This window comes from Rhinolophus ferrumequinum, chromosome 12, assembly GCF_004115265.2.
Source record: "Rhinolophus ferrumequinum isolate MPI-CBG mRhiFer1 chromosome 12, mRhiFer1_v1.p, whole genome shotgun sequence".
Lineage (NCBI taxonomy): Eukaryota > Metazoa > Chordata > Mammalia > Chiroptera > Rhinolophidae > Rhinolophus > Rhinolophus ferrumequinum.
In genome coordinates this window covers 18,540,694-18,611,447 of record NC_046295.1, presented here as the reverse complement: position 1 = coordinate 18,611,447, position 70,754 = coordinate 18,540,694, and the positions used below count along the sequence as shown (strand labels likewise).

The following is a 70,754-nucleotide window of genomic DNA, read 5'->3' as shown; positions in this document are numbered from 1 at the left end:
CACAGCGCAAAGGGTCCTCCGTGGGTTCTCTGAAAAGCGTGCTTCTCGAGCTGGCCGCAAGAGGGCGCGCGAACGCAGACTCGGCAGCCTTTCTGTCGGTCGGGTCGCGCAGAGAAAAGTCCACGGCCCCATTGAGGAAGTAAGTCCGTGCTGCTTTAATAGTGCAGGAAAGAAAAGTCCCTTTCGGCGGCCCGGAGGGCTGAAGACGGAGCTTTGCCGTGGCCTCGCCGGGGACATGTTTCTTAGGGACCGAGCACAGAACCTCGCATTTGCTGCGCTTTCCCCCAGTTTTGCGCTTTCCTTTCGCACAGAAACTCTAGCGAGGCCACTTTTACAAAGAATCCGTTTACTGAGGGATTCGAGGCTCGGAATCCGCACACGTTGAGTCGTTTTTACAGCTTCGGGACAGTGTCTGTGCGAGATGCTGACAGATTCAGAGACGGAGGAACACGGAAACCAAGGGATGTAACAGGACAGCGTTGGGGACGCCATCGGAGTGAGTCGGGGCGCGGCCACCCTGGGGGCCCGAGCCCGGGAAGGGTGTGCGCCCGGGACAGGCTTTGTGACTTTCATGGTGACTTTTCAACGTTACAGCGTTACAAGGTGGTGGGGTAAAGTATTGAAAAATGAAAAGTGGGAACATTAAATGAGCATTTTACTACTAAGCTTTCAAAATATTAAAATATTTTATCATTAAATAAAAATATCAAAGGTAATATGCTAAAAATTTTTTCACAGTAAAAGTTAAAATGTAATTTAAACTTTTTAAAAGATTAAGATTTTTTAATAGTCAATATAAATATCAACATAACATTTAAAAATATCTTTAACTGTGAGACTATTAAAACGGCATTTCATTTAACTTTTTTTAAACTGTATTTTACGTACACCAAAACAAGAATTTAAGATAATTTTCCTTTCTTGGCTTTTGGGGAAGCGAACTCATTAATATTTTCAGGACTGCTTCTTTACTTGTTTATATGTTTGACAATTTGTTGTCATTCCCTTACAATCTTAAATAATTTTTATTTAATTTTACGTTACTAAAACAGCTTTCACAGGACTCCAACTTGACTATATTGTTAAAAAGAAAAGGTATGTTGTGTACAAGCAGTTGAGGACAGTTTAATTTTCTTTTGACAGAATGGAGACAATATAGGAATTAACCCGTGGTGTTCAGAATTTTAGCAACTGAATAGAATTTGTCAAAATTTTGCTTATACTGGGCCCCCTTTCTCTGTAAGACACTCAGTTACTTGCAATGCCAGGTCATTTCATGTCTTTTAAATTTTGATATTTTTTTCATCACGGATGTGTCAGCATTAATTTTCAATTTTAGTGTTGCTTTATAATATTATTTATCTTGATTGCTTAGATTGGTGCCTTCTCAATTCAGTACCTGAGGGAAGTAATAACTTTATCGCCCCATTAACCCAGGAGATAGCTTTTGAATTAGAATGTTGTGATCTTCACTGACTGAATATCTAGGAATGTCTCTTTTCCCATCATTTCTCCCCACCCCCTTTATTGTTTTACTGTTTTCCTGGTCTTTAGAACTTTTTAATTTAATCTGTGCCTTAACATAATATCATCAGGGATAGTTTGAATCTCAGGAAGAGGGAAGGGATATTTAGCTCATTTATAGGATTCATAGAACAGCCGTTTATTTGTTTGTTTGTCTCCTGACAACTTTCCCTCATGGTTTTCTGCAGAGAGTTTCAAGTGTGCTGTAAGATTTCCCTCATTAATGTGCCTGGCTCTGATCTAAGAATGGAAACTGGGGCTCTGTTCCTTCAAAGTCATACATACAAGCCCCTCTCCTAGAGTTTCCAATGGGGGACCTCAACAGGCACACCCTTGAGAGTGTTAAAAGAGCTGCAATCAAAGCTTCTCTTGGCTTGGCTGAACATGGACTTTACAGATTATCACGTTACGTTAATACAAAAAGCAGTGATCACTCAATATGTTCCGATTCTCAGCTTGTAATTTGCAAATTTTTGTTTAATCTTTACAATTTCCTGTGTGACCACTAGTAAAGTTGTCTGTGTTTCAGAAGCGGAAATGAGAATCTGATGTCATTTCAATTCAGGAGCCACAGATTTTGTCAGCTGCCTTCGAGTCCCTCCTCTTTTGTCAGTTCTTTGTTCTGAGCTGCACTGAGCATGCTGGGATTTCATTAAACCTAATCGTGCCTTTAATGTCTGCCCTCCCTGCTCCCTGGAGGCCAGTCACCCGTCCCTTACTCTCTCTGAATCCACATTGCCAAGCACATTAAACCACCTAAGTGCAGTCCATACCTCTTGGGTGACACAATGAAGAGAACTGTGTGAATTAACCCTTAGTGTTCAGTTGTACTAGGCAGCTATATCTGCAGACTGTGTCAGAGAACATGAGCTATGGTACCTGTAAAGCAATGTGGAAGAATTGAAACCGAGTGTATTAGCCCCTTAAGAGGAGAGTTCAGAGAGGGGAGACAACTTCTAGCAGTGCAATTTCAGAAGTGTTCAATGGAGTCCAGAATCCAACCTCTAAGTACTCTTATTAGAATTAAAAACGGAGATTGATTGAGACTCAGGTATTTATTTTATTTAAATGGGCTCATTTAGGTGAACACGTCTTATTGAATTGAGACTTGTGTCATTTTTCCACTAATGAGTTTAAATTCCTTTGTAATGATACTAAAGAAATATTGAGGTTAGGTCATTATCTGAGGCCCATAAGTAGAAGAGAAATTGGAAACAAGTGGAAACAGAATTGGGACAAGTACAGAAAATGATAACCCGGGCCCATTTAAGAATCTCATTTGCCAGAAGGTACACAGGGCAGCTGGGCCAAGGCTCCTAAGGCCAGACCACTGCATCACTAATTTCTTGGGGGCCCACCAGCCTCTTCACTGATGATGACACAGAGAATGTTGTTCTTCAGCTCCGTTCTGCACCAGATGGGAGAATCTTCCTTGTGTGTCTGCCTAAAGGACAAAAATGTTTTCAGGTTCCTCCAGAGGCAGTGGCATGGCAGCCAGTTTGAAAAATGTGAGGCTACCCCTTTCTCCACATGATGACAGTCCAGAAGATCTTCAGCCTCTTCAGCACAAACAGCTGAAATTCCTCATTGGGTCCGAGCAGCAGCTGGGAGATGTAGAGACCAGTTTGGTGCAGATGAGGGAGGAAAAGACCATGCTGGGCAATGAGGATTCCAGCCAGGCTGTCAAGAGGTATCTCCAAAGAACCAGTTTCTATCTGAAAAAGGAAGTGTACAGCTGCGGCGCCTATTATTATCAGCTGGACGTGAAGAAATGAAAATGGTTAAGTGCTTTCTGTGTATCATCAAGCTCACAGAAAACCCAGGGAGTTGGAAAGGAGATGTAGGCCCAGTCTTTCCTGGTTGAGTCTTGTCGACTAAGCCTTATCTACATATAAGCCTCAAGGTTGTAAATAGTCACTCAATTCAAAGACTTATTTTCTACTTCAGTTGTAAAATGCATTGTCATTTTTGGCCATTGTTTTTCTATAAAAAGAGGAAACTCCCTTTGAATCAAGAGAAAATGCATTTCTACTTTGTAATAATTAGAATTTATCTACTTATCTAGGATGATTGTTGTATTTACCAAATTTATTCTTCATATTATTTTATGGTCAACTTGGTCTTGTTTTCATTTGCCTTGGAGGTGTAAAATCTATACCTTAAATGTAAGCTCTTACTCATACTCTTATTAAAGATCTTATTAAAGATACTCTTATTAAAGATACTCTTATTAAAGATACTCTTATTAAAAATCTTAGTAAAGATACCCTTAACCTATAATCTGCCTTCAAATCCAAAAGGAACATAGTTTTATTCCATTCATTGATTTATAAAATATTTTGAAGTATTCTGCTGTAGGTAATTTACCTGTGTTTGTAAATATATTGGTAAATATAAAAAGACATTACTTTCTTTAATGGAGCACTCTGGCAGAGAAGACAGGCCTTAAAGAGTAAGGAGGGCCCGCCGGTGGCTCAGGTGGTTGGAGCGCCATGCTCCTAACGCAAAGGTTGCCAATTCGATTCCCAGCCAGTGAGTTGCGCCCTCTACAGCTAAGATTGTGAACAGCTCTCCCTGGAGCTGGGCTGCCGTGAGCAGACGGAGGTCAGGTCGGTATGAGCTGCCATTGGGCCAGCATGAGTGGTTGGCAGCCATCGTGAGCGGACAGCAGCCGGAGAGAGCTGCCGTGAGCTGCCGTGAACTCCCGTGAGCGGTCGACCGAGGACCGCTGACTAAATGCCTTGGGGTGGGGGGCAGTGCAAGGCTCATAACACCAGCCTGGGTCAGGGAGCTGTGTCCTACACAACTAGACTGAGAAACAATGGCTTCAACTGTGGGGGGGGGAGGTGAAAGAAGGGGGGGAAAGATATGAAATAAATAAGAAACAAGGTTTTTATACTATGCAGGTAATGATTCTTTACAGGTGATGATTCTTTAAGGTGAAAAATACAAAAGAATCCACTCAAAAAACTAAGAATCAAGGAGAGTAATGACAGAAAACCAAAATGCTAAAACCATGTATTTCTTACTATTGCAATAAAGTTTGGAGTATATGAAAACAAAATCCCATTTGAAACAGCAATCTATCTAATAAAGACAACTTGAATAAAAGATCATTGAAACGGAAGAAAAATACCCTAAATTGCCCATATTATAAATAAAATTTTATTATAATTTTAAAAAGCTTAAAAATTCAGTAAGAAAGTGAAGATTATTCAAAAAGTGGTGATGGAACAACTAGATAATTTGAAAACATATATTAAATTTTATACCAGAAGTCTAGTAAAAAATCATCTCCATAATAATAACAAAATACTGGGATAATTATACCATCTCATGATGGGGAAAAAATAAGCCAAGAAAGCAGAAAAAATGACAAAGGAAAAACTAATTTCACTATATTACAAAAAAAAAGTGTATGTTAAGACATAATCAAAGAAAAAATGATAAAATATTTGCTGTAAATAAAAGTTAATAGTCTTACTAAAACAAAGATTAATATTGTTAATATAAAAGTAATTTTTATAAATTTGTAAGAAAATTCATCTCCATTTCAACCAGAAAGCTACTTAAAGGAGACAAATAGCAAATGCCACCATAGCAGGTTAAGAATTAGTACTGACAAAGGGCTAAGATAAAGGACAAGGAATGTGGTATCAGTACTACATAAAAAAACAGCAAAATTATCCCTAAAAGGTCAAAATGCAAAAAAGACAAATTTGATCTCAAAAATTAACTGAATTGGCCCTGCCTTTGTAAAACTGTGATTGAGAAAAAAGAAGAAATTCAAGCAAATGCCAGTTAAATTATATTTATTATATAAAGAGACCCTATAACTTGGTATGAAAAACAACGCAACTCCAATAGGTATTATTACAAAGGCAAAGTACATGAACATATTTGCTCAATGAGGAAACACAGCTACTCACAAACTCACTAATAATGAAATGATTGGGATGCCATTACTCATTCAATGCACAAGGTTAACAGCAATTTCTACTTTTTATATTTTCTAAATGTACTCAAATGTTTTTAGTAAAAAATTGAATCATTAAAAAAAAAAAAAAAACACAGAAAGTATGAAAACTTCTGCCAGTGCAGAAATCATAAAAAGCATTAAAATGAATCAACACTTGTATGGGCAGTAAGATTCAGATCCCTGGAAGCCAATTGCATTTGTCTTGGTTCCTGAGTTTTATTATGAGATCATCAATAAAGAGAAGGTTGTTCCTGATTTACACTATGACAATCTCCCAAGTATAGAGATATACATATACATATATATGGTAAAAGTATGTATGTAAATTTTCTCTTCAGGTAGACATTCCAGGAAAGTACTTCTTGAAAATCACTCACTATAGAGGATTCCTATGGTTCTCAACCAGTAGGGATGCCAGGATGCCCTTGGTATTGAAAAGGCTGAAGATCTACTTTAGTATTGCCTGCAAGACAGCAATGTCCTAGGTTTTCTGTAGCTGGCTCCTTAGGGAATCTGAAGTTGGTGCTGTTCTTTAGAAATAGCCAAAAGGACATTTTTCTGATTTGATGCAGAACAGAGTACATTTACTGCTTGCTCAGCTCATAGCCTTGAGGCAGATCACACAAAGTTCAGGATGCACAAGGGCAGGAGCAGCACCAGAGCAACCACCGCAAATCAAATAATCTTGTTAGAATGACTTAAGTTGGGAGACTGAACTTAAAATCCTATAGCTCTGTTCAGCATATTTCTTTGCTTTTATAGTATCGTAAGTTTTACTGAACACAAAGGTAGAAAATAGCAGAGCCTAAATTTAGAGCAAAAGCCAAGTCTCTGAAACCTGAACTTTGCTAAATAATATGTATAAAAGCAACTCTACGGAAAATAATATACAGGCAGAAAAAGTCGTATGTTTCATCTGCAGTAACGATTTAGTCAAATGACAAACTTGGTTTGTCAATTTACTATGTAGTGCTTCTATCTCAATTCAGTATGACTATACAGACATTTATTCTCTGCTATTGAATTCCCATTTGAATAGAAATAGCTGCTAGATAAAAGAAAATAATTTAAATTTAGAAACAATTTCACTATGCCTGAAATTCCAATTTAAAAATTATATATGTGTATGTATGTATATACATATGTATGTGTGTGTGTGTGGGGAGAGAAGTCTCTCCTCCCTCTCTCTAGCGATACAGACTTAGGGCTATACTGTTTTTTCAAGTTAGTATTTTTAAATTTACTATTTCTCCTTTCTGCCTAAGAAATTTCACACATTCTGAGTGCACCAACACAATCTGGTGAGTTGGCAGCTATGTCAAAAACTATGAAAAAAGGGAGGTAGCTAATAATACTTGGCGACTTTTTGTTTAATATTTTAGGTTAGAGCTGGCAGCCTCCCTTTGATGTTTTGCAGTCAAAAGATGAAAACTATCAACTTTGAAGCATAATGAACATAATTATACATTTACTACAATCACCTACAATTTGACTTACACAACACCACAAAAGGACATCTAACCTTTTTTTTTCACAGATCTTTTTACATTTTTTAAAACAGCTGGCTGTGTTGAATACATTTTCAGAATGCATTTAACCATTTGATAAACATACTAAGTCAAACAATACAAATAACATCAGTTACCTTTTTAATCTAATAACTGTACTAATCATTGAAAGAAGATACAGCTGAGGGGGAATGATAAGATCGTCCATATGCACTGCAAAAACATTAAGACCTTAGTCCTAAGAATGATCTGAAGGTGCTGAAAGAGGTGATTCTCTAGAAGGTGACCCAGGGTTTTCTTCAGGTGGAAAAACTGTGAGAGTACAAGCTCGAATGCCACCAAGTGACTCTGGAAGGTCAAAAACTTTATGCCACTCATCCTTTTCTGGGTCATATTTCTGGACAATTTCTACCATACAACGATTATTCCAAGAATATCCACCTACAACATAGATTTTATTTTCAAAGACGGCAACTCCAACATCACTTTGACCCCTTAACATCGCAGCAATTGGTGTCCACTGGTCAAGGGTTGGTGAATAGTATTCACAGCTTAGTACATCATCATAATCACTTGTTCCTCTGAAGTGATTGCCACCAATGACATAGAGCTTGTCTCCAACTGTACACATGCAATGCAGACCTCTGACTGTAGTCATTGGAGCCTTCTGTGTCCATTTGTCTGTGTCTGGATCAAAACACATGAGCTCGTTTTGGAAAGTGTCATGAGTAATTCCTCCTGAAATATACATTAAGCCTCCATACACTGTTCCAGCATGGCCATAGTGGGGTTCACTCATTTTTGCAACATAGCTCCACTCATTCATTCTTGGGTTGTAACATTCTACTGTGGCCAGTTCACCAGCTGCACTTCGCCCACCAACAGCATACAGATGTCCTTTGAGGGCACTCAAGTGGAAGAACGTGCGCTTTTCATTTAATGAGGCAACCTGCATCCATTTATTATACCGTGGATCAAATCTGAAAACTGTATCAACAGCAGTTTTTCCTTTCGTATCATAATTACTTTGACCACCAACTACATAAAGAAAGTTTCCAATGACAGCAATGCCATGCTGGTAACGAGGAGCATCCATAGGGGCTAAAGATCTCCACTCTTGTGCCCTTTCATCATACATCCTTAATTCTTTACTGACAACCAGCTGCTGCCTCAGAACTCCTCCTAATGTAACCAAATGTGTTGAGTCCGATCGAATGGCAGTTCTATCTGACTGCATCACTGGCTGCATATATGGCATCATTTGGTAATTGCTAGCTTCCAAAAGCAAATTCACACAGGTATTGTCCGTTCTCATGAAATCCACTGTCTGCACATAATTGATGAGGTCCTGTGGTGTCATCAGTGGAAATCGAATATTCTTCATTAATTTTGCAGCATAATCCATTCGAGGGTCTTCCAACCTTAGCCAGCGACAGGCAGCCTTGAAGAGCTCAAGTTCCGTACAGTGCTTAAGACTATTACTGGAAAGCACAAAGGCAAGCCGTTCAAAAGGGAGTTTTAGAAACTCCCCAGTACTCAATAATGCAGGAAAATTCTTCAGGATAAAATTATTGACATATTTATCCACTTCTATAAGGTTATAAGTGTTAGCTATTCGCCCAACTTCAACACAGTTATCTAAAGAGACTCCTGAAATAAGAAACACTTTACAGAAGTCCAAAACAGGTAAAATTTGTAAAAAGCTGGCAGCTTCAAGTGTGTCCTGAAGATTGTCCATATTAAGAGAAAGTTTTGCAGTATAAATAAAATCAATTATTTTCTTCAGACCAACCTTGTTCACGCCATGAAGCTTAATGCACATTAAATCTTGTTCTTTCATTCCACCTGTAAACATAGCTTTGAAATAATCACTAGCAGACGCCATCATAGCTCTGTGAACAGGGAAAATTTCATCTCCATCACCTGGTACCAAAGTCACATCACAAAGCAATCCTTCTATTCTAAGCTGATCAAAGCCTTGCAATACCACCGAACTGTGCGTATTGCTGGTAAAAAATCGTGTGGTTCCTGCCTTGCAAGGCTGTAAATGGGCGGAAACGCCCATTTCGCCGTTACCAAGAGACACTTTCATGGGAAAGCCTCTTGCACAAAGATGCCAGAGAAAGAAGTTAAAACCGGAATGCTTTCAAGGAACCGAGGATGTCCAAAGCGCAGGAGATCCGCTTTCCTTGTCAAGGGCAAGCAGTCACCGTGGCACCCTTCTGAACACACCAATCAGTCATCCACTTAAAAGGGTTCTGCAGCAGGACCACAAAGGGCTGCGGACATCAAATCTGATTGTTATGCAGATGATTCATCATCTGAAGGCAGTTAATTGACCCGGTTCACCTTGTCTGGCCTGCGCTGCCGCTCCTCCAGCAGTTCCGCTCCAGGCCAAGGGGGAGGCACCGCCACGTACTGCGGCTCCGCGGCTCGCTCGCCGGCGAGGCCGGGCACCTCAGCGAGCAGCCTGCTGCGTCCTCCGCCGTCACTAGAGCTTCGTCGTGGCCCGGGCTTTCTTGGAGCAAGGGCCTGGAACACGGGTCTGGAACACGGGCCTTAGCCCCCGACGCCCAGCCGGTCCTTTCCGGAAAGGCCTAGTCCCAGGATCCCCCGGGCTAGGAGCGGCCGCAGCACTTACTGCGGCTGCGCGGCGGCGCGGCCGTCCAACTCGCCAGTGGGCGGGGGCGGGGGGAAGGGGGAGGAAGTGCGCTGGGGACTGGAAGGGTAGGGGGCGGGGGAGCGGAGCTGTGCCGGGTGGGCGCGAGCCGGCCCTCTTTGGGTCATATTCTAGGTGGGACTAAATAGGCCAGCACGTAGGTTATGCTGCACGTTTGGTATAAACTGCACAGCTTCTGAGCGCTCCACCCCCCACCCCCACCCCAGGCACACTTTTTGTTTAAGGTTTACACTTCCTGGCTTCTGCCCTTTGAATAACAATGAATTACGGCTTTTATATAAATTGAAGTAAAACATAGCAGAGGAGGGCGGGGGGAGGGGGGGAACGATGCTTACAAGTTTTCCTCTTTAAAAGACTTTTTCATTTATATCCCACACCATTTAATTGACACTTCAATTATAACTGTTTTCAATCATTTAAAACACATATCATCTGTCTCTTTAAATACCAAATTGTGACTGTGCTATGTAAATAATATAGCCTGTATTTTTGCCTTCCAGTGGAATTCCACCATCAGTAATTCTCCATGCTTTTGTTTTCCATTCAAATTTTTAAACGGCTACACAATTGTCCGATAACTATACATACCGGTGCTGTCCTTTCCTTTGCCCATTATTTGTTCCTGAATTCTTGTCCTCCATTGTTTTATAGAATCTGTAATTTACAGAATCTGGGCACAAAACTTTCCCATTTTGGGATAAATTCTAAGACATAAATATTTCTTTCCAAAACTCACAATAGATGTTTTGAATGTGCTTTTCCCTTCTATTTATCTTTCCTTTTATAGATATTTTATTAACTTGAATTTCTTTAATTACTAGTAAATTTAAATTTGTCATATGAATAAATGTATACTTTGACAAAATTCTTCCAACATTTTCCTCAGTTGGAAGTTACAACTGTCTTTTAAATTCTTCTAGTTTCTTTTATGCATATGCAAACTAATCAGAGTATAGCTATATTCTTTTTACACTCTCCCAATTTTTATGTAAAAGATACTTACATACCATACTCACTGTTCTGCACCTATCTTTTTTTCACTGGAAGATCTTCCCATATAATAGAGAACTTTTTTTTTTAAGTTTATTGGGGTGACAATTGAGAGAACTTTTTAATCTTTTTTAAGCAGTTCTATTTTTACCCACGAATAGGTGTGTCATAAATTATTTACTCATGGACAGTTAGCTGTTCCAGTTGTTTTCTGTTGTTTCTGAAGGATGGCAGCAAGATCCCAAAGGCTCAGACCACTGCTATCCTCCACCAGATGTCTCAGCAGATCTTCAATCTGTTCAGGATAAGAGGTTGGCTAGGATGAAACTGTACTGGATAAATTCTTTACTGGACTTTATCAGCATCGGGAAGTCCTAGAGACCTGCTCGATGTCTGAGTTGGGGATGGAAGCACTCTCCTGAGCTATAAAGACTCCATACTGGCCCTGAAGAGGTACTTCCAAGGAATCAGTCTCTGTGTGGAAGAGAAAACAGAGCTGCTGTACCTGGGAAGTTGTGAGAGGAAGAAATCATGCTATCTTTCTCTTTATTATCAAGCTTAACAAAAATGACTAAGAGCTAAGGAACCAGACCCATGCTCTTCACGAAACTATTATGGACAGATATAATTCATCATACTCCCAAATGTTTAGCTACTTCAAAAGACTGGTTTTTTTTTTCTGCCTGCATCATGAAATAAGTTGAATCAAATTTGTCACAACACTTATTGGTAGTGTTACTGAACCACCTCCCAAAATTCAGGTCCATGTCATTGATGTGCTAGTAAACAAACATTGAGACACTGGAGCTTGGAGATACAGAAAGGTTTATTCCATTTGTCCAAAGCAAGAGGATGAGAGAGCAAGATCTCTCAACTCTGTCTTCCTCAAAAAGCAAAAGTAGGGAGTTTTTATGTGGCTAGGGAGCAGAGGAGGGGGAATTTCATGGAACCAAGGGGAGAGTCTGTATTTCTTTAGTCATAGATAACATTTTGTGCAACCAGACTTCTGGGTGTCAGCAGCTGGTTGTAACTTTTATTCCTTCTGTAAAATAAACTCATAAATTCTTCTTGTGACCCTGGAGTTATCTCCTCTTGCTTGACAAAGAAACAGTACGTCAGCAACTTAAAATTATATTGTGAGAACGAGATGAGCTGGATTGAAGAACCAAGATTCTGCAAAAACATCTCATAATTGTGCATCAGTGACGTTCTCTTTAAAGCAAAAAGCAAAAATTGGACATCTTGTGACCATCACCATTGTTTAAGGTATCATTGTTTTGTGCTTAACTAGCTGTATTTTCTATAAAAGTGTACTTTTGAACATTTCTCCTGGAACTTGCTTTACAGGCAGGCCTTAATCTTTGACTATACGCTGTGTGACAACCAAAGCAATTGAAACATTTAGTTAAAGCCTATACCTATATCTTTAGAGTCTCTGATCTACCTAAACATGTTAATTGTTAACTGATGGTTTCAGTAGTATTAAGCCACTCTAAGTTAAAGCATCCAGTTCCTAGGGCGCCCATCCTAGGTGGCCTTTTTAATGTGCTTACTCGTATGTACTTAACTATCTATTTTACTATATTTATTGTATTTCAATATTTGCTTCCATATCATGTTCACCTGTACATTGTGCTAATTACATAAAAAGCATTCACCTTTATATTTTTTAATTATTCTCTTAATTATTTCAAGTTTTACTTTCAAATCTTTTTTGAAATTTTATTTTAGGTATTTTTTTAAGGAGGGTACAGCTCACAGTTGCCTATGCAGGGATCAAACCAGCAACCTTGGTGCTACCTGCACCACGCTCTAACCAACTGAGCCAACCGGCCACCCCTTCAAATCTTTTTAGGTATGTTTATTTTTAACCAATGCCAAGACTGATTTTGCAACCCCAGTTGAAGGATGGAGTTGAATTTCATTCATTCATTTCATTCAAGCTATATGTAACACTTGAATCTAAATCACAGGCTCTACACTCCCTTCACAGGATAAAAAGGTGAAGAAAGAAAACAAAGGGACAGCTGTCTTGGAATCATAGAATGTGTAAGCTTCAGTTGCTAAGGAAGAAAGAGGAAACAAAAAAATTATAAAGTACAGGTTTACTTTCTAGAATGACTGCCAAAGGCTTGGCATGACTCTCTGCCTTCACTGTGTGCCTCGGGAGCTCCTGAGTGTGTACAGGAGAGCAGAGGCTTAGCAGCTAGGACACCTCAGAGCAGAAGAGAGTTGATTGCAATGATACGTCTCACATTCTAACCCAGTTTCCCCAAGCCGTTAGTCTTGAGGTTCCCCACACTCTTTCGTTATAAAGTTAGCCAACAATTGACGCTTGGGCTCAACTTGCTTCTGAAACAGAAAAACAGTGTGGTGGGTAAAAGACGGCCACAGCTTCTTTAACACTCTTTCTACTCCTTTTAACCTGAGGGGCCCCTGTGACTACTTAGACCAATCTGTTTAGCTCAAAATGTATTCACAAATGATCTGATAAAGTCTTATAAAAAACTCTGGGAACTTGGGCTGGATTGAAGTTGATATCTTTATTTTGTAAATAGGAGCTTAGATACGACGGTCACACAGTAGGCATGTCTTCTCTCCGGTCAGGGCTCCTTCTCCTGCATCACTCGTTCCCTTTGCCCTTCTCTAGGATAATCACAGCAGGAGGGTGCTTACTCACCTAAGGTCTAAGGGTCAAGACTTCCCTCTAGCCGGCCCTAAAATGCCCACTATGGGGATAACTGCCTTGGGAGAGAAACACAAGTGAGTGCCGTGTCTCTAGAACGCCATTGTTATTCTTCCCTAGAAGGCCAAGAACCTGGAGTCTTTCCTCAGCAAATGAGTTTGTAAAATGAACTAATGATCCCCTTGGAAGGTCAGAGAGCCTTGAGGCCACAATAAAAGGGGAGATGTCAGGAGCTCACAGAGAAGCACCAGCTGCTTAGGCAGAACGGAAGCTGATGGCGTGGAGCCAGAAGGGGCTTTAGAGGGAAAATTTGGAATGGGGATCCCATGTTGTTTGGAGACATGCTTGCTGATTTAGGACTAGGTGTTGAGAGGCAGCTAGCGGTCTATAAGAAGGAAATAACTACCACGTGATAGTAAAAAACAAAACAAATAAAACCGGTTCCATTCACCTGAACCTGAGATTTTTTTGCCATCAGCCCGCCTGAGCCTCAATATCCCTATCTGTGAAATGAAGATAATTCCCCCTTTTTGGGATGCCTCGTGATACTCTGGGAATCAAGAGAGATGTGTGTGTACACTTGGGAAGAGTCAGGGTGCTCTGCCCCTATCAGGCATTTGTTAGACGGAGCAGGATGATGTAGCAGAAAGACCTGTTAAGTAGCTGTCAAAAGGCCTGGCGTCCTGCCCCACCTCTATTTCTTGCTAATCATTAGACACCAGACAAAATGCTCAATTGCTTTATTTTCTATAAAATGAAATAATAGTTGCCGCTATCCCTAGAGATGTGGAACACCAATGAGAAGCTCGTGGGGAAGTGCAATACAAACTCTTGCTATTAAGTGTAAAGTAATATTAGGATTACAGCCCATGTGCCTGTCCAGACACACCCTTTCAATGGAATATTGCCTCATTTGTGGACTTGGAGCTCTTCAAAACGACCTTCGTCATGATCTTATCATTGTTCATAGTGGTCTACTTTTATTTACAATGTGAACGCATTACCTTGAAGTCCTTGTGACTGGCTCCCCAATATCTGCTCCCTCCCACATAACTTGCCCACACTATACACAGCAATCTCGTTCTCTTCACCAGTGGCTGGTGCAGGAGTCGGCGCGTGGTCCAAGTCCCGGTCAGTGAGGCTTGTGGTAAAGTTTGCAGAGGGCTCTGCACAAGGCGGCCTCGCTCTCGGTCAGCAGACAGAGGAAGGTTAGTCCCTTTCTGCCTCTGCCCACTGTGGTCCATGGCTGCGATGCCTGGACCAGCAGCAGCATCTTGAGTCCAGGAGCGAATGTGCTTCAGAGTACAACCGATGCATTGTGGGTGGCAGAGGAAGACTTAGAAAGACGCTTAGACCCTTGAGAATCATTGAGTTGTTGAATCAACCATCCCTGGAGCCATCCTACCTCTAGACCTCTTGTCTCCAAAATAATAATACATTTCTTTTTTTATTTGAGTCAATTTTAGAAGGTTTTTCAAATTGCTACCCCCAAAGCTATCCTAACTGATAGACCTTGTAATTTGACCAATAAGGTTGCATATTTCTTTCTTTCTTTTTTATTAAGGAGGGCGCAGCTCACCGTGGCCCATACAGATATCGAACTGGCAACCTTGGAGCTACCAGCACCACACTCTAAGGTTGCATATTTCTTGATACTTACTTTTCCTTATTAATATTTTTTCTTTGTGAAAAATAACATCCTCCCTGTTATAAAAGTGATGATTGTTAATGATAGTAGATGTGGCAAATATGGAAATATTTAATGAAGAAAATATAAATCATAATGGCCTCCCAACTTAGAAAAACTCACAGCTAACATTTTGGTCAATTTCTTTTTGGTGTTCGCTTTAACTTGATTTTACTTGTTTGAAAAGTTTGGAGGGAGGAGGAAACTCATAATAGAATTTGCTGGACTGTGTCCTTCTAGAAGGAATGCCAAAAAAGGGATAAAAGTAGTTGCAAATCTGGGAAGTCTTGGTGGAAGGAAATAGCAAAGAGTGGAAGAGCTTTGGGAAGAGAGAGAAGTAGGGAGGAAATGCTCAGAGACAAAATATCACCTTCAAGATTTTCCCAAAGGTTGGTCATGGCCCTCTCTCTGGCTTTCCTTGCCATGTGAAGGAAGAGAGTTCTTTCCTTTTCCACTATCCTCTCCTTCCCTGTGTGCTAAGCTTCGCAGAGACCAATCCTGACCCCTCTGTCTGGAGGAGGCAAGCACTGGAGCCAGCTGGCGCCTTGCATATTTTGGTCAGCTCATCCAGATGCATCTTGGTGATCACATTAATGGAGGTGAGAGCTGTGCTTCCAGGAATCAGGCCATGAAACCTACACACATGATGCTCAGAATTCAGAGAAAGGCAAGAATTGCAAGAATTGGTTTATGGCAGAGGTTACAAAGTGACAGTGTCTGAGCTGTGTGTGACCCATACATGCATTTTGTTAGATTGCATAGTATTGAAAAATTGGGAGATTTTAGATACATGTGCAGATTTCACTTTCGTTTTCTTTGAATATGAAGCTGTGGCAATGTTGAGCTTGCACTTCGACATAGGAACTTGGCTGCTTCTTCATCCAGGACATATGCTCGTGTATTCAGCACATTCGTGTGAGGTGTGCAGATCCTGACATCCCACCGACTTATTTCCATGACCATCCTGGCCCCTGTTGGAGGGATTTGAGTTTTTATTCTGTAAAGTCTAGGCACCTCACTTGCCAGATTTGATCAAGTGGTATTGGCTCCTGAACAGCTGTGTTGAAAAAGGTTCTGGAGCTCATTAGAAAAGAGCCACGATTGATTGATGATGTCTGCCGGGGCACCAGACGGGGTGCTCACTGTCATCTGTAGTTTAAAGGTCAGCCACCACACATTTTGTGGAGAGGACCTGTAGGACTTCTTAAGTCAGGTAGAAAGTCGTTTCCAGATAGTTTGGAAGAAACACTGGGCCAGGCTCTCTGTGTTCTAATTCTGATTCTACCACTACTTAGCCTGGGCAGGATGATTGATAGTTCCCAATTGTTTTACCTGCAAAATGGGGTCAGCGGTCCTTTTTCTAGCTACGTCACAGGGTTGCTGTGTGAATAAAGTATGATGCTGTACATAGAATAACCTGGTTAGAATAATCCATTCCAGCTCAGGAATCTGAGTCTCAGAGAAGTTGAGTTTATCAAAGACGTATGTTTGATTTAGTTTCTGAATCATTAAGGAAATTCTGTAATACACATTTCCTTTTATACGAATGTGGAACGGTGGGGAGAATCTATATGGATCAGTCTATGTCTGTGTAAGGTCTATTTCCTGATTCCAAGAAGTCAGTGTTGGGAGTCAGCTCAGGTGCTGACCACCTCTTCCTCACTTCCTATTAGATAGAATAATAATAATCATATTAAAGTGAGAATGCAATGGTATTTTCTCAGTGCTCACTAGCAGTGAAAACATTTCTGAAGGATTATCTCATTTAATCCTTATAATAAACCTATAAAGTATCTATTGCCCCCAGATTACAGATGAGGAAACTGAAGCTCAGGTAATTTAAGTAACCTGTCCATAATTCATGGCTATAAAATGGCAGAGCTGTGATAATTATAATCACAGCTAACATTTATTGAACACTTACTGTATGCTTGGCATTATCCTAAGTGTTGACTTGCATGATTTCATTGACCTTTGAGGTAACAAGGTTAGGTAGATAATTTATTACTTGTATTTTTATCCCATGAGAAAACCGAGGCTCAGAGAGGTTAATTAATTTGCCCAAGGTCACACAGCCTGTGTGACTCCTAGGCAGGCAGGCAGGCTAACTCCAGGGTTCACTACACTCTGTTGTCTTGGCCTTGAGACAGGACCACTTGATCTGAGTCTGTGCTGTCTCCACTCTGCTCCCTGGCCTGTGGCTCTACACTGAGCAGCTTCTAGGAGGAGAGGAAAGCAGGAAGAACCATGAACAGATCTCTGGAGGAAACGACTGTTTAGAGGATCCTTTCTTGTTTGTGAAGGTCCTAGAGGAGCTCTGCCATGTAGGGGCCTCAGAAAAGTGAATGTCACCAATACAGTTGTACGCCAGATTGCAGTTGGATAGTCATTTCACTCCTCATGAGATAGGAAATGAATTCTCAGAATTCTGTTTGTGAGGCAGAGCCAGAGAAATGCTCTTTCTTTGGGGGAATTTTTGTGCAAGATGGAAACATTCCTGATCTGTAAGATCCACACTGTGGACTGGCGGGAGTATCCACGAGGGTCCATTGCATTCACCACTGGTCCCAGCTGCAGCCACCTCCCCAGAGCAGCCACTTAGAATAACCCGTTCCAGCTCAGGAATCTGAAGCTGAGCCTCAGAGAGATTGAGTTTATCAAGAACATACATCTAGCCGGTGTGAGAGCTGGTCTAGCACCCAGATTTCCTTACATCCACTTTCATGCTCTTAGCTTCACACACATGTGGACAGACTTCTCAAGCCCTATTTCTTGAGGTCTTACAAAGTGCCAGCACCATCCAAACACTGTGTGTGTAATAACTCAATTCTCGCAAGCATATTGGGCGGCACTGTTATTATTCCCATTTTACAGATGAGGGAACTAAGTCTCACGGAAGTTGGAAAACTTTTCCAAGTTCACACAGTAAATGAGTTTGGCTTCAAGCCCCTGCTCTTAACTGTTATGCTATGTGGCCCCTTGGCTCTTTGTGACAGTCACCTCAACAGGCTCTGAATCTGGAAAACACTTTATGGTGAGAAGTATGGAGTAGGTGGGAGAGGCAAGACTGTGCTCTGTGTATTCCAAGTTTCTGATGAGGGTCTGTTGCTGCTGACGTGAGAATGACACCACTATGGGATCTGCTTGAAAAGAAAATGACCTGTTGATTCTCCAGTGGGTGAACATGTCAATCAATGCTCTCACGTGGGGCGTATATTCACAGAAATGCCTTGATGTTTATGCCACTGCTGAAAAATATTTTTAATATTGAACTCTGTGAAGATTTAATGAGATAATAAACTCAGCTGAGCTACTTAGCAGAAAGTGCTATTGAAGTTGAAGACACAAATTGTCTCAAATGTTTTTTCTGTGAAAGGAATCTCATTTTACAGTAACGAAGCACACTGTGTAACGGTCTCTTGGCACAGAAAGACAATACAAGAAAGCTGTGTTCTCTTGAAATGTGGGTATCCTGGGGCTGCCCTCCCCTTTAGAAGGCTGAGCTGCAGCAGATGTCACTCAGCGGCTGTGTTTGAGGGTGGCCGGTGTAGCTGGGTGACGTGTGAATGCCAGGGACCGTCATGGGCACTCCTGCTAGGCCACCAGGTCTGAGGCGTCTGTGAACGGCGTACCTGGTTGTGCAGATAGTGTCACTGAGGCCCAAGGACCAGGGCAGGCCAGAAATAGGCTGACGTTCCCTTCCTCCCAGTGATCTTGAACTTCATGATGGAATTTCTTCTCTCTTTTCCTGAGGGGGATCTGCATTCTGTTTACCTGTGGGTAACCTTTCATTCCTGTCGTCTTCCTGTTAAATTCTATCAACACAACTGACTGAGATACATTTATTTTATTATTTCCTGAGCCCAACACATGTGCTAAGTGGTTCATAAAATTAAAATGAGCTCTTTATTCCTGACTGAATTTTTACACTTTTATTGGGTGTTTTGTTTTAAGAAAAGCCAATATGAGTAATTCCAAAATTGCAAAAACAGGTATTTAAAGGGTGATGTATTTGTTTTATACAAGGAGCTATCCATGAGTTATTTTAAAGAGAATGTGTTCAGCGAGGTGACGAAAATTATTTGCTTGACTAAAATTTGATACACATATACTTTGTGTTGTGGGGGCTTAGTAAATATTTTGATGATGTCATAACTCCAGCACTGACACAGGACCACGTACGTTAATAAGCACTTAGAAAATATTTGTTGAAGAATGAGTCTTTCTCCAAGTACCAGACCTATTTTTCTAACTATTTATTGGATATCTGTTTTGATATTCTACAGCAACCTCAAAATTTACCTACACCCATGATCTCATTTCTTTCCCTGAAATATCATATCTCCTTCTCTGTGAGCAATGTATCTGGTGAGTGTCCAGGGAAACTGCACGGCGTTCTTTTGAATCATGGCTTCCTCATTTCCTAACCTGAAACCGCTCTTCGCCTCATTTTCCTCATCTGTAAATTGCTATAATAATGGTTAGTGTGAGGACCAATTTAGAATGGTTAGCATGGATTGGGCACAGAACACACAGTAAGTGTCCGCTAATATTATTTCCAATTTTAGCCAAGCTCCTGCTTAGGAACTTCGTTAGGAGCTGTGTTGTCAAGCTCACCTCCTTTTTTCTCCCCAGAGCTAATCTGACTTCATCTCTCCTTGGTTTTGTCCACTCTAACACTGCCAGAATGCAAGTGGTCCCTATTGCAAAACTTGATCCCCTTTCTCTTACAACACAACATCTGAAGACCAGGATGTTCTTTCTAAACTGGCGACGCCCCTCCCCATGGCTTGGGACTCCACCTTCCTTAGTACAGCAATCCAAGCCTTTGAGGAACTGCTCTGTGGCTCCAAACCCACAATCCCAGCTCATCCTCAGCCATCACTTGCCTCCCCCTGTCTCCGTACTCTAGCCGCCCTGGACCCCCTATTGCTTCTGGAAAATATCACAGACTGCCACTCCTCTTGGCTTTACCTCTCTCTGGGTGAGACTCCCTTATCTTTCTTGTTTCACCAGTGTCATGTAGACGTAGTTTTCCTTGATGCAGTTAGAGTCCTACAGAAATAACTGCTCCTTCACATGCGCCCCACAGCACCTGATTCCTAACTTGATGACAGCACCTATAATTTTGTGTTAAATGCAGTTATTAGAGTACCTGCCCCACTCCACCTTCCTTACTTTCCCCTCTTGAGGGCAGGAACTGTAAACAATGAGATCTTTATCCATTTTTGTGTTACTAGGGTCTAATACATGATTGCAGTTCAATAATTTTTTTCCTTTTATAAAATCAAAACATTCTCATGGCAAAAACAAACAAAAAACAGAAACCCTCCATGGGAATAAATGACTTAAAATATGAAAATCCTCCCTAATCTCTGCACCCAGTGCTAACTCCTGCCAAGGTTTATGGACATCGTTTCAGACATTTGCCTCGCAAACACAACACAAACAAATGTTTGAAAACGGAAGGGAAGTGCCTAATCATGATGACACCCTACCAAAACCACAGATTGTTTTTTGTATAAGAGAGGAAAATTGTACTGTGTTTAGATAGACTTTAAAGCAAATTACATTTCTCTGTTTTAAAGAAAATATAGAAACACTTGCTTCAATAAGAAGCAATACTGTTATTCTGTAATACCTTCTGTTTTTATATAATGCCTCCCATCATAATTTCTCCTTTTCACTTGAAGGAAAATAGTATGGATGCACAGAGAGATGGTGGGATATTAATTTCTCTTTTGAACCTAAGGAGAAAGCACATGCTTCTACCAAACTCCCATTTAGCTTTGAAGGCAGAACAATTTTTCATTTGGAGCCCAAGCAGAATTTCAAAGGTGTTCAGCACCAGTGCCCTCTCTCTGAGTTGCTGCTAAAGGCGGGTATAAATCTGGCTGGACCTGAGGGCTGCACACGTGCATTTCACAGGAGGGCATTTCACAGGAGGGCAGTGCGTAGGGCTGGGCGGGTCCTCTGGCTGGCCTGGGGGTGAGGGCCATCTGGTCTCCTTTCTCCATCACTCTGGCTTCCAGGCGCACTCTCTGATACTGCTCCCTCGTTTCTGGTTTTTCCAATGCTGAAATGATCATCTGATTCTTCACTTGTTCTCACTTCCCTTAATTGTCTCCTTGGAAGCTCATAAAGACTCATTTTGATGTCTGGCTCATAGCTGTTTCAAAGCACATGCTTTAACCTGAGAGTTTATTTCTTCTTTTTCTCTTTCCCCCTGAGTTCATTGTTCTTCGAAGCTGCCTTGGCTGGACTACAAGCGTGAGGGGTGCCTCTCAAAGGCATAGGTCCAAAGCTGCCCAGACTCCCTGGATTAACTTAAGCCGTCCTGCACGGCAGGCTGGACAGCCGCAGGGCATTCTGCTGGAGGTTACACATCCCTGCTTAGTCCCTGCTTCCTCTTCCCTTCATCCCCGGTCCTTCCTCCTGTCCACCAATCAATAAAGAACCTGAGAAACAACCTCTGAAAGAAGAGACTCCTCAGGCCTTGATTGTCGCACTGGCCTGGAGCCAAGCCTGAGCCTGCCTCAGGTGAACCCAGGAGGGAGCGACTGCGAGGCAGTCCGACCCCCAGTGGCCACCCACCCTCAACAAACCCATGTGCCCTGCCTTCCTTTCATTTAAAGGGAAAACGAAGTCTTCTAAGACATTCTCTAGGCTAACAGTAAAATTCCAGAACACCTTATTCATAAACCATGTTTCCCCAAAAATAAGACCGGGTCTTACATTACGGTTTGCTCCAAAAGACTCATTAGGGCTTATGTTCAGGGGATGTCATCCTGAAAAATCATGCTAGGGCTTATTTTATGGTTAGGTCTTACTTTGGGGGAAACGCAGTATACAACAAAATCGAGAGAGAATGTGTGTGTGTGTGTGTGTGTGTGTGTGTGTGTGTGTGTGAGCTTCTCTATAACCTGGCTAGTATTCTCCTAGGTCAAAGTTCTCCTCAGTTAATTACTGAAGGTGATATTGATCTTTTCCAAGCATATTTAAATAATTTTACTACTGATGTACTTATGTACCCACAAACAGTATCATATATTATGAGTATGCTATATAATTTTTAAAATAGCATTTCATTATATGCATTAAATATTTCATAAATATAATCATAAAAAGGAAGGAAGGAGCTAGTATGTCAGCGTTCTTTGTAATAGTCTCATAAAAGGGGGTTTTAACGCATTCACACTTGAAATGCCACAGATGCCAACCATGAGGGAATGAAGGTGCTAATTTATAATATTTTAAAAATTGTGCAAAGAGAAAGTTAAAAGAATGTAAGTGCAAGCTTAGCAATAAAAGAAATGAAAGCACTCACAATATAGGGGTGGGAGTGGAATCCTTTCGGCTGTAACCAAGGAGGTCTGTAAGAAACCACGACAGAAGCTCCTGCTAACTTGAAGTTCCACCAGCTGAGAAATAAAAACTCTACTGGGTTACTGAAAAATGTTCATGGCAACTTAAGCACAGGAAATGAAACTTTTGATTTTGCAACTGGCTTGTAGATTTGTTTTAACCCCCTCCAATCATCTTTCAAAGTCTGAAGTTAGAGATGTGATTTGCATATATTGCCTAGTTGACAGCAGCAGATCAACAGTGGAAGACTAATTAAGCAGCCATTTTGCACACCTTGTGGTAACACTGAGGTTTTCTTGCACCTATTCATATTAGAATCTATGAGAGATGACTCCCTTAAATCAATGCACAGCTTTTCAGCTTGAATGAGTGTGAGCCAAATAATTAAGCAACTACTACATGCAATAAAATAAACACTATATAAATTACCAGTTCAATTCAGCAAATATTTATTGAGGGTCCACTAGGGAAGTGGGCAGCAAATGAATAAGAGCATGGGCATAGAAGGAGGGTGGATCTTAAGGGAGAAGAGGGAGGCAAGAGAAAGCATCACTTTTGAAGAAGATTCATAAATCTATGCCTCGACTTACATGTATATGGCAGAGAGGCCATCAATACAGTGGCCTTTCAGGGGCGGACACTCTGTACCTGGTTAAGAGAGCCCCGCAGAGGTGCGAAAGAGGCTGGTGGAAGCATTGCTATCACATTCACCAACAGACTCTCATCAGCACTCCGGGTGACCCCCTCTTCAGAACCCCTTTCCCTGGGATTCCCCCCTTACCACCACCATCTGCTTGCCCTCAGGGCAGAATCACCCTGGACCTTGTCAGGTACAACCCGAGGAATGAGTCACGGGAGACCAAAATTGATCTATTAGAATTCATTTGGCATGTTTGAGCTGCAGAAGGTCAGAATAGAACAGACCATAACCTCTCCGAGCAGAAAGGGGTATGGAGTTTTATAGGAGGGGGTAAACGGGGTTGTTCCCCCTTTAATGCTTCAGGTGGTTTTCGTTGCATTGTCTCCAGCAACCAAGGGTTTCGGGGCATGACCAAGCCCTCGGGCTCCACACCCTGGCCCCCAGGTCTCCATCTGGACCACCCAGGCCTGCCCAGGCCCGTTGATCACAAGCCCCTAGGAGACAAAGTACAAAGCAAGACAGGATAAGGTGGTTTCTACATTCCGGGCGCCTTCTCCAGGCCTAAGACAAACACAAGCCGGCAGGTACAAGGTACAAAGCAAGACAAGATGGTTTTTAAGATAAGAAGGTTCATGTTTCTGGCCTATATATGGCCTAACAGCTGTGAGACAGTCCAAGCCCTCTAGGAACTCCACTGTTGTTTCAGACCCTAGTCGTTTTGAATCCTGTTATAATCTGAAAGACAGGAACCCGAGTGCCTTACTTAGAGTTACAAATTCTACTCCCATTAAATCACACATTAAAAAGGAAGATGCTCAATTTTGTCCTGGCCCAGTTTGCTGTCACCTCCTACTTTTCACTCTTGACTTTTAAGCAGAAAGACGCCCCGAGTAGGATTCCATGGGGCTGTGGTTAGGAACCAGACTGTGAAATCGAGGGAGGACTCTTAGCTTTCCTGAGTTCCAACTTCATTTACATCCTTCCTCCAACACTCAGCACTTTGCCTTGGGGCAAGCTTTGCCCCCTGTGTGTGCACCCCTGCAGCTCTGAGTTACCATCACTGGGATTAAATTCTCCTCCGAGGCAGGCTCCTCCCAAGACCATTAAATTTTAATAAAATCATATATATATTTATCTATGTACATATATGTGTGTGTGTATATATGTATATACATATACATATATGATTCATCTCCAGATTGTAGATGCGTTTACCCTTCCCCTGAATTCGGGTCATTCTCCCCAGAAACAATCCTGAATCCGAACACATACCACTGCACACTCTGATTTCTAGCCATCAATCCCTGAATGTAAACCGGTCTGGCTAGAATATTCTCCGAGAAAGGAGAGGATCCCCGCAGGGGCAGGTCCAGAAAATGAAAGGCTCCGTGCAAAGCCCGGCAGAGCTGCCCCGCCGCAGTCAGGCCCCAAAAGGAAGAATTTACTCGCAGTTCCCGCGGCCCCGGGGCTCCTCGCCCGGGCCGGGGTTCCAGCGGACAGCTAAGCCCAAGTTGCCCGGGTGGATGCGGCGCCAGAGTCCGTCGCGCTAGACCGGGAGGCGGGTCCCTCTGGGTCTGCGGCGCCTTATGGTCCTTTAACAGGGAGTTAGGGCGCCCCCTTCTAGCGGTTGAGTGGCTGCGCTCTCAGTTTCACTGTGGTCCAGATAAAGGACTGAAATTCTCAACTTCTGGTCTCCGTTAATGGCAATGGTGATGCTCTGCTGTAACTGTATCTGTTCCTTTGGTCGGGATATGCCTTGGATTCAGAGCCTGGAAAATAAGGAAATCATGCTTTTAAGACATCTAAAAAGGAACGCCTCTAAATTACTCTGGAATGCAAAATCCACTTCAATTTTCCTGAGAAAAGTGGAGATGCCATCAAAATCCAGAAGACATAAACTCCCTGTATCTACCATCAGATTCTCCAGCAAGTCTTCAACCTGTTCTGCAGAGAAGACTACAGCGCTGCTTAGAGTAAGATCCTCCTGGATACATTACCCTCTAGTCTTGACCATAAAGTCAGGAACAACTGGAGCAAAAGACGAAAATGAAAATCCTTCAGATTTGTCTTATTTGGGTATTGCAGTCCAAAGTTTCTTTCAGGGCATCGTTCCCTATTTGAAGGAGTAGGAAGTTGTCAGAAAGGAAATTGAAGTGCACTGCTCCCTTATTTAATAATCCCCACAGAAAAAATCAGGAAATAAAGAAGAACGTTATGCTGGATCATCTCTAATCAATTATATTATTGTTTACCAAGCTGGAAAAAAGCAATCAATAGTTCTTTCCAGGTACTTATAGAAAAGGCAAAAAGAAGAGAGTGAATATTTCAATAAGAACCAGGAATTTGTTTCTCGTTTCAATATTCTACATTTTGCAAATACAAACTTGATGAAAATATTCTTGAAATCAAAACAAATTTTTAAAAATACTCTTCAAAAATCTTTTATAGCTTCCTTTGAACCAGAAATAATTCACACTTGTCTTCTGATCAATTTTTACATTCTCCAAAGTTAAGTGTGTGTGTGTGTGTGTGTGTGTGTGTGTGTGTGTTGGTATTATTCTGTTTTTATTATTACCATGGTTATTCTCTTCATGAATATTTCCTGAACTCCTCCAGGCTAGGTGCCAAGGAATCAAGGTTGATAAGGTACTTTCTTGCCCCACAAGTATCTTATAGACTCCTGGGAAGCTCTTCTGAAGACAAAAAGGGACATATCTTCAAAGGTTATATCGATGGCCACTGGATGCGAGAACATAGACATGCTTAGTTTGTACACAGAGCACATTAGCAGGCAAAAAGAGTGGACCTGAAGTAGCTATTAGATGCCATAATATTGGAAGTTCAAACTGAAATGCAGCCCACTATCCTGTGCTTTGATGTGAATGGATGAAGAAGTTTAGTACAAGGTCAATATGCAAAATCAATTGCACGTGTCCCGCGACAGCGGCAGACTTTACACACTTAAGTGCTTCTGGTCTGCCTGAGGGAGGGCACACGGGAGGCAGGGATCTGCACCAGGGGACCAGGGATGGAGTGTGAGGGATCACCGAGCAGCCCCAGCCGGAAGCCCTTTGGAGGTGTTCCAGCCTCCCAAGCAAGATTGTGAACATGGCCCCGCCTCCACCGTCCCTGCCCGCTGATTCCTGCGCTGCAGCTTTTAATTAAGGTCTCTCTGACATCTAGTAAAGACACAGTAACGCAGTAAAGGCACGGAGCTCGGTCCACACGTCTACACCCATGACTTGGGAAAGAATCCAGGAGCTCATCTGGGCCTCTGTTCAGGCAGTTCCACCTCTGATTCTACGTACTTGGAGGAGGTTGCACCAGGCGCGGGACTCACATTTGCTCCCAAAACCACAGTGCACATGTAGAAACGTGAAGGAGTTGAAAGTCAGCAGCAGCTCCAGCTCGTGGAAGGAGAACAGAGACGTTTAAAGCGTGGACTGCAGCAGGCAGGTCCTCAGGAGGAGGAACAATCGAATGGAATGGACAGCACTGAGTCAGCTGTTTCTCCAGGTCATTCCAGTTCAGAGGGGAGAAGAGCACGGAGTTCTCCCACGGAGACATGGCCAATAGCAGTGTCCCCAGCACCCTTTGCTCTGATAGCACAGCAGCGTTCTGAGCATCGGAAGGGAGGAGGGTTATAGTGCAGAGAAAATTATTCCTGGGACCAATCCAATCCAAGGAATCTCTTAAATTCAGGTCATGATGCAGCCTCCTTTAAAAACGAACAATGTGAAAACAATAGTTGAACAAAATGGTCACAGTTATTTGAGTATATTTAGCAACAAGTAGGGCAGAGCCTTCCCAGCCCAACATATATTAGTAATGTGCATATTAGAAGATCACAAGTTCTTTTTTTCCCCCCTTCTTCCGCCCCCCCCCCCCCTTCAAGCCATTGTTTCTCAGTCTAGTTGTGTAGCACACAGCTTCCTGGCCCATGCTGGTACTATGAGCCTTGAGCTCCCGCTCCCGGGCTGAGGCATCGGTCGCAGGTGGTAAGTCAGTCAGCCAATCACAGCAGCCCAGCTCCAGGGAGAGCCTTGTTCACAATCTTAGCTGTGGAGGGTGCAGCTCGCTGGCTCACGTGGGAATCCAGACGGCGACCTTAGCTTTGGGAGCACAGTGCTTCAACCACCTGAGCAACCAGCCGGCCCCCGAAAGATCACAATATCTAATAGTAGCAAATACCTTTGTGAAAGTTCATTTGTTTAATTTATGTAATTGAAAAGAGGGCATTGGTGAATCAATTCTCCTTTTTTTTTTTTTTAACAGATGGTGAACACTGCATTGAGCAGGTGCATTTAAAGTTGGAGCTTGGAATCCTCCTATGGATTAGGGTCCAAAACACAAAAATCATCAAACCTATATAAATAAAAAAATTAGAACCATTAGTCATTAATGTGAATATTTAAAAAGCTATTATAGTGTACCCTGTGACAATTAATCATGAATGGATGATAGAGTCTATGAAAACCAAATTAGGAAACATACAAACAAACAAAAAAAATTAATTTCTTGTCATACATACCAGGAAACCCCATGAAGTGTGTTAAGATGGGGTCACATGCTCAACTTTCTGTGGATTCTGTTGGAAGTAAGGTAACCTTATCCTGCACTGATAGCTCTAGGGCAACAAACCTAGACAGCTATCCAGACTCCTGGACAGTGAGGTGACAGCCCAGGCATGACGGCCTTTGCCACTCAGACTGTGGGTGTAGAGTCTGGGGCCAGCGGAAAAAGCTTTATGTGTCCCTGTGTGGGTCATAGATGTTGGGCAGGCCAACATCTGAGCCAAGAGTTTTTATTTCAGACTTTGGTAATATTTTCCAAAATCAAAATGACATCTTGTTGCTCTTTGACAGGAGGCTTTCACACCTCTGCCATGTCTCTAGTGATCCCTGAGAAGTTCCAGCAGCACGTTTTACAAGAACTCAACACCAGTATCAATGGGTGGCAGAAAATAGCCTTTGTCATCACTGCAATTAAGGGTGTGGGGCAAAGATATGCTCATGTGGTGTTGAGGCATGCAGACATCGATCTCACCAAGAGGGCAGGAGAGCGCACTGAGGAGGAGGTGGAACGTGGGGTCACCATTATGCAGAATCCACACTGGTACAAGATTCCAGACTGGGTCTTGAACAGACAGAAGGATGTGAAGGATGGAAAATACAGCCAGGTCCTGGCCAATGGTCTGGACAAGTTCCATGAAGACCTGCAGTGACTGAAGAAAATTCAGGCCCACAGAGGGCTGAGCCACTGCTGGGGACTTTGTGTTCGAGGCCAACACACCAAGACCACCGGCCACCAAGGTCGCACTGTGGGTGTGTCTAAGAAGAAATAAATCTATAGGCCTTGTTTGTTAATAAAGAATTTATACACCTAAAAAAATAAATAAATAAAATAAACGACATCTTGCTAAAGCTTACCCCTAAGAAAAATAGATGACACGGGTCAAAATGTGGGAAAATCATCTATGTTAATGTATTACTTAACAGTATTAAAAGAACTCACTCCTAGCTCTTTACTATGCACGAAATTAATGAGGTTGGGACTAGGTAAAAGGTCAATGGTAATGTTTTTAGTTTATTTTTAAAAACATTACCCTTTACCAGGTTTGAACTCTTTTGGTATCACTAATAGACACACCATCACAATTTACATAGGTAAGTTCAGTACTCATTTAAATGTAAACATTACTTCTATTTTCCAATAGTTGTGTTTCTCAAAGTGGTTCGGGGACTCTTGAGACACTTTCTGTGAGTCCACAACGTCAAACTATTTTTATTATACTATTAAGATGTCTTTTTCCCTTTCATTCTCCCATATGTGTCTGGTGTACTTTTCCAGATGTCAACTGATATGTGATGATGTCATCTCACTAACAGTTCATAGAATGCGTGTGTGTATAATCTTATGTATTGAAAGTTTCTCAGGGGGTGGCCAGATGTCTCAGTTGGTTAGAGCAAGAGTTCTTAACAACAGGGTCACCAGTTTGATTCCCACATGGGCCAGTGAACTGAGCCCTCCACAACTAGACTGAAGACAACAGGCTGCCACCGAGCTTCCGGAGGGGCAGCCGGATGGCTCAGTTGGTTAGAGCGCGAGCTCTTAACAACAAGGTTGCTGGTTCAATTCCCGCATGGGATGGTGGGCTGTGCCCCCCTGCAACTAAGATTGAAAACAGTGACTGGACTTGGAGCTGAGCTGCGCCCTCCACAACTAGATTGAAGGACAATGACTTGGAGCTGATGGGCCCTGGAGAAACACACTGTTACCCAATATTCACGAATAAAAAAATTAAAAAAAAGTTTCTCAGTTTACATATATTGTGTGGGAAATATTGGTAGATACTATTCACATAAATGAAAACTTACCAGGTCCTCAATAATTGTTCGTAGGGTAAAGTGATCCAAAAGTGTAAGAAATGCTATCCTATCAAAGTCTTTCTCCCCGTCCTCATGCTTCTATTACATAGGACATGTTTATTCTTAAATATTTCAGAGATGTTATTTGCATTAAAGTGGAATTTCTAGTCTGTTTTTTTGATGATGAATCTTTCGTTTGCCTTTATTCCATGATTCCCATCTGGATCCTGTCCTCTTTCCAGGAACTTTCTTGGAGACCTCATCTCTGGCTGATTGTACTTTGTAGACCTAAAGTTATTCACCTAATCTTTATTTCCAATACAAATAATACTTCTATAATTTTTTATTAATGGGGATTTTAATGGTATGCTTATTTCAGCCTGAAGTTTTATGTTGATTTTTCAAATAAGATGAGGCTAGAAAATTAAAGATAACTAAACTAAGCAATGTGGCTGAGTTTGGGGTTCAAGCCAGACTCTCCTTGGTAAGTAGTCCTTGAAAAGCATTCACTGCTTCTGTCTAGGAAGCGCATAATGCTCCTCCATCTTGCTCACACGTAAGGTCTCTTCAGTGCTCACATCAAAACCATTGGTTGCAAAGATAGAGAGAAGAAGAGATTCTTCATTGGACTCCATCTGTAGACAACAGGAAGTCCAGTTTAAGCGGCTGGTGAGAAACAATTATCGTCTTTGGGAATGAGAACCACTGGCTGGCCTGCAGAGGTCTACTGTAGAACCAGTGAGGTCCTGAAGAAGAAAAGTCAGAGCCTATATACTGGGTTACTACTTTTAGAATGGAAAGTTTTTGGTGCTTTTTGTTTATTCACAAACTCACAAGAAAAACCAAGAGTCCAAAATAATAATGTCCAGAGTCAGCAGTTAATGGGTTAAAAAAATTATTTCAATATATTTAACTGAAGAAATTCTGGATTTTTTTTTTCAGTTGGCAGGAAAATGTATTCCCTTATGACTATTTAAAAGGTATTTGTCTACTTTTCATTAGTACTTAAAGTCAGTCAGTTCAATTCCCTTATACCAAACTCTCTATTATCCTAAAAAATAATAGCAATCCTTTGCCATTTGAGGTGGACTTCAGAATCCCTGAACATTTCACTCTCTCTGCTATACTGATTTAATCTCCTGGCCTCTCTTTGTTCTTAAGTTCCGTGTCATTTCCACCTTTTCTTTCTTTTAATGGGCCCTCTTAGACAAGCCATGATCTCAACTATCCCTAAGGTTTTGGGTACATTTCAAATACAGGCAGACCTAGGAGATATTGTAGGTTCAGTTCCAAACCACCTCAATAAAGCAGTATTTCAGTAAATTGAGTCAATCGTTTTGCTGGTGGAGGGCCTTGCCTTCACTTTGTAAAAAAATACATCTGTGAAGCACAATAAAATGAGATACGCCTGTAGTTCATCTCTCCAAATTTCTAATTCTCTCCAAAGAGTTTTATGAATGAGTAGTAATATAAATAGGTGTGTTAGAAAGATTGAGTCATTGTTTGTGATCTTCAAATACATTTAACGTTATCATTTTTTTTAAAGATTTTACTGAGGAAGGGGAACAGGACTTTATTGGGGAACAGTGTGTACTTTCAGGATTTTCTCCAAGTCAAGTTGTCCTTTCAATTGTAGCTGTGGACGGTGCAGTTCAGCTCCAGGTCCAGTTGCCATTGTTAGTTGCAGGGGGTGCAGCCCACCATCCCTTGTGGGAGTCGAACTCGCAACCTTGTGGTTGAGAGGATGTGCTCCAACCAACTGAGCGATGCGGGAGCTCAGCATCAGCTCAGCTCAAGGTGCCGTGTTCAATCTTAGTTGCAGGGGGTGGAGCCCACCTTCCCTTGCGGGAGTTGAGGAGTCCAACCGGCAACCTTGTGGTTGAGAGCCCACTGGCCCATGAGAGAATCAAACTGGCAGCCTTTGGCATTAGGAGCACGGAGTTCCAACTGCCTGAGCCACCGGGCCGACCCCAAATGTTATCATTTTTAATATCACGATTATTATTATTATCCAGAGTAACAGCAGAATCTTATGGAATCATCATTTTCCTTTCTTTTAATTCTGGGTTTCTCAGAGAAATCTTCCTATTGTTTTGAGTAGATTTATCAATTAGGTAGAGTGCTCAGGCAAGGCTAATATCAACTATTCTGGCAGAGAGGGGTAGTGTTCTAGCAACTGGGGTTCTGGTTGTCAGTTTTTATTAAGTCGATTGGTGTGATTCCTGCCTTCCCTCTTCCAAGTTTATCACCTGTGGATTAAATAGAAGACCAATCAGGTGGCTTGGTCTTGCGAGGTGAGGGCAGTTCCATTGACCCAGGAGAAGAGCATAGAAGTTCTTGTTTGAGCATCTGGCAAGAGCAGCCATTTTTCTGCCTCTGTGTAATTCAATATTGGCATTTATCCTTCCCCTCTTCGATAGTCCCTACCAATTTGGTTGCATGAAATTTTGCTAACTTACACCTTTTCATTTTGATAGTGGAAAAGTCACTTCCCTTCATTCATTTTCATGACATTCAGACCTAATTTGTTTTCTTTTTGCCCACACATGTTGAGTTTTGCTTTCTATGAAAGTTGAAATAAGAAACAAAAAATCTGAAGTCTTGAAAATTGTAGAGAAAAATGGTGCAGCCCTTTGCCTTTCTTCTATTTCTTTTTGTTTCCATTAACCTCAGGATGAAGTAGATTGTAATGGAGGACCGGCATGACAAAACATGCCCCATAAACCACTACATGAAAAAAAAGTTACAAAAATATTAAATGAAAAAATTATGAATGAATAAAGAAAAGAAGGTTGTTTCTCCCTGACTTAATGCCTGGGCCTCACTGCCCTGTTGTCTCAGCATGAGACAGAAGGAAGCAAAAAAAGAGAAAGTCAACAGACTCCTGAACACTGAATAACTAAAGGTACTAAAATTTGTAATAAAAGCATTTATCAGGAGGTATTTTGAGCATAACAAGGGATCAATAATTTAAATAAACAAGTTGAACAATCAAGCTGTACTGGCAAAACAAAAATTATTTGCCTACTAAAGGTGAAATGATTACAATTGAATAACTATTTCCTCCACTTACTTAGAAAAAATAAACTTTGGTATCAGCACTGAGGACTTGTTTCACTCTTGATACCTGGGAACATGGGTCAGGAGGTCACCAGTGAGAAGGAGGGTCCTCAGCACATCCAGTGGGAAGGGCCCGGAACCTAGAAAATTCCTTATTTTGCCAATAGTCTCTCCACAGCAGGGGAATGCTAAAGTCCTCAGGATGTGGTCAGCCTGCACTCAGGGAGTGAGTGGGGAGAGTTTGGGTTGGGGACTCTCTGTCACTTCAGAGGGAAAGGGTTTCGAGAGGTGATACCTCCCTTGTGAGTAAGGTGCTGCTGGTAAAATAAAATTATCTTGGTGTTAGAATCGCCAACCTAACATGCATCAGAAAGAACCAGGATTCCTGCTGCAAGTATTGGCACGACCTGAGGAGCCCTATAGACCTGTTACAAAATGGTGGAAAGAATGGTCAATGTCTCTGTTAGTTGTGACCTTGTGGACCCAGTGAAGCATAACCACATAGACCTGCATGAATGTGTTCTAGCAGGAAGAGAAACATTCCAGAAACTTACTAATGATCACCAGCCTCGGCTGTGAAGAAAATAGTAAACAAATCCCACTCCTTGGTGCTGAAGAACTTATTTCCTATACACGATGTGGTAAGTACCTAACAAAATACGCAAATCCACAGGGCTGAGGGAGCCTGTCTCTCTCTGTAAATAAAGAAAGGAGGTAAAAATGTTGCCCAGATTCAAGGCCATAATTTGTTTCTAACGATGAGAAAACAGTATTTATATATTAAAAATGTACAAGAGTATGTGCATGTGATCGAGTAGTATATGCCTACATACAGTTCTGACTTCTGGACAAAAATGTTTCTCATTTGATTGATAAATATCCATTTTGATTGGCACATTTTAAGTTTACTGGGAAACTTAAATTTCCATTGCAAAATTAATAGTGTTGACTGATATCTTGTTAGACCACATGGAGAAGTCATGAATGAAAACAAAAAAAGCAAGTGAAAGTGCAGGAAAATGTTTAGAATATGAAAATGATTGTGTTCCCTATTTAACGGCGATGCTTAGAAAGAATGTCATCAGAGGACCTAGAGGCCAAGGTTCATCCGACGCTCAGCTGAGCCAGGCCAGCAGCAGCACCCACATTTCTCCATGGCCCTCATGCTCTCTCTCCTTTCGGCCCTGGTTGTGTTCAGCTATGGCCACGGTGGGTCTCTGGGCTGCAACCTGACTCTGAACCACGATTTGGTCAGCAGGGAGAACTTCTTGCTCCTGGATCAGATGAGGAGAATCTCCCTTTCTCTGTGTCTGGATGACAGAAAAGAGTTCAGATTCCCCCAGCAGGCGGTGAATGGCAGCCAGGTCCAGAAGACCCAGGCTATCTCTGTCCTTTATGAGATGCTCGAGCAGACCTCCAGAGTCTTCCTCACAAAGGAGTCCTCTGCTACCTGGAACATGACCCTGCTGGACAAGCTCCTCACTGGACTTCATAGGCAGCTGGAAGACCTGGAATCCTGTTTGGTGCAGGAGGTGGGACAGGCAGAATCTGCCGCTGGGAAGGACCCTACACTGGCCGTGAAGAGGTACTTCTTGGGCATCCGTCTCTACCTGAAACAGAAGAAATACAGTGACTGTGCCTGGGAGGTTGTCAGAGGGGAAATCATGAGTTCCTTCTCTTCATTAACAAGCTTGCAAGAAGGGTTAAGAAAGAAGGATGGAGACCTGGGCTCACCTTGAAATGATTCTCACCGATGACTGTGCCACATCATACATGCACATGTGTATGGTCCTTTCAAAGGGCTCTTCTTTCTGCTTCAGTCACAGAATTGATTGAATTAAATTCAGCAAATATTTTGTCAGAGCATTAAGTTAGACTCTGTTAAAAAATTCAGCTCCAGTGTCATCAGCCCTGAAGAAGTGACTGCTGTTATGCTTATTTGTCTGTTTGTTTACTTATTTATTTAATTTATTTCTCTATTTATTCCTTCTTCTAGAGTCTATCATATTTATAATATTTAAAAACCATATGTAATTACATGTTCATTTCCACATTGTATTAAAATTTACAAAACGTGTTTACATTTTCATGTTTATTTTGCATTTTGTTTGTATTAATTACTTGTCAAAAATAACTTGTTGAGTTTTTAAAATTCTGAGATCGTAAATCTTATTTTTTATGTAAATCTACTTCAAAATAGATTTTGTCCTAAGAGAACAGTTATTGTTAAGTCCTACGGAACAGTTCTACCACTTGTCATAAAATGCCTGCCAAAAGCCGGAATTCTGTGGAATTGAGAAGAGTTCTGGAACACATGGAAAACGTTCAGTACCCACGTCAGAAGTGTAGCGGATTTACACTCCCTCAGTAAAGAGCGGTGGGTAGAGACACGTGAGAGGAGTCATCCAGAATCAAGTGGGAAAGATGAGCGGTATGATTGGCTGATCCCTGCCCCTGGTGTCTTCCGCCCACCCTCCTCCCAGTCCTGCTTTCCTGAACGCAGTCAGTCCCTTATACAATCGCTTCACTCCCTCCACCCTGCTACCCACCCTCACAAGTGCTCCGGTTCCCTTGTGGTTTCTAGGTTCAAGGTTTCTCGTTAGAGCAGCAAACCACAAAAACAAAAATTGAAAAGGCGCTGTTTTTCAAAGTCGTTGTAGGCAGTTTCGTTTCCATGAGCGTTCTGATGACTATTTGGGGAACCTGACTGAATGCTATCGTTACAATGATGAACTTGGTGCTGAAAGTCAAAGGAATCAACTGAGCTCAGTTCACTGCGTGGGCTAATCAAGTCCTCACCTAGGAAGTGCGCCCTCCGCTGGCCACCTGGGAAAGGCCGGGACATGGCGAGATCCAATGCAGGAGGGCAGGCTTCTCTTCCAATCCCCAATCTTATTCCATCCTGAAGATCCACTTCCGAAATGAGCAACAGGCTGTGTGGGTCAAGAATTGACCTCATACTTGAATACAACACTTTTGTAGCTTATATCATTACAAAAAGAACAAGTGTGCAGCTTCAGGCAGGGCAAGGCTATTTTTGCTCAACGGGCCGCTCTAAAGAGAGAAGGGATAAAACTGCATTTCCTGCTCCAGCCTGCTACTAACTATCCTTATCCACACTGTGGGCTAGAGCTGTGCAAAATGGGCGTGCAACTGCTTTGGTGTTTTAATTAACGGGAGATGTTCTAGTTGATGGTTTTAAATATCAGTGTGAACAGTAAATTTCCAGCTTCATCAATTCATTCCAAATATGTGGTTCTGTCTGACTGATTGGAAAAGATAATCATTATCACATGGAATGATGATATTGGCAGCTCTTCCAAGTAGTCAGAGTTCAGATATATTTTCTGAACTGATAGAGAATTCTAGTGTTGCCGCCTGACAAGCAGAGGCTTTTTCATTGAAGTGTAAGAATACTGGTAGAATTCCGGAGGTGTTTCTACAACCTACACAGTGTTGTACTCAACATAGTTCCCCAGGGATTTTGTGTGTGTGTGTGTGTGTGTGTGTGTGTGTGAGTGTGTGTGCATGTGAATTGTTCACGTAGCGAAGAGAGATATCAGTTTGGAAGGATTTCTTGAATCTTTGCCTCAGTTGACCTCGCCAATGCTTTAGTTTGCTCTCTATAAATTGTGGGTGGAGAAGATCGTCATAATATGTTAATACATTTTTGTCCTTTATCTTCCTCTTCTCTACCACTTCTTCTGCCTGGACGAGTTTAGAAGCAGGAGAAAGTCTTACCAATTCTGCACTTCTTCTGTGTCTGTCTTTGATTCCTAAACATCTTTCAAATATTATGATCCTTTCTAAATGGGGTTTTGAAGAAGATCCTCATATGGTACATATATCATATCCATGACTATGTATATGCAGACTTAGATGTGTATACATAAACATCTACACATACATACATATGTGCATAATTTTATTTACTTTCATTCACTTTGTTCAATTATTATATTCAGTGTGGAAAGCTTTCCTAGCAATTCCTGTACTGTCACTTTCTCCTAAAAACCTCCAGAGTAGCCATATCGTGTTCACTCTCTGGGAGTTACTAACATACTTTAATGATAATGTATTAGAAGTTTACATATGGTGGAAAGTGTTGGAGACCCGAGAGGCAGAGCTGGCTGTGGCCGAGGCGGGGGTGAGAGCCGAGCCGCGTTGCCCTGAGCTAGCTGCCCAGCCCTCACAGGTCCTGCCTTGTCCCTGGACTTCAGCTGCCCCAGATACGTGTGGCTGGGGCAGGGGACCAGGGAGACCCAGGCCACAACTGTGGGGGCTGTGGATGTCTGTGGAGAATCCCTGAGCAGTGTCAGCTAGAGGCAGCCTGGTGTGAATGTATCCACTCCTGATCCTCCCTTCCCATCTAGGGCAAGACAGCACGTGTGTGAGTGTGTGTGTGTGTATGTGCGTGTGTGTGTGCGCGCCCAACCAGGCACAGAAACAGTAACTAAAGGTAGCTGCAGCACAAACACGGCCCACACGTCTACACCACACAAGCTGATACGGAATCCAGGAGCACATTCCAGACGTTTAGGTGGTTTTAAGTTCCGATTCCACTAGGAGGAGACTGTACCAGTCACATGAGCTCATTGGCTCAGTAAACCAAAGCAAGCATCAAGATCCGTGAAGTGTAAGAGCCAGCAGCAGCTGGAGAACTTGGAATGTAAGAACTGGGCACACTTTGGTGCACAGGGCTCTTACATTTCAGGTTAAACAGAAGATGTCAAGTGTGTTACTTACAAGAAGTTACAGACGTGTTGTTTGTCGACGCTGGTGGTCTGCTGGTGTAAACTGTGATCCTGGTAGGCGGTTCCCCTTATGGTTGTCTCCCTCCAGCTACACTTTTAGGCCACTTGCAGGGTGGCTGTCTGTGGACCTAGCCAAGTTGCTCCGTGAAAGTCGCCACCACAGACACTGTCCTGGAGAAAGGATGTTCAGATCCTCAGCAGCCTCTTTGGTTCTTAGGAACAGTGAAATCCCTAGACGGTTGTTAAGAGCTTGGACTGGAGTCAGAAGGCCTAAATTCCAAACTGTTGCTACGATTGGGGAAAGTTCTTTCATCTCCCTGTGGCTCTGTTTCCTTCTTCATAAACTGGGGTTAATAAAAGGACCTGTATCCGCCCATTCTGTTAACTGATATGCACTAGAGTGACTAGAACAAGACGGACACGTGAAGGTGCTTGACAAACACCTATTTTATAAATGCATGTGCATTCAAAGGAGTGTTCAGAGCCATGAATCGCAAGTGCTTAGGACAGACCCTCGTCCATAGCAGGTGCTCAATAATGTCATCTGATTTTAATAGTCAGATACCATTTCAGCTATATCATCGTCTTGAGTATTAATGATATTGAGATGACCCACGTTTCTGAGTGGATCCGCTAATCATGTGAAATGCATATTGAAACGGACTAATATCGGTTATTCTGCCAGATCGAATTAGGGAATGAGAAGTTTGGTGGTGTTATTTCAAATGAGTCTCCAGTGAGTTTGTTGGCATGATTTGTCCTCCTTGTCCCCAAAATGATTACATCTGGGGGACAAAATGACAGAGGAATCATGCGGCTGGTTTTGCACAGTTGACGGCTGGCCTCCGGACTAGAATCACTCTCCTTTAAGTCCCCGCCAGAGTAATCGGCTCTTTCTTTCCTTGTTTCCTTCTACTTGCCCTTCATCATTCCCTTTGGTATAAGCCTTAGAGTACAGTTCCGTTGCAGCTAAATTATATTTTGTGGTTTTGACAGGCGAGGGTTAGCCTTTTGGTCTATTCAGGCCTTCAGATGGTTAGATGAGGTGATCTCAGGTCAGGAAGGGTGATCATTCCGCTTTCCTCAGTCCATCTACTGAAATGTTAAGCTCATCTCAAACCACCCTCACATACACTTAGATCGTTTCACCAAATATCTGGACACCCCGTAGTCCGATCAAAATGACACAGAAAATTCACCATCACAAGATTCTAAAATATTGTGAAGCCTAGTGGATTGGGAAACCCTGTATCTGCCTAACCTCACGTGCTTGATTTAATTAGGTTATATGATTTCAACCTGACATAAAGCCAAGTATGAATATTCTCTGGGACACCGTGGGAGTGATGAAAGTGTTTAAGTAAGTTTTGTGTTGGTAAAAAATATCTTTCCCCGTTACAATGAGAAAGTAGCACAAGGTTTATATACACTTTTTTTGACAATTAAGATCACGCAAGACATCTATATTATGAGAAATTGAGTGGACTTGATGGATACCATGATTCCCTCCCCCAAGGTTGTTTTGTGCTATCAGGACAGATTAAGGGTTAACACTAAGGGTTAATTCATGCAGTGCTCTTCATTCTGTCACCCAAGAGGTGTTGCCTGCACAGAGGAGACAAAGTGCTTTGCAATGTGGATTCAGGGAAAGTAAGACAGGGATGCTGACTGGTCTCCAGGGAGCAGGGAGGACAGACGATAAAGGCTCCATTAGGATTAATAAAGTGCGAGCATGCTCAGTGCAGCTCAGAGCAAAGGGAACTGATGAAGAGGAGGGACTGGAAGTCAGCTGAAAGCTTCACTTGCTTCAAAAATCTGTGGCTCCTGAATTGAAATGATATCAGATTTTCATTTCCGCTCTTAAAACACCGAAAGAACTTTACTAGTGGTCACATAGGAAATTGTAAAGGTTAAACAAAAAATTTGCAAAGGACAGGCTGAGAATCTGAACATAGCGAGTGATGGCTGCCTTTAGTATTAAGGTAACATATGGTAATCGTATAGTCCATGTTCAGCCAAGCCAAGAGAAGCTTTCATTGCAGCTCTTTTCACACTGTCGGGTGTGTGCGTGGTGAGGTTCCCCAGTGGAAACTCTAGGAGAGGGGCTTGTATGTAGGACTTTGAAGAAACAGGCCCTCGTTTCCACCCTTAGATCGGTGCCTGGCACGTTAATTGAGGGAAATCTTACAGCACACTTGAAACTCTCTGCAGAAAACCAGAATGGAGGAAAGTTGTCAAAGGCAAACAAAAAAACAAATGGCTGCTCTATGAATCCTATAAATGAGCTAAATAATCCCTTTCCTCACCCGCAGATTCAGAATACCTCTGGTGATATTATGTTAAGGCACAGATCAAATTAAAAAGTGGTAAAGACCAGGAAAACGGTAAAAGAATTAAAAGGGGGAGGGGTGGAGAGGATGATGGGAAATGAGACATTCTGAGATTTTCAGCCACTGAAGATCACAACACTCTAATTCAAAAGCCATCTGTTGGATTAATACTGGGGTAAAGTGATTATGTTCCCCGGACACGGAAGTTGAGAAGGCACCAAATCTAAGTAATGAAGATAAATACTATTTTCATTCAATGCTAAAAAATGAAAATTAATGCCGAAACGTCCATGATGAACAAAATATCAAAATTTAAAAGACAAGAAATGACCTTGTATTGCGAGGCCCTGAGAGTCTTACAGAGGATGGGGGCCCCATACAAGTAAAATTCTGGCAAGTTCCATGCAGTTGCTAAAATTCTGAATAACAAACGTTAATTCATATAGTTCTCTTCATTGTGTCGAAAGAAAATCTAACTGTCCTCCACTGCTTTTACACAACTCTAACTTTCCTTTTAAAGAGCATTGTCAAGGTGGAATCCTATGAAAGCTGTTCCAGTAATGTCAAATTCAATAAAAATTATTGAAAATTGTCACGGACTCACCAGAAATTGTCAAACACGAAAACAAGTAAAGAAGTAATCTTGAAAATAGTAATGAGTTCACTTCCCCTAAGGCTAAGAAAGTAAAATTATCTTCAATTCTTGTTTCGGTGTACATAAAATACAGTTTCAATGAAGTTAAGTAAAATGCTGTCTTAATAGTCTTAAGGTTAAAAAATATTTTGTAAATATTACGTTTGGATCTTAAACTTTTTAAGATTAAAGGATCTTAAACTTTTAAAAAGTTTAATTAAACGCTGTTTTAAGTTGAAATGTGAAAAATATTTTCAACATCTTACCTTTGATATTTTTCCTTAATGTTACAATATTTCAGTATTTTGATAAAACGCGGATTTAATGTTCCAACTTTTCATCTTTTCAATACTTTACCCCACCACCTTGTAACGCTGTAACGTTGCAAAGTCACCATGAAAGTCACAAAGCCTGTCCCGGGAGCAGTTTCTTCCCGGCCTCGGGCCCCCAGGGTGGCCGCGCCCCCACTCACTCCGATGGCGTCCCCAACGCTGTCCTGTTACATCCCTTGGTTTCCGTGTTCCTCCGTCTCTGAATCTGTCAGCATCTCGCACAGACACTGTCCCGAAGCTGTAAAAACGACTAAACGTGTGCGGATTCCGAGCCTCGAATCCCTCAGTAAACGGATTCTTTGTAAAAGTGGCCTCGCTAGAGTTTCTGTGCGAAAGGAAAGCACAAAACTGGGGGAAAGCGCAGCAAATGCGAGCTTCTGTGCTCGGTCCCTAAGAAACATGTCCCCGGCGAGGCCACGGCAAAGCCCCGTCTTCAGCCCTCCGGGCCGCCGAAAGGGACTTTTCTTTCCTGCACTATTAAAGCAGCACGGAGTTACTTCCTCAATGGGGCCGTGGACTTTTCTCTGCGCGACCCGACCGACAGAAAGGCTGCCGAGTCTGCGTTCGCGCGCCCTCTTGCGGCCAGCTCGAGAAGCACGCTTTTCAGAGAACCCACGGAGGACCCTTTGCGCTGTGGAGCGGTGCCCGCGCTCCCCCTGCAGGACGTCTAGCGAATCGTCCAATTCGCGATGGCCCGGATCTGTTGGTGGCTAGTGGCAGGAGTGATGCTGGGCTCCATCCCGGCTTGTTCTCTTGGCGGGGACCTGCCTTGGATCCACAGCCTAGTAAAACGGGAAATCTTCAGTCTTACGGGACAGCTGAAAAGCATCCCCCCTCACTTGTGCCTGAACGACAGAACCGACTTCCGAAATCCTTGGGAAAGCGGGAACATCTCCCGAATGCAGAAGACACAACGCACCTGTTTGTGTCTCCTGATGCTCCAGCAGATCTTCAACCTGTTCAGCACAGACAAGAGCCCTGCAGCTTGGGACCACACGCTCCTCGACAAACTGCTCTCTGGCCTTCATCACAGTGTGGAAGAGCTGGGGCAGACGAAAGAAGAAACTCTGCTTTGTCCCGACTATTTGGGAATTCGTATCCGGAGGTACTTCCTCGGGATCCTTAAGTATCTGAAGAAAAAGAAATACAGCTCCTGTGCTTGGGAGGTTGTCAGAAGTGAAATTCAAGTGCGCCTTTTTCTCATGTAACAACCCTCAAGCAAAGTCCGCAAACAAAGAAGAAAGTTATATTCGTGACTCCCTATTAGATGACACTGTTTGCTAAGCCTCCAGACACTCACAATTCACTTCTCGGCACCAGCTGAGAAATTGCTGAAACCAAAATTAGGGGCTTATTTAAGAAAATCAATTTAAATCATGATTCTACAAAATTATACTTAGGGAAAAGAACTACCTTTTCAAATAAATAATTTTATAATACAATTTCGGTAATCTGTTTAACGGTGTTTTTTTGGGGAGTTTGGGGGTCAGGACAGCATTTGCTGTCCAAAGTGTAAAGTCCATTTTTGGGGGGAGGAAGGTTCATCAGGGTAGTGCTTTGTTAAACACATTTGTCAGTTAAGTTAATGGTAGCTGTTCTACGTGATGAACAGAAAACCATTCAGAAATTGATCATTATAAAAATTTACCGTTCCTTTGTGTAAGAACAGAATGCAATCTTTCCTCAACAGAGGACTCCCTGGTTGGTTGTTCTGCAGTGATTCAAGGTCATGGGTACTTTCTATTGTGTGACTTTGCCATATTCAACATGTTATGCCACATTTGTCTGTGGTACTGAAGTCTGTACCACTCAGTTGTAAAGGGAGAATTATGGCAGATCACGTGGGGTGTTTTCAAGGGCCAGGTCTCTGCAGGGCAATATGAGTTACACTCACAGTAGTTGTTCTGAATTTATTCTCCTGGGATGTCTAAGTGCAATAAGTTCAGAAACGGACTCTACTCTAGGGACTAATGGGGAGAGGAGACAAGTTCAGTGCATACGACCACTGTTCATTTTTCTGCTATTTGTCCTAATGCTCTTGTAGGTGAAAAAAATAACCCATGTGTTATTCTTACCAATGTGCTGCCCTAACTTTATCAATACAACTGCAAGTCTGATTCTACAAATGAAACTCTGGGAGACATAGCATGGATGTCACTAGTTACAGCTCATAGCATCAGTGATCCTGCGAAGAAGCATTCAGGTTGATTCTCGAGGCACAAGCTAAAGTTAAAGAATGGCCACGAGTGTGTAGACGAGGTCTCAGAACACAGTGTAAAGTGCAAGTTGCTTCCTTATTACCCGGGGAGACGAGGAAAGTCTGATCTGGTAGCTCCTTGCAGGTTCTCAAGGATCCCTGAAATAAAAGCAGAGCGTGAATCTTCTATTTAGGAAGAGGCCTGTGATTCTCACCCTGATAGTCTAAATATTGAAAATACAAACTTGAAGTAAATTATCTCCTAGACCCAACAATCTTTTAAAATACTGCCTCATGCAAATTTCAATTATAACCTCCTTCAGAGAACCATGAAGAATTTACAACTTATTTAGATCTATAGTTCACTCAATTCATATCAATCTAGTGTATGTTGGTATTATTCCTTGTCCCGTAGTTACCGTCGTTATTCTCTTTATGAATATTGACTGTGCTCCTGAAATAATAGGGACTGGACTAGATGCCAAGGTTGAGGAAAATGATTTCTCTCTTTTCAGGTATTTTACGGACCCCGGGGATGTATTCTGAGAAGAAATTAGGTCGGGTACGTCTTAGTCCATTCAGGTTACTTTAAGAGAAGAGCATAGAGTCAGCATCTTGTAAAGAGCAGACATCTCTTGCTCACAGGTCTACAGGCTGAAATGAACATGAGGGTGTCAGCATGGTTGGCTTTGGAGGAGAGCCTGCTTCTTGGGGACATAATGCCGAGTTCTCCTGTATCCTCACATGGCAGGAGAGGGAGGGATCTAGCTCAGGCCTCTTTTATGAGGGCACTAATCCCATTCACCAGGTTGCTCCCTCAGGCCCTCATTATTTCCAAATTTCCTCGTCACATTACGTCATCACTTCAGGGGCTCAGACGTCCACATGTAAATTTTATGGGAACATAATCATGAGACCATAGCAGGTCACTATAGCTACACGCCTGGCATCTAGAAGAGAGAACACAGCCATGCTTAGAAAATAAAGAAGAATGAACTGGTCAGTAGGCGAATAACAGTGACTAAGGATTCAGAATCCAAATCTTGCTTTTTGACTTGATGTATTGCTTTAATTATACATGGCTAAGTTTCGGAATTCAAACCGAAATGGAGCCCAATAACCCACGGAAATGAATGGAGATCACAGAAATCATATGACCATTCATCATTGTTTTTGTGGGGTTTCCCAAGAGTCTGTCTCAGGATCAAGGTAGGTAATAGCCACTTCAGGAAATTTCAACCAAATAGTAATGTGGCAAATTGTCTGGTTCTGTGAGCTGCGTGAATCAGGGAGAGTTTGTGTTCAGATACGTGGCTCTGTATATGACACCAGGCCAGTTATTTTTCTCTTATGATATAGTAGAAAGCAGTTTGCAGCTGAGGTCATACTTGTTAGGGAAAAGTTGAAAATTAGGCTGCAGCACTTGCAACTTGCCTGCCAGAGCCATATGCACCTTATAGGAAATAGAATCCTAGTGGTTTTAGCAATAAACTCAGGAGACATTAGTGACCCCAGTATGAGTAGAGTGGAAATATTAGCCATTGTCTATTGTAATGCTACCAAATATGGTCATGATGAAACAACACAACTTGGTCATTCGTGAGTACCTCCCAGTAGGAAGAGAAAATCTGAAAAACTTTTTAGTAAAAGTAACTTAATGGGTGACCACACTGGGCCAGGTGCCGAGCATAGCACGGTTAATAACACAGAGTCCAGTTACTAAAGAGCTGATTGACCAAAGAAGGTCTCATCCCTGCCATTTAAAGGGTAGGAGTCAGGCAGGCTGAAGCACTGTAACTTCTTATGCAAAATAAAAAGAGTTCAGGATCAAAGCTGAACGGTAATTCTTTCCATGATAATAATGAATATTTATCCAGTTCAATTATTTAGAAAGATGGTTTCATTTATGTTTGAGAAAAGCGACTTGATTGGAAACACTGAAAGTCCTTTAGGACTTTTGAAAGTGAATGCAAAAATACAATGAAAGATTCCAGTTGATGATGTCTAAATCACGTACTCTCATTGGGGATAATATTGCCCCCAAGGGTGCAAAAATTAGTTCTTGTGACTGTGAACAAATCTCAGCTATGAAAACGGTTTGTGGCCTTCCAAAGCCCAACCCTATCCAACAAAATCTTATTCTTTAGTATGCATTTTTCTAGTGTATCATATGAGACTCCTTGGTTCAATGAAGATAGGCAAAACGTATGCGAGATCAGTGCTCCAAACCTCCGGTGACTTGATGGCTCATTGGAGGACTTTCCCTCCATCATTGGCTTCATTTCAGAGTCGTATTGTGAGAGGGCGCCTTTGCTTATTTACCAGCTGCCACTGGCTGTTTTGGGGATGTTCCTCATGTTTGAGCCTCAGGGTGACGTGCTTCTTGACAATCAAATGCAAACAGTTTATATTTTATTACTTAGTTCTTCTAAAGTTATTCAAGTCAGCAATAATTATGTCAAAAGTAAACCAAAAAAGGGTTGACAATATAGATGAATATTTACCAACTACTAAAGTTAAAAACTATTTTCTGATATGAAGCAAAATTAAAAGTTAAGTACCAAAAAAACAAATGTTGGATAACTAATTTAAGTTTTCAATGGTGTTTAGTAGTTTTGAATGATTTTAAATTACACCTACACGTTGGTATTATTTTGACATATTGCATACATTTTTATTTGAACAGGAGATGGGATATGTTACTATTTATATGAGTAAATATATTGCGTTAAAAGTCATTCGGCAAACTTAGTTATAAAGTGAAATTAACTTGAATTACGTTAAAGGAAACATCAATAGCTTTTAAATTTAACGTGCAGCTTAAAATGTTTACTTATTCATTCTTAATCCTTGACGAAATAAATAGAGTAAACTTTACACTTTCTTTTTTTATGTGTAAAGCACAGATATACATGCAGTACATTCATATATATCGTACATCTGTGTTAACTTTTCTTTCGCGATTCACTTACGCAAACATATGGAAGACTCTGTGGGCAAGGAGTAATATGAAAAATAAAACTTTGCATGGCGCTGATCTAAAATGTGTAGAAAGTGCATCAAGGAAAAGAAAAGCAGAAGTAGAAAGGGGACATTCAGAAACTGGAAATTCGCATGTCCCCTACATAAGACACATGCACAAAGGAAGGGCTTCAGAGCCTGGAGACAAGGTGTGTAGGCCCCGGGCTCAGCCAGGCCAGCAGCATTTGACAGCCCCCAATGGCCCTGCCCTTCTCCTTCCTGATGACCCTGCTGGTGCTCAGCTGCCACTCCAACTGCTCTCTGGGCTGTGACCTGCCTCAGAACCACAGCCTGCTTAACAGGAGGGCCTTGATGCTCCTGGCACAAATGAGGAGAATGTCCCCTTTCTCCTGCCTGAAGGACAGACGTGACTTTGGATTCCCCCGGGAGGCGTTTGGTGGCAACCAGTTGCAGAAGGCTCAAGCCATCTCTATCATCCGGGAGATGACCCAGCACACCTTGGACCTCTTTAGAATAGAGGGCTCCTTCGCTGCTTGGGACAAGACCCTCCTAGACAAATTCTGCGCTGGGCTTTATCAGCAGCTGAATGACCTGGAAGCCTGTCTGACGCAGGAAGTGGGTGTGGAAGGGACGCCCCTGCTGAATGAGGACTCCGTTCTGGCCGTGAGGAGATACTTCCAGAGAATCACCCTCTATCTGCAAGAGAAGAAATACAGCCCTTGTGCCTGGGAGATTGTCAGAACAGAAATCATGAGATCCTTCTCTTACCAATGAACTCGTGGGGAAGATGAAGGAATGAGGAATGACAGCTGGTTCAACATGGAGATGATTCTCACTGAGTAATAATGTCACACTTCCTCGTGTTTCTCATGGCAAAGACTGTCTGTTATCTTGTGTTGTAATCATGACAAAAGTGCAATCAATTTGTCGCAGATTTTCAAGAGTTTTAGGTAACATGATGTTCAACTTTAGAGGCCCTCGTCACTTATAGATGCCCGTGCTGATGGATCTGTTTATCTATTTTAATATTTATTTATTCGTAATAATTTTTTCATATAGTGTCTCGCACATGCATCTTTACATCATGGTGATACAATAAAATATGTTCTTTCTATTTAGTTCTTTACATTTGTGATTCTTTTTGTTTATTATGATTTTACCATAGTAAAATTCTTGTAGTAGTTTATTTTTAAAAGAAACACCAAGCCTGAACGTGCAACTTGGTTTAAAGAATGGATCTCACAAATCATTTACCCATCGTATTACATTCAAATTTAAGGAAATTCTTGACTTTCTCTATATCAGGTTGTGTTTTACGCTGAGGATTCAGAGGTGAACAGAAGGAATAAGGTTCCTGCTCTCTTGTGTCTTTGATTCTTGTGGGGCAAGGAACGTAAAAGCAATGGTCAAAATTAATGTTATGTTCAATGGTGTATTGAGAAGAAGGAAAAACAAATGAATTCACTCACCAGCATATACTTATATAACGTGTCTCTTTCTAGCAAATTCTTAGGACCTGTATCCTACCTTTCAGTAACTGACCTAAAAAGAGGCAGCCGGACAAAGCAGAATTCTGTCATGAACTCTGGAGAAGGCTGAAAAATGATCGTTCCTCATTTCACAGAATTGTCTTATTTTTTCAGTGATGAAATGGTGGCTTGTACTCATATCTGAGAGAGCGCAATAAATATCTAGCTAAAGGGCAGAGCAGCAGGATAGTTAATGGCTCCAGCATCTGGCACATTCCAGGATATGCTCCCATAGCACAACACTTTCCTTCCTCTCCAGGGTAGAAAGCCCCACAGCCCTTTGTCATTCAGGCTTTACCTCTCAGCCCATTCACACAACTGCTTTCTGTTCCCTTGTGGTTTCAGCTTAAACATTTCCCTAAAGAGTAGAACATTACAAGTAAAAAGCAAAAGGGCATCACATTTCCAGGTTTTGCAGAAACATCTGCATGAGAGGCTTTCTTTAATGTCCATTGAGTGTGATGCAATAGTAGCTGTAGCTAGAAGAAAACAGAAAGTGGATCCAGCCTGTGGGTGGGCAAAGGAAACTCCTCTCAGGAGAAACAGCTCCCTGGTGACCCAGTGGAACAAGTGCAGAGACCAAGACTGGGGGACAGGCTTCTGATCCTGGCAGATGCTACCACTTCTTGGGGATGTCCCTTCATGCTACTTAACACGGCTACTTCTTGGTAATGATACGTTCTAATGCCGTCATGAGCCTGCCTGTTGCCTTCCCCTGTGTCTGTTACAAAGAGAAAGAGTGTGAGTCTCTGGTTCCAGGCTGGCTGGACTGTTTGGACCGGGCAGTTAAAAGGACAGAGAAAGGTGTGTTCCCTGCCTACAACCTACTGTGCAGAGCAGAGCTTCCCTGTGAATCACCCCTTCCACACACTACAGGACCCTGGGGGCAGGTAGAGCTGCCAATCCGGGAATGGAACTCAGTGCTAATCAGGACAATCTCTTGAATCATTGATCATACACTTCTCAATAGTACAATATTAGTTTCACAGATTTACTCCTAATATCAGACTATTACGAAATAGAGAAATGTTCTCATTGTCATCTTGAAAAACGATCTTGAAATGTCTTTCACTCAGTGGTAAAACCTCTGCATACGTAGCAAAATGGAGAAGCCTGATAGAAGCTAAGGATTGTGAATGCATAGTGTCATTGTTCCTGCGAGCTAGTGACATTTTATTTATTCAAGTGTCTCAATTGTGGTAGATGTTGAGAGGAATTTTTATGAGGAGCACAATATCTTCCCTGAGGCATTTCACCAGGAAGTATGTGTGATTGCTCAGGTGGCAGGGAGCCCCTGCGATTGTGGAGGGGCCAGCCATCTTTCCTGAGGTAACACGCTCAACGTTTGGATTTGCTGCTTTCCAACTTGGGATTGGCCAGGGCCGTAGTTAAATTTTCAATATATTTTGTCCTGTGCGGTTTTGTTCTCCCCTCTGGAGGACAGAGTATTTCAGAAGATGCTCAATGATTGGGAACATTTGGATTCCCAGAGTATTCGTGAGGGTTTTCTAGAAGAGGACCAACAGGTTGGATATCTTAGGAAGGCTTGGATTTCTGAGTCCAAAGGCAGTCTGTTGGCAGAATTCCTTCTTATCTTGGGAGCTCGGCCTTTTTCTGAAAGGAATTTTAAAATATGAACTTTTCAATTGCCTGAAATATGCAATATAGGATTCAGTATTGAATCATATTCTGCCAGCAATTATGTGTGATCCTGGGGAATTTAGAAGTTCTTTGAGCATCAACTTCCTCAAATGTAAAATAAGGTGGAAATATTCCTAGAGTTATTGTGAACATAAAACAAACTAACACATCTTCAAACATGTTCACAGTGTTAAGGCTTAAATATGGTAACTGTTTTCTCATCGTTTTTTAAGTATAGGTATACGAAGATCTGACAATTAAATATGCACATTTATTGCAACAATTTATTGCAACAGACCTTTTTTTGACATGGGTGGGCTATTCATTATGAATTTGTACCAACTGGACAAACAGTTAACCTAGTTTACTGTTGAGAGGTGCTGAAAAGGCTGTGTGACAGAGTTAGACGACCTGAGCTTTTCCCAAATAATTCATGGCACTTGAGTAAGGACAATGCACCAGCTCACATGGGGACTATCTGTCAGGGAGTTTTTAGCCAGTCAACAAATAAGTGTATTGGAACATCCTCCCTAACCACTTCATGTGGCCCCCTGTGACTTCTTTCATTACTCGAAGATAAAGAAAATATTGAAAGGAAGACATTTTGATAACACTCAGGACATCAAGGGTAATATGACAACAGCTCTGATGGCCATTCCAGAGAAAGAGTTCCAAAATTGCTTTGAAGGGTGGACTAGGCGATGGAATCGCTGCATAGCTTCCCAAAGGGGAGGACTTGGAAGGTGACGGTACTGATATTCAGCAGTGAGCTATGTAGCACTTTATCTAGGATGACTTCACGACTTACTTGTCCTACTCGAGTGTCAGAATAGTGAACTCTCCCATCTCTCAATAACTATCTGCAAAACAAGACAGTGTAAAAAACAGAATTCTGGGAAGTGTTACGAAGACTAAAGTATAGTCACTACTCACATCAAAGTAAGCATGTCCAGTGTGGAAATGGCAGCTTGCATAAATGGGTGGAAGAGTAGTCTGTAAGCAGGAATGAATCTCCTATGGTACGTGTAATAATACGTGGCACTCTTCTGTCTTCTTTCCTTGCTTTTCTGAAGTCCCTTGCCCTGTTCCCATAGCAGAATCACTTCCTTTTTCTCCAATGTAGAAATTCCCAGCGTGCTCTCCTCACTTACTCCTTCTTCAGCTGCACTGCCCACCCATACAGCTGTTGCCTCCCCCTTTGTGGTTTCTCGTCATTCATTTCCCTTTAGAGTATAAAGCCACCAATTAAAAGCAAAAGTCGAATGAGAGTTCTAGGTGTTTCAGAAACAACTGCTATATAACGGACTAGTTTTCTCCTTCGGATGAATATTTTTGGAACTGTGAATGTCCCTGTTACCATGATGTAATGGTAGCTGTAGCTAAAAGGAACTAGAAAGTCCGGTGGATTTTACCCTGGGGATGATTAAAGCATTTACAGGGGAAGATCGCCACCTATTGGCCAAGAGGGACAACGACAATCACCAAAGGCTGCAGACCGCAGGCTTCTTTCTGTTCCTGCAAGAGTCTGATCCTCACCTACTTCTTCAGAGCTACAAAGAGGCTCTGTCCTGGAAAGATCCCACCCCAATATTTGACTAAGCCCACTTCCTTAGCTGTTGTATCTTGGAGAGGGAGAATCCCCCAGTTGCAGGCAGGGCCCGTCCGCCCTCTTTGGACAATGGGCAGCTACCTGCACAGAAATGGTCAGAACATGTTTCTTGCCTCCAGGCTTCAGCTGGCAACGCCTCCTGAATCATCACTCCTTTGCTGTCCTTTCAGGGTACTTGGCACTGAGAGCCTGCCAGTGTGGGTGTGCCGAAGAGAGGAAATTGAGAAATATCTCCTTTTGGAAGGGGTATGATCACTTCCTTAAAAGTAAGTTGGCAGTTTTTCAAATTCATTCCCACTATCAGATCACGTCGCTTGACTTTATTATAATCAGGAGAAAATTCTCATTGTCACTTTGAGTAATGACTCCACTTGCTTCCCTTCCACCTTGACTCAGTAGTAAGAGAGCACAACTTAAAGGAGTGTCAGAGAGTATAACTGTTGCCAAACAACAGCCCGCGGAGTACGCATTTGGGAGGAACAGAAAGGTATTAAGGGTATCCAGACTGTGAATGAACAAGTTCATCAGGAAGTGGGTATGAATTGCTCAGGCAGCAGGGGTCTCTCAAATCTTTGCTTCAGTTTACAGACTCAATCTCTAGGTTGCTCCTCTCCAACTGACGGGTTAAAGGGCTCTAATTCACATGTTAAACGATGTTTGTCTTGGTTTTTCTTTATTCCTCCACCTTTTGTTGGGGACCTTACTGGAGGAGGACTACAAGGACATTTTTTTGGATTCACCTGGCTCTGAGTTTGTGATTGCCTTACATCTTTCAAATGATATGTATGATTCCTTCCACTCATGGTTGCTGATTTTTTTTTTTAACTGCACCTTTAATTTTTGTGGTACTTGTTATTTCCATTATACTACTATTAGGGCGTAAAAGGTTTGGTCTCATAGTGTCACCTTGCCCTGGAAATCTCTATAGCCCTGTCCTGTTTCACATCCCAGAGTTACTAAATATTCGAAAGCGTTGGAGGACCAAGCTGCAGGGCTGCAGGGCTGGGGAAGGGGGAGTGGGCGCTGCGCAGCCCGCACGCCAGGTACGGGTCGAGAAGCTGAGCGGGTCTTTACACCCCCAGGCAAGAGAAGGGACGCCCAGTGCCAAGGATGGGGTGTGAGGGATCACCGTGCAGCCCCAGCTGGAAGCCCTGGAGGTGTTCCAGCCTCCCAAGCAAGATTGTGAACACGGCCCCGCCTCCACCGTCCCTGCCAGCTCAGTCCCGCGTGCAGCGGTCCAGGTCCCCCTGACGTCAGTCCAGTCGCGCACAGAAACGCAGTACAGACACCGAGCTCTGCCCACCCGTCTACTCCCAAGACTTGGGAAAGAATCCAGGCAAGCATTCGGGCATCTGGTAGGCAGTTCCACCTCTGATTCCATCACGAGGACGCTGCGCCGGCCGCGGGACTCACATTTGCTCCCAAAACCACCGTGCAAATGTGGAAACGTGAAGGAGTTGAAAGTCAGCGGCAGCTCCAGCTCGTGGAAGGAGAACAGAGACGTTTAAAGCGTGGACTGCAGCAGGCAGGTCCTCAGGAGGAGGAACAGTCGAATGGAATGGACAGCACTGAGTCAGCTGTTTCTCCAGGTCATTCCAGATCAGAGGGGAGAAGAGCACGGAGTCCTCCCACGGAGACATGGCCAATAGCAGTGTCCCCAGCACCCTTTGCTCTGATAGCACAGCAGCGTGCTGAGCATAGGAAGGGACGCGCGTTCCTCCAGTGCCAGGTGCAAACTTCTGTTTCAGTTGACAGTAAAACCTACTCCCTTATAACTATTTAAAAGGATTTTTGTTTACTTTTCCTTAGAAGTCAGACAACTCAGATACTTATACAAACCACAACCCTGTTGACATACAAAACAACAGACAGCAATACTTTGGCATTTGAAGTGGAGCTGGAAATACTTCATCACTTCACCTTCCCTGCTCGTGTGATTTCATGGCTATCCCTCTCTATGGTTCATACATTTCATGCCTATTTCAGTCTTTCACTTTAACAGGTCCTTCTAGACAAGTCATTATTTCAAGTCTCCTTTAGGTTTTGACCTTGAATCTTCGGTACCTTCAGAAAAATGTATCCCTCCAGATTTATATTTCTCTCCAAACAGATTCATAGATGAGTGCCATCCAAACAGGGTTATTGAGATTATTGAACTAATAATCTCAAAGGTCTTAGAATAGTGGCTTGTCCATAGTTGGCCTGAGATAACTTTCGGTGTTATTATTTAAAAAGCCATCATCATTCTTATCCAGATGAAGAGCTGAACTTCTTCTTAATTCCCTCCGTTAATTCTAGATTTCTCAAGGCAAACATTTAATTGCCTGCGTGGATTTCTTTAGTGGGTAGAGTGCTCAGGCTAGGGCTCATATCCACAATCCTGCCCGAGAGGGTTAGTGTTCTGGCAACTGGGGTTCAGGGGGGCAGGCTCTTGAGAGTGGGTTGGTGTGATTCCTCCTTTCTCTCCTCAGAGCTCATCACACGTGAATTCAATGGAAGAAAAATGAAGTGGCTGGTCTTGTAACGCGATGGCTGGTCATTGTCCCGGGAGGTACCGTTCTGTGAGCCTCTGGCAGAAGCAGCCCTGTCCTGATTCTGTGTCATTCAACACTGGCTTCCCTGCTTCCACTGCAATAGGTCAGGTCCCAACTTGGCTACCCTGAATTTGGTAACTTGCACTTTGCCATTTTGTCACCCAAAGAGTCACTTCCCTTCTTGCACTTTCGGGACATTCTGAATTACTTTTGTCTTATTTTTGTCCACACACAACTGTCAAGTTTTGCTTTCTAGGAACGTTGAAATGAGAAAGAAAAAATCTGAAGTCGGGAAAATTATAGACAATCACAGTGAAGCCCCTATGCCCTTGTTTTACTTTCCCTTGTTTGTATTAACCGCAGGATGAAACAGAAATTATGCCACAGGAGCGAGACAGACCATGCCCAGTACACTGCTGTGCAGAAAAATAAGATATTTAGATTCTTGTTACTGTTGTTTTTTAAAATTTAAAGTGAAATAGCACGCATAAGTAAAGGAAAGAAGGCTATGTCTCCCTGGCATAATAGCCCAGGCTCATGCCCTCTTTACATGAGACAGAGCAGTATGAACAAAGAGGCCCAATAGAAACATGCGGACTGAATGAACAGCTGAAGTTCACTAATTTCTGTCCCGTAAGCTTCTGCTGAGAGACGTCATCATTCGATCTCCTGTGACCAGCTCACCAATTTTGAGCATAACGAGTGTCCAATAATGGAAATAAAAGAATCAGACAATAAAAGCCATACTGGAAAAATAAAAATTCTTTGCCTACTAAAGGTGAAATGATTACAATTTGATAACTAGTTCCTCCACTTATTTAGAAAAAATAAACTTTGGTATCAGCACTGAGGACTGGTTTCACTCTTGATACCTGGGCACATGGGTCAGGAGGTCACCAGTGAGAAGGAGGGTCCTCAGCGCATCCAGTGGGAAGGGCCCGGAACCTAGAAAATTCCTTATTTTGCCAACAAAGACAATCTCTTCACAGCAGGGGAATCCTAAACTCCTCAGGATGTGGTCAGCCTGCACTCAGGGAGTGAGTGGGGAGAGTTTGGAGTGGGGACTGTGTCACTTCAGAGGGAGAGGATTTCTAGAGGTGATACCTCCCTTGTGAATGAGGTGCTCCTGGGAAAATAAAATTATCTTGGTGTTAGAATCGCCAACCTACATGCACCAGAAAGAACCAGGATTCCTGCTGCAAGTATTGGCACGACCTGAGGAGCCCTATAGACCCGTCACACAATGGTGGAAAGCAGGGCAATGTCTCTGTTAGTCGTGACCTTGTGGCCCTAGTGAAGCGTAACCACATGGACCTGCATGAATGTGTTCTAGCAGGAAGAGAAACATCCCAGGAACTTACTCACTAATGATCATCAGCCTCGGCTGTGAATAAAAGAGTAACAAATCCCAGTCCTGGGTGCCACAGAGCTTATCTCCTATACACCGTGTGGTAAGTACCTAACAAAATCCACAAATGCACAGGGGTGAGAGAGCCTGTCTCCCTCTGTAACTAAAGGAAGGAGGTAAAAATGTTGCCCAGATTCAAGGCCAAATTTTGTTTCTAATGAGAGGAGCAATATTTATGCATTAAAAATGTACATGATATGTGCATATGTTTGTGCATTTACATACTTACTCACAGTTCTGACTTCTGGACAAGACGTTTCTCAATTGATTGATAAGTATCCATTTCTATGGGCTCATTTGTAGTTTACCAGGAAACTTCAACTTCCGTTACAAAATTAATAGTGCAGACTGATATTTTCTTAGAGCAAATGGAGAAGACACAAATGAAAACAAAATAACGGAAGTGAAAGCCTAGTGAAATGTTTAGAAAATGAAAAGGATTGTGTTCCCTATTTAATGGCCATGCTCAGAAAGAATGTCATCAGAGGACCTAGAGGCCAAGGTTCATCCGACGCTCAGCTCAGCCAGGCCAGCAGCAGCACCCACATTTCTCCATGGCCCTCATGCTCTCTCTCCTTTCGGCCCTGGTTGTGTTCAGCTATGGCCTCGGTGGGTCTCTGGGCTGCAACCTGACTCTGAACCATGATGTGGTCAGCAATGAGAACCTCCTGCTCTTAAAGGAAATGGGGAGAATCTCCCCTTCCCTGTGTCTGGATGACAGAAAAGACTTCAGATTCCCCCAGCAGGCAGTGAATGGCCGCCAGGTCCAGAAGACCCAGGCCATCTCTGTCCTTTATGAGATGCTCGGGCAGACCTCCAGAGTCTTCCTCAGAGAGCAGTCCTCTGCTGCCTGGAACACGACCCTGCTAGAAAAGCTCCGCCATAGACTCCATCGGCAGCTGGAAGACCTGAAACCCTGTGTGGTGCAGGCGGTGCGACAGGCAGAATCTGCCGCTGGGAAGGACCCTACAGCGGACGTGAAGAGGTACTTCTCGGGCATCCGTCTCTACCTGAAACAGAAGAAATACAGTGACTGTGCCTGGGAGGTTGTCAGAGGGGAAATCATGAGTCTCTTCCCTTCATTAACAAGCTTGCAAGAAGGGTTAAGACAGAAGGATGGAGACCTGGGCTCACCTTGAAATGATTCTCACGGATGACTGTGCCACATCATACATGCACATGTGTTTGGTCCTTTCAAAGGGCTCTTCTTTCTGCTTCAGTCAAGAATTGATTGTATTTAATTCAGCAAATATTTTGTCAGAGTATTGAGCTAGAACGTGTTAAAAAATTCAGCTCCAATGTCATCAGCCCCGAAGAAGTGACTGCTGTTATGCTTGTTTTTCTGTTTGTTTACTTATTTATTTAATTTATTTCTCTATTTATTCCTTCTTCTAGAGTCTATCATATTTATAATATTTAAAAACCATATGTCATTACATGTTCATTTTTACATTGTATTAAAATTTATAAAACTTGTTTACATTTCCATGTGTATTTTGCATTTTGTTTGTATTAATTACTTGTCAAAGAAAACTTGTGAGTATTTAAAATTCTGAGATCGTAAATCTTATTTTTTATGTAAATCTACTTCAAAATAGATTTTGTCCTAAGAGAACAGTTATTGTTAAGTCCTACGGAACAGTTCTACCACTTGTCATAAAACGCCTGCCAAAAGCCGGAATTCTGTGGAATTGAGAAGAGTTCTGGAACACATGGAAAACGTTCAGTAGCCACGTCAGAAGTGTAGCGGATTTACACTCCCTCAGTAAAGAGCGGTGGGTAGACACACGTGAGAGGAGTCATCCAGAATCAAGTGGGAAAGATGAGCGGTATGATTGGCTGATCCCTGCCCCTGGTGTCTTCCGCCCACCCTCCTCCCAGTCCTGCTTTCCTGAACGCAGTCAGTCCCTTATACAATCGCTTCACTCCCTCCACCCTGCTACCCACCCTCACAAGTGCTCCGGTTCCCTTGTGGTTTTAGGTTCAAGGTTTCTCGTTACAGCAGCAAACCACAAAACAAAAATTGAAAAGGAGCTGTTTTTCAAAGTCGTTGTAGGCAGTTTCGTTTCCATGAGCGTTCTGATGACTATTTGGGGGACCTGACTGAATGCTATCGTTACAATGATGAACTTGGTGCTGAAAGTCAAAGGAATCAACTGAGCTCAGTTCACTGCGTGGGCTAATCAAGTCCTCACCTAGGAAGTGCGCCCTCCGCTGGCCACCTGGGAAAGGCCGGGACATGGCGAGATCCAATGCAGGAGGGCAGGCTTCTCTTCCAATCCCCAATCTTACTCCATCCTGAAGATCCACTTCCGAAATGAACAGCAGGCTGTGTGGGTCAAGAATTGACCTCATACTTGAATACAACACTTTTGTAGCTTATATCATTACAAAAAGAACAAGTGTGCAGCTTCAGGCAGGGCAAGGCTTCTTTGCACAACGGGCCGCTCTAAAGAGAGAAGGGATAAAACTGCATTTCCTGCTCCAGCCTGCTACTAACTATCCTTATCCACACTGTGGGCTAGAGCTGTGCAAAGTGGGCGTGCAACTGCTTTGGTGTTTTAATTAACAGGAGGTGTTCTAGTTGATGGTTTTAAATATCAGTGTGAACAGTAAATTTCCAGCTTCATCAATTCATTCCAAATATGTGGTTCTGTCTGACTGATTGGAAAAGATAATCATTATCACATGGAATGATGACATTGGCAGCTCTTCCAAGTAGTCAGAGTTCAGATATATTTTCTGAACTGATAGAGAATTCTAGTGTTGCCGCCTGACAAGCAGAGGCTTTTTCATTGAAGTGTAAGAATACTGGTAGAATTCCGGAGGTGTTTCTACAACCTACACAGTGTTGTACTCGACATAGTTCCCCAGGGATTTTGTGTGTGTGTGTGTGTATGTGTGTGTGTGTGAGTGTGTGTGCATGTGAATTGTTCACGTAGTGAAGAGAGATATCAGTTTGGAAGGATTTCTTGAATCTTTGCCTCAGTTGACCTCGCCAATGCTTTAGTTTGCTCTCTATAAATTGTGGGTGGAGAAGATCGTCGTAATATGTTAATACATTTTTGTCCTTTATCTTCCTCTTCTCTACTACTTCTTCTGCCTGGACGAGTTTAGAAGTAGGAGAAAGTCTTACCAATTCTGCACTTCTTCTGTGTCTGTCTTTGATTCCTAAACATCTTTCAAATATTATGATCCTTTCTAAATGGGGTTTTGAAGAAGATACTCATATGGTACATATATCATATCCATGACTATGTATATGCAGACTTAGATGTGTATACATAAACATCTACACATACATACATATGTGCATAATTTTATTTACTTTCATTCACTTTGTTCAATTATTATGTTCAGTGTGGAAAGCTCTCCTAGCAATTCCTGTACTGTCATTTCTCCTAAAAACCTCCAGAGTAGCCATATCGTGTTCATTCTCTGGGAGTTACTAACATACTTTAATGATAATGTATTAGAAGTTTACATATGGTGGAAAGTGTTGGAGACCCGAGAGGCAGAGCTGGCTTTGGCCGAGGCGGGGGTGAGAGCCGAGCCGCGTTGCCCTGAGCTAGCTGCCCAGCCCTCTCAGGTCCTGCCTTGACCCTGGACTTCAGCTGCCCCAGATACCTGTGGCTGGGGCAGGGGACCAGGGAGACCCAGGCCACAACTGTGGGGGCTTTGGATGTCTGTGGAGAATCCCTGAGCAGTGTCAGCTAGAGGCAGCCTGGTGTGAATGTATCCACGCCTGATCCTCCCTTCCCATCTAGGGCAAGACAGCACGTGTGTGAGTGAGTGTGTGTGTGTGTGTGTGTGTGTGTGTGTGTGTGTATGTGCGTGTGTGTGTGCGCGCCCAACCAGGCACAGAAACAGTAACTAAAGGTAGCTGCAGCACAAACACGGCCCACACGTCTACACCACACAAGCTGATACGGAATCCAGGAGCACATTCCAGAGGTTTAGGTGGTTTTAAGTTCTGATTCCACTAGGAGGAGACTGTACCAGTCACATGAGCTCATTGGCTCAGTAAACCAAAGCAAGCATCAAGATCCGTGAAGTGTAAGAGCCAGCAGCAGCTGGAGAACTTGGAATGTAAGAACTGGGCACACTTTGGTGCACAGGGCTCTTACATTTCAGGTTAAACAGAAGATGTCAAGTGTGTTAGTTACAAGAAGTTACAGACGTGTTGTTTGTCGACGCTGGTGGTCTGCTGGTGTAAACTGTGATCCTGGTAGGCGGTTCCCCTTATGGTTGTCTCCCTCCAGCTACACTTTTAGGCCACTTGCCGGGTGGCTGTCTGTGGACCTAGCCAAGTTGCTCCGTGAAAGTCGCCACCACAGACACTGTCCTGGAGAAAGGATGTTCAGATCCTCAGCAGCCTCTTTGGTTCTTTGGAACAGTGAAATCCCTAGACGGTTGTTAAGAGCTTGGACTGGAGTCAGAAGGCCTAAATTCCAAACTGTTGCTATGATTGGGGAAAGTTCTTTCATCTCCCTGTGGCTCTGTTTCCTTCTTCATAAACTGGGGTTAATAAAAGGACCTGTATCCGCCCATTCTGTTAACTGATATGCACTAGAGTGACTAGAACAAGACGGACACGTGAAGGTGCTTGACAAACACCTATTTTATAAATGCATGTGCATTCAAAGGAGTGTTCAGAGCCATGAATCGCAAGTGCTTAGGACAGACCCTCGTCCATAGCAGGTGCTCAATAATGTCATCTGATTTTAATAGTCAGATACCATTTCAGCTATATCATCGTCTTGAGTATTAATGATATTGAGATGACCCACGTTTATGAGTGGATCTGCTAATCATGTGAAATGCATATTGAAACGGACTAATATCCGTTATTCTGCCAGATCGAATTAGGGAATGAGAAGTTTGGTGGTGTTATTTCAAATGAGTCTCCAGTGAGTTTGTTGGCATGATTTCTCCTCCTTGTGCCCAAAATGATTACATCTGGGGGACAAAATGACAGAGGAATCATGCGGCTGGTTTTGCACAGCTGATGGCTGGCCTCCGGACTAGAATCACTCTCCTTTAAGTCCCCGCCAGAGTAATCGGCTCTTTCTTTCCTTGTTTCCTTCTACTGGCCCTTCATCACTCCCTTTGCTATAAGCCTTAGAGTCCAGTTCTGTTGCAGCTAAATTATATTTTGTGGTTTTGACAGGCGAGGGTCAGCCTTTTGGTCTATTCAGGCCTTCAGATGGTTAGATGAGGGCCACTCAGGTCAGGAAGGGTGATCATTCCGCTTTCCTCAGTCCATCTACTGAAATGTTAAGCTCATCTCAAACCACCCTCACATACACTTAGATCGTTTCACCAAATATCTGGACACCCCGTAGTCCGATCAAAATGACACAGAAAATTCACCATCACAAGATTCTAAAATATTGTGAAGCCTAGTGGATTGGGAAACCCTGTATCTCTCTAACCCCACGTGCTTGATTGAATTAGGTTATATGATTTCAACCTGACATAAAGCCATGTAGGAATATTCTCTGGGACACCGTGGGAGTGATGAAAGCGTTTAAGTAAGTTTTGTGTTGGTAAAAAATATTTTTCCCCATTACAATGAGAAAGTAGCACAAGGTTTATATACACTTTTTTTGACAATTAAGATCACGCAAGACATCTATATTATGAGAAATTGCGTGGACTTGATGGATACCATGATTCCCTCCCCCAAGGTAGTTTTGTGCTATCAGGACAGATCAAAGGTTAACACTAAGAGTTAATTCATGCAGTGCTCTTCATTCTGTCACCCAAGAGATGTTGCCTGCACAGAGGAGACAAAGTGCTTGGCAATGTGGATTCAGGGAAAGTAAGACAGGGATGCTGACTGGTCTCCAGGGAGCAGGGAGGACAGACACTAAAGGCTCCATTAGGATTAATGAAGTGCGAGCATGCTCAGTGCAGCTCAGAGCAAAGGGAACTGATGAAGAGGAGGGACTGGAAGTCAGCTGAAAGCTTCACTTGCTTCAAAAATCTGTGGCTCCTGAATTGAAATGACATCAGATTTTCATTTCCGCTCTTAAAACACCGAAACAACTTTACTAGTGGTCACATAGGAAATTGTAAATGTTAAACAAAAAATTTGCAAATGACAGGCTGAGAATCTGACATTGCGAGTGATGGCTGCCTTTAGTATTAAGGTAACATATGGTAATCGTATAGTCCATGTTCAGCCAAGCCAAGAGAAGCTTTCATTGCAGCTCTTTTAACACTGTCGGGTGTGTGCGTGGTGAGGTTCCCCAGTGGAAACTCTAGGAGAGGGGCTTGTATGTAGGACTTTGAAAAAACAGGCCCTCGTTTCCACCCTTAGATCGGTGCCTGGCACGTTAATTGAGGAAATCTTACAGCACACTTGAAACTCTCTGCAGAAAACCAGAATGGAGGAAAGTTGTCAAAGGCAAACAAAAAAACAAATGGCTGCTCTATGAATCCTATAAATGAGCTAAATAATCCCTTCCCTCACCCGCAGATTCAGAATACCTCTGGTGATATTATGTTAAGGCACAGATCAAATTAAAAAGTGGTAAAGACCAGGAAAACGGTAAAAGAATTAAAAGGGGGAGGGGTGGAGAGGATGATGGGAAATGAGACATTCTGAGATTTTCAGCCACTGAAGATCACAACACTCTAATTCAAAAGCCATCTCTTGGATTAATACTGGGGTAAAGTGATTATGTTCCCCGGACACGGAAGTTGAGAAGTACCAAATCTAAGTAATGAAGATAAATACTATTTTCATTCAATGCTAAAAAATGAAAATTAATGCCGAAACGTCCATGATGAACAAAATATCAAAATTTAAAAGACAAGAAATGACCTTGTATTGCGAGGCCCTGAGAGTCTTACAGAGGAAGGGGGCCCCATACAAGTAAAATTTTGGCAAGTTCCATGCAGTTGCTAAAATTCTGAATACCAAACGTTAATTCATATAGTTCTCTTCATTGTGTCGAAAGAAAATCTAACTGTCCTCCACTGCTTTTACACAACTCTAACTTTCCTTTTAAAGAGCATTGTCAAGGTGGAATCCTATGAAAGCTGTTCCAGTAATGTCAAATTGAATAAAAATTATTGAAAATTGTCACGGAGTCACCAGAAATTGTCAAACACGAAAACAAGTAAAGAAGTAATCTTGAAAATAGTAATGAGTTCACTTCCCCTAAGGCCAAGAAAGTAAAATTATCTTCAATTCTTGTTTCGGTGTACATAAAATACAGTTTCAATGAAGTTAAGTAAAATGCTGTCTTAATAGTCTTAAGGTTAAAAAATATTTTGTAAATATTACGTTTGACATTTTTTTCAACATTAAAGGATCTTAAACTTTTAAAAAGTTTAATTAAACGCTGTTTTAAGTTGAAATGTGAAAAATATTTTCAACATCTTACCTTTGATATTTTTCCTTAATGTTACAATATTTCGATATTTTGATAAAACGCGGATTTAATGTTCCAACTTTTCATCTTTTCAATACTTTACCCCACCACCTTGTAACGCTGTAACGTTGAAAAGTCACCATGAAAGTCACAAAGCCTGTCCCGGGCGCACTTTCTTCCCGGGCTCGGGCCCCCAGGGTGGCCGCGCCCCCACTCACTCCGATGGCGTCCCCAACGCTGTCCTGTTACATCCCTTGGTTTCCGTGTTCCTCCGTCTCTGAATCTGTCAGCATCTCGCACAGACACTGTCCCGAAGCTGTAAAAACGACTCAACGTGTGCGGATTCCGAGCCTGGAATCCCTCAGTAAACGGATTCTTTGTAAAAGTGGCCTCGCTAGAGTTTCTGTGCGAAAGGAAAGCACAAAACTGGGGGAAAGCGCAGCAAATGCGAGGTTCTGTGCTCGGTCCCTAAGAAACATGTCCCCGGCGAGGCCACGGCAAAGCTCCGTCTTCAGCCCTCCGGGCCGCCGAAAGGGACTTTTCTTTCCTGCACTATTAAAGCTGCACGGAGCTACTTCCTCAATGGGGCCGTGGACTTTTCTCTGCGCGACCCGACCGACAGAAAGGCTGCCGAGTCTGCGTTCGCGCGCCCTCTTGCGGCCAGCTCGAGAAGCACGCTTTTCAGAGAACCCACGGAGGACCCTTTGCGCTGTGGAGCGGTGCCCGCGCTCCCCCTGCAGGACGTCTAGCGAATCGTCCAATTCGCGATGGCCCGGATCTGTTGGTGGCTAGTGGCAGGAGTGATGCTGGGCTCCATCCCGGCTTGTTCTCTTGGCGGGGACCTGCCTTGGATCCACAGCCTAGTAAAACGGGAAATCTTCAGTCTTATGGGACAGCTGAAAAGCATCCCCCCTCACTTGTGCCTGAACGACAGAACCGACTTCCGATTTCCTTGGGAAAGCGGGAACATCACCCGAATGCAGAAGACACAACGCACCTATTTGTGTCTCCTGATGCTCCAGCAGATCTTCAACCTGTTCAGCACAGACAACAGCCCTGCAGCTTGGGACCACACGCTCCTCGACAAACTGCTCTCTGGCCTTCATCACAGTGTGGAAGAGCTGGGGCAGACGAAAGAAGAAACTCTGCTTTGTCCCGACTATTTGGGAATTCTTGTCCGGAGGTACTTCCTCGGGATCCTTAAGTATCTGAAGAAAAAGAAATACAGCTCCTGTGCTTGGGAGGTTGTCAGAAGTGAAATTCAAGTGCGCCTTTTTCTCATGTAACAACCCTCAAGCAAAGTCCGCAAACAAAGAAGAAAGTTATATTCGTGACTCTCTGTTAGATGACACTGTTTGCTAAGCCTCCAAACACTCACAATTCACTTTTCGGCACCAGCTGAGAAATTCCTGAAACCAAAATCAGGGCCTTATTTAAGAAAATCAATTTAAATCATGATTCTACAAAATTATACTTAGGGAAAAGAACTACCTTTTCAAATAAATAATTTTATAATATAATTTCGATAATCTGTTTAACGGTGTTTTTTGGTGGAGTTTGGGGGTCAGGACAACATTTGCTGTCCAAAGTGTAAAGTCCATTTTTGGGGGGAGGAAGGTTCATCAGGATAGTGCTTTGTTAAACACATTTGTCAGTTAAGTTAATGGTAGCTGTTCTACGTGATGAACAGAAAACCATTCAGAAATTGATCATTATAAAAATTTACCGTTCCTTTGTATAAGAACACAATGCAATCTTTCCTCAACAGAGGACTCCCTGGTTGGTTGTTCTGCAGTGATTCAAGGTCATGGGTACTTTCTATTGTGTGACTTTGCCATAGTCAACATGTTATGCCACATTTGTCTGCGGTACTGAAGTCTGTACCACTCAGTTGTAAAGGGAGAATTATGGCAGATCACGTGGGGTGTTTTCAAGGGCCAGGTCTCTGCAGGGCAATATGAGTTACACTCACAGTAGTTGTTCTGAATTTATTCTCCTGGGATGTCTAAGTGCAATAATTTCAGAAACGGACTCTACTCTAGGGACTAATGGGGAGAGGAGACAAGTTCAGTTCGTACGACCACTGTTCATTTTTCTGCTCTTTGTCCTAATGCTCTTGTAGGTGAAAAAAATAACCCATGTGTTATTCTTACCAATGTGCTGCCCTAACTTTATCAATACAACTGCAAGTCTGATTCTACAAATGAAACTCTGGGGGACATAGCATGGATGTCACTTGTTACAGCTCATAGCATCAGTGATCCTGCGAAGAAGCATTCAGGTTGATTCTCGAGGCACAAGCTAAAGTTAAAGAATGGCCACAAGTGTGTAGACCAGGTCTCAGAACACAGTGTAAAGTGCAAGTTGCTTCCTTATTACCCGGGGAGATGAGGAAAGTCTGATCTGGTAGCTCCTTGCAGGTTCTCAAGGATCCCTGAAATAAAAGCAGAGCGTGAATCTTCTATTTAGGAAGAGGCCTGTGATTCTCACCCTGAAAGTCTAAATATTGAAAATACAAATTTGAAGTAAATTATCTCCTAGACCCAACAATCTTTTAAAATACTGCCTCATGCAAATTTCAATTGTAACCTCCTTCAGAGAACCATGAAGAATTTACAACGTATTTAGATCTATAGTTCACTCAATTCATATCAATCTAGTGTATGTTGGTATTATTCCTTGTCCCGTAGTTACCGTCGTTATTCTCTTTATGAATATTGACTGTGCTCCTGAAATAATAGGGACTGTACAAGATGCCAAGGTTGAGGAAAATGATTTCTCTCTTTTCAGGTATTTTACAGACCCCGCGGATGTATTCTGAGAAGAAATTAGGTCGGGTACGTCTTAGGCCATTCAGGTTACTTTAAGAGAAGAGCATAGAGTCCGCAGCTTGTAAAGAGCAGACATTTCTGGCTCACAGGTCTACAGGCTGAAATGAACATGAGGGTGTCAGCATGGTTGGCTTTGGAGGAGAGCCTGCTTCCTGGGGACATAATGCCGAGTTCTCCTGTATCCTCACATGGCAGGAGAGGGAGGGATCTAGCTCAGGCCTCTTTTATGAGGGCACTAATCCCATTCATGAGGTTGCTCCCTCAGGCCCTCATTATTTCCAAATTTCCTCGTCACATTACGTCATCACTTCAGGGGCTCAGACTTCCACATGTAAATTTTACGGGAACATAATCATGAGACCATAGCAGGTCACTATAGCTACATGCCTGGCATCTAGAAGAGAGAATACAGCCATGCTTAGAAAATAAAGAAGAATGAACTGGTCAGTAGGCGAATAACAGTGACTAAGGATTCAGAATCCAAATCTTGCTTTCTGACTTGAAGTATTGCTTTAATTATACATGGCTAAGTTTCGGAATTCAAACCGAAATGGAGCCCAATAACCCACGGAAATGAATGGAGATCACAGAAAGCATATGACCATTCATCATTGTTTGTGTGGGGTTTCCCAAGAGTCTGTCTCAGGATCAAGGTAGGTAATAGCCACTTCAGGAAATTTCCACCAAAAAGTAATGTGTCAAATTGTCTGGTTCTGTGAGCTGCATGAATCAGGGAGAGTTTGTGTTCAGATACGTGGCCCTGTATATGACACCAGGCCAGTTATTTTTCTCTTATGATATAGTAGAAAGCAGTTTGCAGCTGAGGTCATACTTGCTAGGCAAAAGTTGAAAATTAGGCTGCTGCACTTGCAACTTGCCTGCCAGAGCCATATGCACCTTATAGGAAATAGAATCCTAGTGGTTTTAGCAATAAACTCAGGAGACATTAGTGACCCCAGTATGAGTAGAGTGGAAATATTAGCCATTGTCTATTGTAATGCTACCAAATATGGTCATGATGAAACAACACAACTTGGTCATTCGTGAGTACCTCCCAGTAGGAAGAGAAAATCTGAAAAACTTTTTAGTAAAAGTTACTTAATGGGTGACCACACTGGGCCAGGTGCCGAGCATAGCACGGTGAATAAGACAGAGTCCAGTTACTAAAGAGCTGATTGACCAAAGAAGGTCTCATCCCTGCCATTTAAAGGGTAGGAGTCCGGCAGGCTGAAGCACTGTAACTTCTTATGCAAAATAAAAAGAGTTCAGGATCAAAGCTGAAAGGTAATTCTTTCCATGATAATAATGAATATTTATCCAGTTCCATTATTTAGAAAGATGGTTTCCTTTATGTTTGAGAAAAGCGACTTGATTGGAAACACTGAAAGTCCTTTAGGACTTTTGAAAGTGAATGCAAAAATACAATGAAAGATTCCAGTTGATGATGTCTAAATCACGTATTCTCATTGGGGATAATATTGCCCCCAAGGGTGCAAAAATTAGTTCTTGTGACTGTGAACAAATCTCAGCTATGACAACGGTTTGTGGCCTTCCAAAGCCCAATCCTATCCAACAAAATCTTATTCATTAGTATGCATTTTTCTCGTGTATCATATGAGACTCCTTGGTTCAATGAAGATAGGCAAAACATATACGAGATCAGTGCTCCAAACCTCCGGTGACTTGATGGCTCATTGGAGGACTTTCCCTCCATCATTGGCTTCATTTCAGAGTCGTATTGTGAGAGGGCGCCTTTGCTTACTTACCAGCTGCCACTGGCTGTTTTGGGGATGTTCCTCATGTTTGAGCCTCAGGGTGACGTGCTTCTTGACAATCAAATGCAAACAGTTTATATTTTATTACTTAGTTCTTCTAAAGTTATTCAAGTCAGCAATAATTATGTGACAAGTAAACCAAAAAAGGGTTGACAATATAGATGAATATTTACCAACTACTAAAGTTAAAAACTCTTTTCTGATATGAAGCAAAATTAAAAGTTAAGTACCAAAAAAAGAAATGTTGGATAACTAATTTAAGTTTTCAATGGTGTTTAGTAGTTTTGAATGATTTTAAATTACACCTACACGTTGGTATTATTTTGACATATTGCATACATTTTTATTTGAACACGAGATGGGATATGTTACTACTTATATGAGTAAAGATATTGGGTTAAAAGTCATTCGGCAAACTTAGCTATAAAGTGAAATTAACTTGAATTACGTTAAAGGAAACATCAATAGCTTTTAAATTTAACGTGCAGCTTAAAATGTTTACCTATTCATTCTTAATCCTTGACGGAATAAATAGAGTAAACTTTACACTTTCTTTTTTTTATATGTAAAGCACAGATATACATGCAGTACATACATATATATCGTACATCTGTGTTAACTTTTCTTTCGTGATTCACTTACGAAAACATATGGAAGACTCTGTGGGCAAGGAGTAATATGAAAACTAAAAGTTTGCATGGCGCTGATCTAAAACGTGTAGAAAGTGCATCAAGGAAAACAAAAGCAGATCTGGAAGACTATGGGCAAGGAGTAATATGAAAAATAAAACTTTGCATGGCGCTGATCTAAAACGTGTAGAAAGTGCATCAAGGAAAACAAAAGCAGAAGTAGAAAGGGGACATTCAGAAACTGGAAATTCGCATGTCCCCTACATAAGACACATGCACAAAGGAAGGGTTTCAGAGCCTGGAGACAAGGTGTGTAGGCCCCGGGCTCAGCCAGGCCAGCAGCATCTGACAGCCACCAATGGCCCTGCCCTTCTCCTTCCTGATGGCCCTGCTGGTGCTCAGCTGCCACTCCAACCGCTCTCTGGGCTGTGACCTGCCTCAGAACCACAGCCTGCTTAACAGGAGGGCCTTGATGCTCCTGGCACAAATGAGGAGAATGTCCCCTTTCTCCTGCCTGAAGGACAGACGTGACTTTGGATTCCCCCGGGAGGCGTTTGGTGGCAACCAGTTGCAGAAGGCTCAAGCCATCTCTATCATCCGGGAGATGACCCAGCACACCTTGGACCTCTTTAGAATAGAGGGCTCCTTCGCTGCTTGGGACAAGACCCTCCTAGACAAATTCTGCGCTGGGCTTTATCAGCAGCTGAATGACCTGGAAGCCTGTCTGACGCAGGAGGTGGGTGTGGAAGGGACGCCCCTGGTGAATGAGGACTCCGTTCTGGCCGTGAGGAGATACTTCCAGAGAATCACCCTCTATCTGCAAGAGAAGAAATACAGCCCTTGTGCCTGGGAGATTGTCAGAACAGAAATCATGAGATCCTTCTCTTACCAATGAACTCGTGGGGAAGATGAAGGAATGAGGAATGACAGCTGGTTCAACATGGAGATGCTTCTCACTGAGTAATAATGTCACACTTCCTCGTGTTTCTCATGGCAAAGACTGTCTGTTATCTTGTGTTGTAATCATGACAAAAGTGCAATCAATTTGTCGCAGATTTTCAAGAGTTTTAGGTAACATGATGTTCAACTTTAGAGGCCCTCGTCACTTATAGATGCCCGTGCTGATGGATCTGTTTATCTATTTTAATATTTATTTATTCGTAATAATTTTTTCATATAGTGTCTCGCACATGCATCTTTACATCGTGGTGATACAATAAATATGTTCTTTCTATTTAGTTCTTTACATTTGTGATTCTTTTTGTTTATTATGATTTTACCATAGTAAAATTCTTGTAGTAGTTTATTTTTAAAAGAAAGATCAAGCCTGAACGTGCAACTTGGTTTAAAGAATGGATCTCACAAATCATTTACCCATCGTATTACATTCAAATTTAAGGAAATTCTTGACTTTCTCTATATCAGGTTGTGTTTTACGCTGAGGATTCAGAGGTGAACAGAAGGAATAAGGTTCCTGCTCTCTTGTGTCTTTGATTCTTGTGGGGCAAGGAACGTAAAAGCAATGGTCAAAATTAATGTTATGTTCAATGGTGTATTGAGAAGAAGGAAAAACAAATGAATTCTCTCACCAGCATATACTTATATAACGTGTCTCTTTCTAGCAAATTCTTAGGACCTGTATCCTACCTTTCAGTAACTGACCTAAAAAGAGGCAGCCGGACAAAGCAGAATTCTGTCATGAACTCTGGAGAAGGCTGAAAAATGATCGTTCCTCATTTCACAGAATTGTCTTATTTTTTCAGTGATGAAATGGTGGCTTGTACTCATATCTGAGAGAGCGCAATAAATATCCAGCAAAAGCAGAGCAGCAGGGTAGTTAATGGCTCCAGCATCTGGCACATTCCAGGATATGCTCCCATAGCACAACACTTTCCTTCCTCTCCAGGGTAGAAAGCCCCACAGCCCTTTGTCATTCAGGCTTTACCTCTCAGCCCATTCACACAACTGCTTTCTGTTCCCTTGTGGTTTCAGCTTAAACATTTCCCTAAAGAGTAGAACATTACAAGTAAAAAGCAAAAGGGCATCACATTTCCAGGTTTTGCAGAAACATCTGCATGAGAGGCTTTCCTTAATGTCCATTGAGTGTGATGCAATAGTAGCTGTAGCTAGAAGAAAACAGAAAGTGGATCCAGCCTGGGGGTGGGCAAAGGAAACTCCTCTCAGGAGAAACAGCTCCCTGGTGACCCAGTGGAACAAGTGCAGAGACCAAGACTGGGGGACAGGCTTCTGATCCTGGCAGATGCTACCACTTCTTGGGGATGTCCCTTCATGCTACTAAACACGGCTACTTCTTGGTAATGATACATTCTAATGCCGTCATGAGCCTGCCTGTTGCCTTCCCCTGTGTCTATTACAAAGAGAAAGAGTGTGAGTCTCTGGTTCCAGGCTGGCTGGACTGTTTGGACCGGGCAGTTAAAAGGACAGAGAAAGGTGTGTTCCCTACCTACAACCTACTGTGCAGAGCAGAGCTTCCCTGTGAATCACCCCTTCCACACACTACAGGACCCTGGGGGCAGGTAGAGCTGCCAATCCGGGAATGGAACTCAGTGCTAATCAGGACAATCTCTTGAATCATTGATCATACACCTCTCAATAGTACAATATTAGTTTCACAGATTTACTCCTAACATCAGACTATTACGAAATAGAGAAATGTTCTCATTGTCATCTTGGAAAACGAACTTGAAATGTCTTTCACTCAGTGGTAAAACCTCTGCATACGTAGCAAAATGGAGAAGCCCGATAGAAGCTAAGGATTGTGAATGCATAGTGTCATTGTTCCTGCGAGCTAGTGACATTTTATTTATTCAAATGTCTCAATTGTGGTAGATGTTGACAGGAATTTTTATGATGAGCACAATATCTTCCCTGAGGCATTTCACCAGGAAGTATGTGTGATTGCTCAGGTGGCAGGGAGCCCCTGCGACTGTGGAGGGGCCAGCCATCATTCCTGGGGTAACACGCTCAACGTTTGGATTTGCTGCTTTCCAACTTGGGATTGGCCAGGGCCGTAGTTAAATTTTCAACATATTTCTGTCCTGTGCGGTTTTGTTCTCCCCTCTGGAGGACAGAGTATTTCAGAAGATGCTCAATGACTGGGAACATTTGGATTCCCAGAGTATTCGTGAGGGTTTTCTAGAAGAGGACCAACAGGTTGGATACCTTAGGAAGGCTTGGATTTCTGAGTCCAAAGGCAGTCTGTTGGCAGAATTCCTTCTTATCTTGGGAGGTCGGCCTTTTTCTGAAAGGAATTTTAAAATATGAACTTTTCAATTGCCTGAAATATGCAATATAGGATTCAGTATTGAATCATATTCTGCCAGCAATTATGTGTGATCCTGGGGAATTTAGAAGTTCTTTGAGCATCACCTTCCTCAAATGTAAAATAAGGTGGAAATATTCCTAGAGTTATTGTGAACATAAAACAAACTAACACATCTTCAAACATGTTCACAGTGTTAAGGCTTAAATATGGTAACTGTTTTCTCATCGTTTTTTAAGTATAGGTATACGAAGATCTGACAATTAAATATGCACATTTATTGCAACAATTTATTGCAACAGACCTTTTTTTGACATGGGTGGGCTATTCATTATGAATTTGTACGAACTGGACAAACAGTTAACCTAGTTTACTGTTTAGAGGTGCTGAAAAGGCTGTGTGACAGAGTTAGAC

At 42.4% G+C, this 70,754-nt stretch overlaps 7 protein-coding genes and 1 pseudogene across 7 annotated transcripts; 7 read left to right on the top strand and 1 right to left on the bottom strand.

The window, feature by feature from the left end:
- Nucleotides 1–6,270: 6,270 nt before the first annotated feature.
- On the bottom strand, nucleotides 6,271–9,639 carry KLHL9 (kelch like family member 9). Its single transcript, XM_033123616.1, has one exon. The coding sequence runs from the start codon at nucleotides 9,101–9,103 to the stop codon at nucleotides 7,250–7,252; it is 1,854 nt and encodes a 617-aa protein (XP_032979507.1). The 5' UTR covers nucleotides 9,104–9,639; the 3' UTR covers nucleotides 6,271–7,249.
- A 17,967-nt stretch (nucleotides 9,640–27,606) lies between these two features.
- LOC117032530 (40S ribosomal protein S18-like) lies at nucleotides 27,607–28,703 on the top strand (annotated as a pseudogene).
- Nucleotides 28,704–31,324: 2,621 nt separating this feature from the next.
- On the top strand, nucleotides 31,325–34,226 carry LOC117032531 (interferon omega-2-like). The gene has a single exon (XM_033124139.1). It carries the CDS (start codon nucleotides 33,642–33,644, stop codon nucleotides 34,224–34,226), a length of 585 nt encoding a protein of 194 aa, XP_032980030.1. The 5' UTR covers nucleotides 31,325–33,641.
- Nucleotides 34,227–40,682: 6,456 nt separating this feature from the next.
- LOC117032091 (interferon omega-1-like) lies at nucleotides 40,683–41,745 on the top strand. Its single transcript, XM_033123265.1, has one exon. The coding sequence runs from the start codon at nucleotides 41,227–41,229 to the stop codon at nucleotides 41,743–41,745; it is 519 nt and encodes a 172-aa protein (XP_032979156.1). The 5' UTR covers nucleotides 40,683–41,226.
- Nucleotides 41,746–45,700: 3,955 nt separating this feature from the next.
- On the top strand, nucleotides 45,701–47,360 carry LOC117032089 (interferon alpha-4-like). The gene has a single exon (XM_033123262.1). The coding sequence runs from the start codon at nucleotides 45,954–45,956 to the stop codon at nucleotides 46,488–46,490; it is 537 nt and encodes a 178-aa protein (XP_032979153.1). The 5' UTR covers nucleotides 45,701–45,953; the 3' UTR covers nucleotides 46,491–47,360.
- A 6,002-nt stretch (nucleotides 47,361–53,362) lies between these two features.
- LOC117032088 (interferon omega-2-like) lies at nucleotides 53,363–55,576 on the top strand. Its single transcript, XM_033123261.1, has one exon. The coding sequence runs from the start codon at nucleotides 54,992–54,994 to the stop codon at nucleotides 55,574–55,576; it is 585 nt and encodes a 194-aa protein (XP_032979152.1). The 5' UTR covers nucleotides 53,363–54,991.
- A 6,998-nt stretch (nucleotides 55,577–62,574) lies between these two features.
- LOC117032092 (interferon omega-1-like) lies at nucleotides 62,575–63,108 on the top strand. The gene has a single exon (XM_033123266.1). The coding sequence runs from the start codon at nucleotides 62,590–62,592 to the stop codon at nucleotides 63,106–63,108; it is 519 nt and encodes a 172-aa protein (XP_032979157.1). The 5' UTR covers nucleotides 62,575–62,589.
- Nucleotides 63,109–67,196: 4,088 nt separating this feature from the next.
- Nucleotides 67,197–67,970, top strand: LOC117032090 (interferon alpha-4-like). The gene has a single exon (XM_033123263.1). The coding sequence runs from the start codon at nucleotides 67,416–67,418 to the stop codon at nucleotides 67,950–67,952; it is 537 nt and encodes a 178-aa protein (XP_032979154.1). The 5' UTR covers nucleotides 67,197–67,415; the 3' UTR covers nucleotides 67,953–67,970.
- The last annotated feature ends 2,784 nt before the right edge of the window (nucleotides 67,971–70,754 follow it).

Coding starts and splice junctions, on each gene's coding strand:
- LOC117032089 (XM_033123262.1), top strand. CDS start 45,954: ATGGCCCTGCCCTTCTCCTTCCTGATGACCCTGCTGGTGCTCAGCTGC.
- LOC117032092 (XM_033123266.1), top strand. CDS start 62,590: ATGGCCCGGATCTGTTGGTGGCTAGTGGCAGGAGTGATGCTGGGCTCC.
- LOC117032531 (XM_033124139.1), top strand. CDS start 33,642: ATGGCCCTCATGCTCTCTCTCCTTTCGGCCCTGGTTGTGTTCAGCTAT.
- LOC117032088 (XM_033123261.1), top strand. CDS start 54,992: ATGGCCCTCATGCTCTCTCTCCTTTCGGCCCTGGTTGTGTTCAGCTAT.
- LOC117032091 (XM_033123265.1), top strand. CDS start 41,227: ATGGCCCGGATCTGTTGGTGGCTAGTGGCAGGAGTGATGCTGGGCTCC.
- KLHL9 (XM_033123616.1), bottom strand. CDS start 9,103: ATGAAAGTGTCTCTTGGTAACGGCGAAATGGGCGTTTCCGCCCATTTA.
- LOC117032090 (XM_033123263.1), top strand. CDS start 67,416: ATGGCCCTGCCCTTCTCCTTCCTGATGGCCCTGCTGGTGCTCAGCTGC.